The sequence below is a fragment of the Panthera pardus genome, unplaced genomic scaffold (assembly GCF_024362965.1).
Source record: "Panthera pardus isolate Hobbes unplaced genomic scaffold, ASM2436296v1 HiC_scaffold_17, whole genome shotgun sequence".
Classification (NCBI taxonomy): domain Eukaryota; kingdom Metazoa; phylum Chordata; class Mammalia; order Carnivora; family Felidae; genus Panthera; species Panthera pardus.
In genome coordinates, this window is record NW_026526732.1 from 72,473,883 (window position 1) to 72,545,971 (window position 72,089).

At 36.9% G+C, this 72,089-nt stretch overlaps 1 protein-coding gene across 1 annotated transcript; it reads right to left on the reverse strand.

Annotated features, from left to right (window-relative positions):
* Window positions 1-13,709: 13,709 nt before the first annotated feature.
* On the reverse strand, window positions 13,710-31,114 carry SPACA1 (sperm acrosome associated 1). Its single transcript, XM_019442828.2, has 7 exons — window positions 30,811-31,114; window positions 25,100-25,156; window positions 21,382-21,483; window positions 20,509-20,615; window positions 19,728-19,863; window positions 14,486-14,606; window positions 13,710-13,957 (listed from the first exon to the last, which is right to left on the reverse strand). The coding sequence occupies exons 1-7, from the start codon at window positions 31,022-31,024 to the stop codon at window positions 13,801-13,803; spliced, it is 894 nt and encodes a 297-aa protein (XP_019298373.1). The 5' UTR covers window positions 31,025-31,114; the 3' UTR covers window positions 13,710-13,800.
* Window positions 31,115-72,089: the final 40,975 nt, after the last annotated feature.

A 72,089-nucleotide genomic window follows, 5' to 3' on the forward strand; every position in this document is an offset into this window, starting at 1 on the left:
AAAATGAAATTTCTCTCTTTTAAAACTTACCCAAAATAAAAAAAAAAAAAAAAAGAGAGAGAGATACAACAAGGCACAGGACAACCTCAAATCGCACAGCATAAAATATCTGCCAAATATTATAACACTGGAATCAAAATAAATAAGGATATTGAGAGACAACATGTACTTCGTCAGACCTCTGGCAAAATACTGAGAAGCTAAAATAAGTGTCACCGTCCAAAAAGACTATGCAAGGATGTTGTAATTAGAAGAGCAAGATTTGGCTATATATCAGACAAGGGGGAGTGGCTACAGTAAAAGCAGGTAGTATGATTTGAGAGAGGTAATAAACATAAGAACCAAAGTGCCAAACTGAGAAGATCCAACATGCACATGAATGGAATTTCTGAAGAATAAAACAGAACATACAGAAACAGAGAAAAGCATCCAACAATACAATAGAAGAAAACTCTTCTGGAATAATTAATTGATAGAACTGAATCTACAGGTTGGAAGAAAAACCTTGACACAGAAAAAATGATACAGAATAATCAATACTAAGCTATATCATGATAAGTTTACTGATCTTCAAGAACAAAACATGAATTTTGAGTTTACCCACATGTAGAAAAATAAGTTTCTAAGGAGGCACAAATAACCAAGCTGATCCCAGAGACTTCAGTAATAATTAATGCTGTAAATCACAGATCAGTATCTACAAACTTCTAAAAGAAATTATGTACATACAAGAACTGGAGATGGTTTCAAGGAAGTGGGGCTTTTCTTTAGATTAAGTGCTGTCAGGAAGCAGCAGTATTTTTGTGATTGAGTACCCAAATAATTCTTCTTTAAAAGGTGAGAAGAGGGGCGCCTGGGTGGCTCAGTCGGTTAAGCGTCCGACTTCGGCTTAGGTCACAATCTCGCGGTATGTGAGTTCGAGCCCCACGTCAGGCTCTGTGCTGACTGCTCAGAGCCTGGAGCCTGTTTCCGATTCTGTGTCTCCCTCTCTCTCTGCCCCTCCCCCGTTCATGCTCTGTCTCTCTCTGTCTCAAAAATAAATAAATGTTAAAAAAAAAATTAAAAAAAAAAAAGAAAGAGAGAAGAATTTAGCAAGGCTAAAGTCGTGATTGGTAAAGAATCAACAACCACTCAAATTAGACAGACTAGGGGGATATTAGACAGACTAGGGGGATATTTGATTCTTTTTGTGATATGGAAAATGTTCATGTTTTTGTCTGAAGATGATTTTCTATGAAATTGTTTGTGTTTGGCAGAACAGTGGGGCCTCGTCACGAGTGCCAGGCCGGCTCCTGGCAGTGAGGGCCTGCTGTCCTCTTCTTCATCTGTCTACAGTAGAAAGTTATATGGTGAATACGAATGTCTGTGGATTGTGTTTTGGGACTTCTAGTATTCCTTAGGAGCTTGAATCATGCAAATAAAATTGATACTTATTAAGTTGCTGTAATGAGCAAATGCAGTTCCAAGATTTCATTATGTTATGCATCTATCTGCTGTTATAATTTTTTGAATGTGGGCTTTGTGCTGCAGTAGTTACAAAAACTATAGTAGTAATAGTAATAACAGCTGCAATTTATTGTGTCTAAGATGTACCACACACCTTGTAGGTGTTTTGTCCTTGCATCTCTTTTACCTCTCTCAAAACCCAGGGAGGTAGATATAATTACAGATAATGAAAGATAAATTCGGAGAGCGTACATAACTTCCCGGTGGTCACACACAAAATTCGAGGCAGAGACACAATGCATTTCCATGTCTCTCTAACCTCAAATCCCATATCATTTGAGGGATAAATGTTAATAAGGTTTCAGAGACCTATTATTTTCTATTATCAAAACAGAACAGGAAATTCTAAAAACAGCAGTAGTAGCAGCAACAATAGCATGGAAAGTACTTTTTGTTAAAAAACAAAAAGAAAACTCTTGAGACTGCCTCCTTCCCCCATATAAGGTTTTGCTTTTTATCTGAAATTTTTTGGATTAGGTAATGTTGGCATAATGACTTTCTTATCATTTTGTTCTTTCAGCTGATCTCAACTAATTGGTTTAGAATGGCTTTCTTTTTCTCCAAATTTCTAGTCCTCCTGGTGGGTTAAATTTAGGTCGTAAGTTTATCCAAAGCACAATGAGGAACCCATTTGTGGTGGCATAAATCACAGATGATCACAGAGAACAAAACTCCTGACCTAGGTAGTATCTCCTGCTGGTAATGAGGTGGTGAGCTGAGAGGCCAAGACAAAACGTAGTGACATTTTGGGCTAACAATTCTTTTAGAACATTTCCCTTTTTTGAGCTGTCCTTGAACTAGAACATTGCATGAAAGATGCCATCTGGCCAATAAAATTTCCCAGGAATTAGCTCCCCAAGGATGCTTTATCTTTTATAAAGTTTATCCCAGGTTCCCAAAAGGGGCCATGACTACTAACTGAGGGTTGAGTCCTTGAAGTTACAACACTCTCCCACACTATCTTTTCTGGGCTCTAAGTCTCACATTGTCCTCTGGAGTGTTGAAAAAAATGGCAGAGGAGAGATGAGGGGTTATATTGGTTTAGGGATCATGGTGAAGGGGGAACCTGGCTTTAGAGATCTCAGCCTTACAGGTATCTAGTTTGACCAAAGGGAAACCTACGAGTTCCAGAGGAAGATGCTCCAGCTTGCAGAGAAAGAGATGACAGTCCAACTCCAGGCAATACCTGGATGGGCCCTTTGGTTCTGATAGAACAGAAAAAAATTGATGGGAAAAGAGCTATTTCAAGACATTGCATGAACCAATCAACAGGAACAAAGAACTATTAATATTTATTTAGTTGACAATTAGAACATATTTATGTGTAAAATTTTTACACAGAGAGGAACAGTTTTTGGCATTTTTTGTCAAAGTTTGAATCCCGCTGTTTCTTACCCCTCCACATTTCAATGATAGCAGTTCTTTCTAAGTCCTGGATAGCAATAGCTCAAGCTTCCAGTCCACTTGACTGCAGGACTTGGGCGCTTTACAAGGCTTCCCTCACTGATTCCCCCAGGAGTGCTGCAAATTGCCCACGTGTCTGGCTGTACCCTATCACCCCTGACCCTTTACTAACCCCTATGTCCCCTCACATGCTGCCCCCTTCCTTTCACTACTTCTGCCAAATGAGGGCATTGATCTATTCCTCACTTCTCCAAAGCTCAGCCAAGACCATCACATTTAGCTGAACCCTACTACTGGTTTAGGAATCATAAAAGGTAATTAAAGAAATTATAAAAAGTTTAAAAATTGGTATAAAACTAGAATATGCCCAAGGTCCCTAGATTGTGCACCTACAGGGTCCACTACTGATGTCTCTTTCCTGGTGTCTCATGGCCTTCTTCCCAGGTGCCAGTGCCAACCTGACCATCCTTTCTCACTCAGTCTAAGCCCTCCACCTCTCAGAGTCTTCCTCTCACTCCCAGACTCAGAGAAGCTTCTGCTGAGATATTACTCCTCTCACAAAGGGAACAAACTTGTGCCTGCATGATGAAACTCACCCCTCCTACTTTTACCACTTAAAACAAACAAAAATGTTTTTGCTTCATCTTTGCTTAACCATGAAGCTAAAATAGATGTTTTCCCAATACAAAAAACTTTTCTCTTAAAGTTGAACTCATATCCCCACCTCTAATAGAAGTTTCAGACTTATCCCCAACCCTGTGAAAGAATATGGAGGGTCTAGTCTCAGGTACAGCACCCTGTAAAATGAGGCATAGGCAATATATTATTGATATTACCATAAATGTTACCAATCCCATTGTTAAAACAGAACAAAAAGCAGTTGATCCTACCAGATTCTCTAAAAAGAGAAAAAAATATATTGATGGAAGTATTTCTCCCAATATCTTTCTTTCTAGAAAGCAAATGTCCACAGAGGATCCCTTGGACCAAAATAATGTCAGAAATCTGACATTTGTATTCATTTGCTAATAAACAATTTAATAACATAAAGGCACTTACTTTTTTTCCTAGTGAAAGCATACTTTGAACAATTCTTTTTTTTTTTAAGTTTGTGTATTTATTTTGGGAGAGAGAGAGAGGGAGGGAGAGAGAGAGCGTGCAAGGGGGGTAGGGGAGAGAGAGAAAGAATCCCACGCAGGCTCCATGCTGTCAGCACAGAGCCCAATGTGGGGCTCAATCTCATGAACTGTGAGATCATGACCTGAGCTAACATCAAGAGTTGGACGCTTAACCAGCTGAGCCATCCAGGTGCCCCTACTTTGAACCATTCTTAATCATGCAATGGAAGAGTCTGTGGGTTCCTACCAACACAACAAAGGAGTTGGGATCCAGTTGGGTCTCCTTAGTGAAATTAGCACCGCTCAAAACCACAGTCCCTTGTTTAAAATTGTCATCTCAAAAACTTCTTTTGTCACTCAGCCTCATCTGCACCCTCCATTTTTCTAGAAGCCTTTAAATTATCAATTGATTATCTCAGTACCTCACATTTCTTCGAGTTCCTTATGAGACGAACTTGGTACTAGGTTTTGCCAATTTCATTCAATGTGGCCACATTTATTAATGATGTAAATGACTTTTTGGCCATCTGTAGTAAGTTATTTGCTTATGCTCCTAAATTCCATTTCCCTTGTTGAGATGATCATTTCCTTGTATTTCTATGACTCCTTTCACACACACCTTGGCCTTTCTCTATAGGGTTTTGCATACTGACTTAATCCCTAACCAACAAGACAACAGTCCCCTGTCTATTCACATGTAATCCCTTCTTTCCTTTTTTCTGAAATCCTTCAGCTCTCATTCTATTCTCATGGCCATCTTGCACTGTTCATTTTACCTTTTCAGATAGCTGACAGAGTCAATATATTGGTCTGAAATTTGCCTATAGCAATTTAGTACCTAGAACCATGACCTTTAGCTTTCTGAAGCAATGGGAGGTTTTTACTGCATTTACATCAAAATGTTACAACATGGCTTCTGTTAGGTCTCACCCAAGTTCTAACCCAAGAGTACAGTCGACTGCGTGATCTCATAGGGTTCCATGGGTTTGCCTATTAAATTCTGCTTTCCTTCTTAAAAACATCAATCTTATTTATGTTCAGACTTTCTGTTTATCTTATTGCTACCTTAAATGTAGCATACTCATAAATTAGTGGTATGTGGGAAAGAAGCTGGACTTGAGGTTAGAAAACAAGAGTTAAAATCTACCGCTTAACACTCATATAATATGGAGTAAGTTCTTCAACGTCTACTAAGCCTTAGTCTCCTCATCTTTAAAAGTAGGTTAACACTTACCTCACACAGATGTTATAAGGATTCAATGAGATCACAAACCTGGACACAAACTCTTCCGGTCTGTTGATTATCTTTATACTCAAGGACATCTCCCACAGCATCAGGAAGATTAGTTAAATGATGTTGAAGCACTTTTAGGTAAAAAATTCAATATGTGTACAAAGTGTATGCCACAAAATTAGATCATTTTCTTCTGTTATCTTCTCATCCATTGCATCTGAGAAGACACTAATACCTTGCTAATCTGGGCATAATTGCTGAAGAGTTTTTGTAAAAGCAGGAATTAGGGACAGCATTCTAGTATAGTAGAAGGAAAAGGAGAGCTACATTTGCACAGCATGGGGAATCTTCTATTTTCTGTATCAAAAAATTGATGAAGCTGGTGAAATTATGAGGGCCTAAAACTCCCCCAACCGTTCCCCTAAACCCCAGTTTTCCCCTTGGTGTTGCCACTGGTTGGATATAAAGGACAGAACGAACTACCTCTATTTTATAGGTCAGCCATTAAACATACCACCCAACACAACCTTTGGATTGGACATGGCAGCCAGAAGCATGCATTATGTTTGCACTTTCTAAGTGCGTAGGAAAACCTTCTTAATGAACACAAGGAAATTGAGAAACATATAGAAAATACAAGTCCCACCGTTTTCTATTTTGAGCCTCCTTATATGAGAGTATTCACCTCTAGAGAGCAGCAGCACACTCACTCTTCAGCCCTTTCAGAGCTTGTGACCCCCTGCCCACCAAAAAGTCTTAACGTACTGTTCAGAATAGATTATTCTCTCTCAGCTTGCGCCATAAAGTCCAATAATTTTCAGATCCAAAAGGCATAATTATCACCATAATTTGTGAGAACAACCATTTTTACACACCCACTATGTACCAAGTACCATGCTAGATACATAAGACACAAAGACTATATCATGCTGTTAGAGTCCTCAAAGAGCTTATTTTAGGTGGAGAAGTAAGGAAAATGTTAAAAAAATAAAGGAGCATAAATTCAATGTAAGCAGATCAATATAGAAGATTAGAGGCAATAGAGATACTTGTGGGATTTGTAATTGTAGTGTGAGTTGCTAATTCCCCCTCCTCTACCCCTAACACACTCTGTACCTCTCACCCCCCAGCATTTCCCCTTCTTTCTTTTGCTAGTAAGTCACTGAATTTACCTGGGATCAGACTCCAGATGGAGACCACATCTCTCTCCCAGCCTCCCTTACAGCCAAGTATGGCCATGTGACAAAGTACTGCCTAATGAGATGTGAATGGTAAATGGTGTGAACAACTTCGAAGTCACACCTTTCAAAAAAACCCTACTCTACCCACCACTTTCTCTTTTGCCTTTACTATAAGCTGAAACATGACCTGTGTCTTTTGCCCTTTATAAAGCTTTCACCATATGGATGAGTAGAGCAACAAGACAGAGGGGCACCTGGGTGGCTCAATAGGTTAAGCGTCTGACTCTTGATTTCGGTTCAGGTCATGATCTCACGGTTTGTGGGTTCCAGCCTCTGTTAGTGCAGAGCCTGCTTGGGATTCTCTCTCTCCCCCTCTCTCTGTCCCTCCCCCACCTCAAAAATAAATAAATGAACTTAAAAAAATATATAGAAAATCTCTGATTTATCTCATAGGCAAGAGTGGCCTAGCCATTCCAGACTGCCTGCCTGCCTGCCTCTGGACTATTGTATTGGAAAGTAAGTCTCTATCTTATTTGAGTTATTAAATACTGTGGACTCTCTATTATAGTAGCTTAACCTGTACTGTGGTAAAAAGGAAGTGTAGTGATGGAATGCCTTTAAAGGTGGCTAAGATTTAGGTGAAAAAGGAGGTGAAAATGAGGGGATGGAGGAAGAAAGAAAATAAGAGTTCTGAATTTAAAAAGGAGAGCAAAGATGTGGATGTAGCACATGGCATGCTTGAGGGAGAGTTGACAGATCAATTTTGTTGAAGGTAAAGATGTACATACAGGAAGGGTTAAAGACAAAGTTCAAGTTGGGTTTGCACAAAACTATAGAAGCACTTAACTAAATACAAGCTACATAATAAAGTAAAATTCTTCACATAAGAAATGAGACCAATGTTTTGATAGAAGGGTGCTGAATGAACAGAAGCAGCTACCAGAGGGCTAAGGAAAGGGGAGTCTGAACTGATGGAAAGAAAGAACAGATTCTGGGGAGACATCTGTACGACTTGATGACTATTTGGGTATGTAGAGGTGAGATTTTGAGCCTGCTGACTAGAGGATGTTAATACCACAGAAGAGGTACTTAAAAAAAAAAAATATATATATATATATATATATATATATATTTACATATATATATATTTACATATATATATATTTACATATATATTTATATATATTTACATATATATATTTTTATATATATTTATATATATATATATATATATATATGTAAAGGAAACTAGTTTCATATGATAGCAGTGTATCCATGAGGAAATATCCAACAGCAGAAATGCAAAATTAAAGCTCTGGGGATCTGTTCAAGTTGGAGATACATAATTAGAGGTAACCAAAAGAGAGATTAAAGCCATAGGAAAAAAAATTACAGAGCAATAGATGAAAAACAACAAAAAGAACACTGTTATTGAAGGCCAAGGAGGATTTTTGATAAAAGGGGCAAATTGACATGAGAGTAAGTGAGAGAGAAGGCAACTACAGAAATAGAATGAACTTGGCTTCTGGGTTCATGTTCTTTTCATCTGTATATCCTGACAGATATAAAATTTTTTTTTCTCTAAAATCTGTTCTTTTTTACTTCTCTCTGCTGCCAAGACACTCATCACATCCTGCCTTGATTTACACAAACTCCTTCTCATTGGCCTCTTTCTCATCAGTTCCTACTCCAATCTTTGCCAAATGTTACTGCCAAGTCCATTTTCCTTTCCTGCTGTTCAGACTATGTTTCTCCCACTCTGCTTTGGCTTCTCTTCACCTTCCAGCCTTTCCCCCAACTCCACCTGCTTGTAATTCTTCCTCATCCTTCCTACATGCCCCCAGTCCACACACACCCCCACTCCTTCATCTGGCCCTGTCATCAACTCTGGCATCTTCAACCGTCAGACTCAGGTGCTCCTAACTTCAGGCCAATACCCGACATCATCCTCCCCCACAGACCTCCCAACTTGTGTGCACAATACAGCTCCTAGTCCTGCTGCAAAGAAACCCAGCAGATCCACTTCCTTTATGAAGCTTGCTAGCTCTAATAACTGTATTCCGTATGCTGCTTTCCCCCAGAGTATACAAAAGAGTATTGCTTGTACTGTACTCTTTCCTGTCCCTATTACCTCTAGGGCCTTATATTGTTTGTTCTGGAAGAACATGATTTCATTACTGTCAGATGATTTCTGTTCCTTGTAAAGCACTTATTGGTGTTACCTTGGGGTACCGCGTAAATAATACAAATCCCACAATGCCTCTTCGATGAGAGGGCTTAAACCCAACCAGTGTGTCCAAAAGCAACTTGAGTTTTGTCTCAGTGATGCCTGGAAGAAGACCATATCTGTCAAGAAAAAAAGATTAATGTACAGAAAGGAAGCTGTAATTTTTCTATTGTCCTCAACAAATAATGCACACACACATACACAAAACATTTATCTGAGTGAAAGAGAAATTCAGTGGGCATTACAGGTAGCTCAGCATAAAATCCTCTACCACTGTGGAAGCATTTCTCAAGGACATATCCTGTCATCATATAAAGCAATATTTAATTGCCACTTTTGCAGTCAAATGCTCTACCACTGAACTATACCCTCTTTAATTGTCACCTTTGAACCTTTGCTCATTCAAGTTTCACTTAGCAGAGATACTAATACACTTCATTTTTGATGAAAATATTCACTATAGAGCATACAGAATTAATTTCAAATAAGATCTCTATTTATAAATACATAAGGAAAAATAATAAACTAGTGTACATGTCTCTAAGAGCATGATTTAAATGATTATTGCTTAATCCTAAATTTACTTTTTCAAGAAAAAGACTTAAATACCTATCATTAATTTAAATACACTTGACACTTCCACAAAATGTAGAAATTGAATATCAAAGATGTGTCCTTTTTTTGCATTTTGTTTCCTTTATATGGTGAACAAACACTTGATAAGCAACATCCAAGTTTTATTTTCAACAGGAATCAGAAAACTGTAAAAGACAAACTGTTTTCCATCATACAAATGACTTGATCACAGATAATAAAATTGCAGTAACCTCAAAGCCTAAATAACCGTGTAAATGGCTTCTTTGTTCCTTGAGACAGATGGTGGATCACAACAGAGATAGGTTATGAATTCCAAAAGGATTGTCCTCCAGGATATAACAAAAAATAACTGGAGAAGTAGATTTAAAATATAGTTAAAGTGGAACCAAAATAGAAAAATCACATCCATTTTTAAGAGATCAAGAAGACAGAAACAGAGAACATACAGATTGTATTAGAACTAGAAAATCATTTTGAATTGAAATATTATGCATATATTAACAGAAGGAAATTGGAATGTATTTCAACATGATGAATAACGTTATCTGATTCATTATATGTCATGTCCAAAATTGTAGGAAACTGTAGCCTACTATGTCTATTAACCACCTTCTTACTTGTTGCTGGCTTAGAGGTGTGCCCACCAACCCTAGTCATTGTTGGAAGCTCTCAAACTCCTGTTTCTAGGTCTTAGCTGAATAACATGAGAGTGAGTTAGGAATTCTTATGGAAGAAAATTAGGGTTAATTAAGGAAATGTTGCATTTCACTCAAAGGAACCCAGATTAAAATATAGACAACCTTATCTAGGTAAGGATCAACAATCATCATTATCAAAAGGCCTATAATGAATGTCCAGGAAGTCATGTGGTAATGTGGTTTGGCAAAACATTCAGAAGTACCAATTTCAACACTGAATCCTTCCTATACGTATTCTCAGGCCATTTGGCTATATTATTTTACATGTATATATATCACCTGCTCCTGCATACATTCCCAGCCTCATCTCCCACCACTTTTTCCTCCTTTTTCCACACTCCAGCTCAGCTTGCCTTCTCTCAGAATGTGTCGTGCTCTTTCCTGACTCAGAGACCTCACACCTGCTCTTCCCTCTGCCTAGGCTCTCCCCCCTGTTAACCAAAGTAACACCTATTCAGGGGTTAAGTCTCTTTTAATGTTATTTCCCCTCCTACAGCTTCACAGAAGCTTGCAGATTTTCTTCAATATATTAATCTCGGTTATGGTTAATTTAATGTCTGTTTCCTAGGTAAATGACAAACTCCAAAAGAAGAGGGATCTTATCTGCCCCCCTCCAAACTGTATTTCTAATGCCTAGTACAGTATCTGGCTCATAGGAATGGTTCAATGAATATTAGTTGAATGAAAGGACAAATGTAGGATTTTTTTGTTGAGTAGGTTGTTGCCTGAACCCTTCAAAAAGTCCTGCTGCTGCATCTGCACAGACCAATGCCTTGAGGTACAAAAAAGGAAGGCTTCTTTTGGATACATTACTGCTTCGCTTCATTTACCTTCTGAAACCAGATGCAAACTTCAAGGCTTTCCCTGTGGACATTTTGGTGACCAAGAAAAGTAACAAATGCCTGGAATTTGGGAGTGGATAGGACTGGAAGATGCCTTGGGTGAGTCTTCCTGGTGAGGGAAGTGACTGGCCCCATAAATCTTTAGCGATGTACAGTGGAGTCCTCATGTACCAGAGCAGACACAGATTCCCCAACAGGCAGACTATGACCAAGTGGCAAATGACAGAGGGTCTTTGTGAGACCTGGAGTGATTTCATGGAGGCTTCGAACATATTATAATCTACTTCAGTATAAGGTTTGCTGATTATTATAACCTAGTGCAGTGTGGTCACAGTCCTCAAGAGAGGACTCAGGAATAGGATGATTTTAAGAAAGGCCATCAAGGAAAGTCTTGAACACCCAGATATCTACTATGGTCAAGGTGCATTGTTGATATGTGGTATGTTATACACTATGAAAGACTAGTTCACTGAGCCCTGCCTAACTCCTTGTGACAGTCCTGCTCATCAGACAGTCCTGCTCAAAACTGTATTTCTGAGTTGGTATAGTATTAATATTCATGCACGCTTTCACTTTTGTTCAACAGACCAGCAATAAATTTGAAAAATTTACCTAGGGTGTCTGGGTAGCTCAGTCGGTTTTAGCGTCTGACTTTGGCTCAGGTCGTCATCTCATGGTTTGTGTGTTCGAGCCCCACATTGGGCTCACTGCTAAGTGCAGAGCCTACTTCCAATCCTCTGTCCCCCACACTCTCTGCCCCTCCCCCTGCATACTCTCTCTCAAAAATAAATATTAAAAAAATTACACCTATATCCCCTTCTTGAAGAGTCACAATGTGCATAGCATATTGAAGGGAAGTTCTGCACTAAAGAAGTCTTCAACTCATAGGACCATGGAAACCCGTTTTTTAGAAAACATTTATGTCTCAATAAGGATAGTCTTAGTAAACCTGATGTATCAAACAACTTCTAACTTTCAGTGGCTTAAAATCACAAGGTCTATTTCTAGCTCATGCTGCATATCCATAGTTGGTTGACTGGAGATCCTGTGTCATGTGAGCCTCACTCTGGGATCCAAGGTGTCAGTACAGTCAGCATCTAAGCATTTTTGGTCGCTCTGGCAGAGAGGAGATAAGCTCTGGATGTCTTCACAGTGAAATGTTCTAGTCTGAAAGTGAAACTTGGAATTTTGTCTCATAACTCATTGGCCAGAACTAGTCACATGGTCCCCATCTGACCACATGCCTGGAGAGTAGACAGCCAGAAATACAACTAAACCTGTTCACCTGACTGAACATTAATGGTCACTGAACTACGGTTAGAAACCACTGCTGTTCACAGTTCTAAAAATAAGGATGACAATTACCATTGAAGAATGTTTAACACCTCTATGCCATACTTAATCAGGAATAAGAAATGGAAGGTTGACTTTTTTTTTTTCACACTTATCTAGGGAAAAGGGGTGTCACCAAAAAAAAGTAAACAAAAATGAAAACAAAAACAAAAAAACAAAACCCCACAATTATTTTGGGAGATTTTAATAAAACAGTTTCTTTTCACTCAAAGTCTCTAGTAGAATTCCTACAACAAATAACAATCACTTTCCAGCCAATTCTTCATTGCTTCTTTCAAATACAAATATAAAATGGAATGCATGGATAATTCTACAACATAGCCAATGTCTAGGCTACTGGAGGGAGGTAGACCATAAATGCCCATTTACAGTGTTTTCTTCACAGATGTGCAGAGTTAATGCTATCATCAGGAAAATCTTGTAATAAGAGCAATGAAGTTGGCACAGAATTCATCTATAAAAAATTCAGTATATTTTGTGCTACTATCAAAACCTCTGAAAATCTGTTAAGTCTACCAAATCAAACTGTCTAGTGCCTTGCTGTCTTTCATGATAGTTGGCCACAACAATATCACATAATGACACAATACAAAAAGACAGTAATGATGTTCAGAAATAAGTACCTTGGTTTTGAGATGTTATCATCTGTATACCAAGCACAAAGAAGGTTCTTATCAGTGGACATTCAAAAGTTCTTAATGCACTTTTTTTTTTCTGTGAGAAATACAGGGCATGTTAAATATGTATCATTTACTCAGCCATCTCCAAGTTCCACCCCACTTCCTCCTTACATATTTCCTATATACAATCATAGTTATATTACTTAATATATGTAAAATGCTTTAAGCGATGCTTGGCACATAATAGTTACTAAGTGGAGGTGGTGGTTGTTGATGTTATTATTATTATTATTATCTCATGTTTTACAAGTGATGCTGTATATTCATATGCCCTGCAGAAATTCTAAAGTATGATTTGCTTTAGGAAGTTCAATCCAGTGCTCCCAGAAGGAAGAAAGTCTAATATGCAAGGCATCTTCTATATGACATTTTTCTTGTTTGGGACAAAACAGGCATATCACCTTAGAAGTGACCAAATTGATCAAAAATGTGTTTAGAATACTCTGTGTGTGTGTGTGTGTGTGTGTGTGTGTGTGCGCGCGCGCACCTCTTTAGGTAAATGTCATCAAGTGATTACCTGAAATGGCAAGCGTTGAGAACAAATTAAAATAATTTAAAAAAAATTTTTTTAACGTTTATTTTTGAGACAGAGAGAGACAGAGCATGAACGGGGGAGGGTCAGAGAGAGGGAGACACAGAATCCGAAACAGGCTCCAGGCTCTGAGCTGTCAGCACAGAGCCCGACGCGGGGCTTGAACTCACAAACCGTGAGATCATGACCTGAGCCGAAGTCGGCCGCCTAACCAACTGAGCCACCCAGGCGCCCCCAAATTAAAATAATTTTTGATAACTTTACCATGAAGACACTGGTTACAATAGCCCCTTCTCATATTGCATTACCCTCAGACTGTGGGAAATCACTTGCAAAATTATTAAAGTATTTAACCATATATTTTATTTTTATAGTAATGAATCTGATATGCTCTAATCTCCTTTTGTTTCTTATATATCTTCCATATATCATTCATTCCATTCACTTAAAGCATCATCTTCAGTTCCAGGTATTTCTGTTGGTGATTGGTCAAGAGAAGTTGAATCTTTGTATCTCACTGAGCTCAGCTCAGATGGTATCTCAGTTGATGAGGATTTCTCCCCCCAGAAAGACTTGACTGCCCCCCTAGAGAAAAAAACAAAAATAAAAATCCCTTGTGAAATGAAAACCAAAACTAAATAGATCTATATAATTTGTTCTATATAGAAGTGCCTCCTTAGTCATGATTTATTTTTAGTTTGTGTTGTATCAATTACATGGTGATAGTAGATGAGTCCTTAGACTGTACCAGAGTGTAAAGTCAGGTAAGTATTAGAAATATTTTAAAAAATGAATTTAGTAGCTTATACTAACCAAGTTTGAGAGTTGTGGGAACTACAACTGGACAACACACATATACATTCAAAACACTTTTTTTAGCAATTACTATATAAAATTCTAAAAATTGCATTTCAAGCTCTTTTGTGGCTGGGAAGCAAGTCATGAGATTAGCCTGAACTGGAATAGTTGCAGGAGGTATAGAGGGTGTTGGGCTGTTTCAAGATACATATGGGAGGCATTATGGACAGAGCTTTGGATTCATCAAACAAGAAGTGGGGACAGACAAGGAGGACATCAAGCAAGGGTGATGACTCAGCTGGGCCCTTTACCTACCAGTTTATAATTATGAATATCAGTACAAAGATCACAAATATACAGATAATAACTCCTATGGTCAGCACAAAAACTAGGACTGCATCAGTGTCTGGTCGGCTTGATCTTTTCATTTGCAATTCTAGAGAAAACACACACACCTGATGGTTATTACCACTGTATAAAAAAGGAGATACATATCTAAATGGAAACTTCATATCTAAAAAACAACTTTAGAAAAATACAGGAAGAATTAGTGGAAAGAAAGGTATTAGTAAGCTTGCTCATCACCTTTGAAATGTCCTTTTCTTTCTTTCTTTCTTTTTTAATATAACTTACTGTCAAATTGGCTAACATATGTGTGTACAGTGTGCTCTTGGTTTTGGGGGTAGATTCCCGTGATTCATTGCTTACATACAACACCCAGTGCTCAACCCAACAAGTGCCCTCCTCAACGCCCATCACCCATTTTCCCCTCTACACCACCCCCCATCCACCCTCAGTTTGTTTTCTGTATTTAAGAGTCTCTTATGCCTTGCCTCCCTCCCTCTCTGTTTGTAACTATTTCCTCCCTCCCTTCCCCCATGGTCTTCTGTTAAGTTTCTCAAGTTCCACTTATATATAAATGAAAATATAGGATATCTATCTTTCTCTGACTGACTTATTTCACTTAGCATAATACCCTCCAGTTCCAGCTATATTGCTGCAAATGGCAGGATTTCATTCTTTTTCATTGCCAAGTAGTATTCCATTGTATATATAAACCACATCTTCTTTATCCATTGATCAGTTGATGGACATGAAATGTTCTTTTCAAACATGCAGAAAAGTTGAAAGCATTTAACAGTGAACATCCTGTATTCCCACCACCTAGATACCATCAACATTTTACTATCCATCTGTCCATCCTTCTATAAATCCATTGATCCATCTTAATTTTTCAATGTATTTCAACGTAATTTGCTAATTTCTGCCAATTCCCCACAAAAGTCTTCAACATGCATATCATTAACTAGAGTTCAATACTTGTTTATAATTTTTCTTTTGAGGTAAAATTTACCACGAATTGCACAAAGATTTTAAATGTACATTTATTTTGGCAAATGCAAACACACATATATAATTCAAACCCTATGAAGACTCAGGCTATTGCTATACCCCAGAGACTCCCTTTAGCCCCTCCCAGTTAATCCCTGCCCCATCCTCCAGAGGCAACTACTGTCCTGATTTTCTTTTCCACTACAGATTAGTTCTGCCTGTTCTAGAACTTTATAGGAATGGAAACATACACTATATATTCCTTAGTGTAAGGCTTTTTTTACTCAGCCTGTTTTAGAGATTCACCTACACTGCTGCATGTATCAATAGTTTTTTTTTTTTCTTTTTTATTGACGAGTAGTAGTCCAATTTGTCTATTCATTTTCCTACTGATGGACATTCAGGCTGTTACAGCTTTAGGCTATTACAAATAAACTGCTGCAAACATTTTTTATTCAAGTCATCTGCAAATGTACATTTCTCTTGGATAAATACCTAAGAGTGGAAGTGCTGGGTCATAAAGTAGAGGTACACTTTATTTTTCCAAGAAACTGTAAGATCTTTGCCCAAACTGATTGTACCCAAACTGATTGATTTCTTTTAATGAGCTAAAGTTTTTAATTTTGATGAAGCCTAATTTATCAATCTTCCCTTTTATGGTGATTGTTTTCTGAATCATATCTAAGAAACCCTTGCCTACTCCTGAATCATGCAGATATTTTCTTATGTTTCCTTTTTTAAGATTTATGGCTTTAGTGTTTACATTTAGGACTACGATATATCTCTAATTTTTAGAAATGTTGTAAGATAGGGCTAGAGGTTTATGTTTTTATACAAATATCCACAGACTACTTTTAAATTAGACATTCTCTCCCATATCTTTCTGCTCTTCTTGCAAATAAGTCTATTAAATAGACAAAGCCAGTCTACCGTATGTATAACATTGTTACGTTGTATATTGGTGAAAAGCCAATTTATATCAAATTTTACTTACCTTACCAATTATATAGTTTTCTTGTGGTTCTTCCCAGTTCATAAATCACAGAACCATAAAGAATTCGTGTGAAGAAGGACCAGAGAGATTACCAAATGCAACTACTGAACTACACAGATAAGTAAACCAATGTTCAGGGAGGTTTAATGATTTGTGCAAGCTGTTTATATCTTGTAATAGTTTAATTTTGGTAAGTACCACCCTATCAGTAATAGTTTCCTGTATGGGCAATTTCAGCTGCTTATTTGTCTGGATTTTCTTCCTACTCTTTAAACATGAAGGAGTACAATTTTTCACTTTTCTTCTAATGTCAGAGGTATAAACTCAATTAGTGATCTCACTAAATAGTTTCAAGTATGACAGAGAAATCACATCATATTGATATTCCAACATTGTTAGATTTTTAAAAATCTTTTTGTTTTTGATAATTTTAGATTTAGAGACGGCAGTGAGATTTTTTAAGCTCGAATGAAAGACACCTTTTAGTATTAAAACCTGAGAAGAAGAAACGGCAAAATTCCTTGCCATTTATTCACTACCCTGCAATACTAGCCTAGAGAGGATGGAGAGTGAAATTTCTATGGGAAGTATGCAGACATTAGCAAATTATGTTGAAATGCATTGAAAAAATAATATGGATCAATGGATTTATAGAAGGATGGATAGATCAATAGTAAAATGCTGATGGTAGTATCTAGATACTTCATTTCAACAGTAGTCTTCTTGCATGGATTATTTTTATATCTTGATTACTTTTATACCTAAAAAAAAGGGGGGGCTGTGTTTCCTATTGAAATTTTTTAATGAAAATAGGTGAATTTCGATGTTCTAACTTCTTAGAGAAACTAAGCTTATGCCTGCATTCGTTTTCTAGGGTACCACAAACTGGGTGACTTAAAAACAGAAATTTATTGTCTCAAAGTTCTAGAGGCTAAACGTCTGAATGCAAGGTGTTGGTAAGGCCTTGCTCCCTCCAAAGTCTCTGGGGGCAGATCCTTCCTTTCTTCTTCCTGCTTCTGGTGGCCCCAGATGTTCCCTGACTTGTGGCAACATAACCCTAATCTCTGCCTCTGCTTTCACATGGCTGTCTTCTTCCTGTGTGTCTTTGTGTCTTCACATGACATTCTCATCCTTCTCATTCTGTATTTGTGTCCAAATTTCCCTCTTCTTATAAGGATACCAGTCATAGTGAATTAAAGGCCCACTCCATTCTAGTATGTATGACCTTATGTTAACTGAACAAATTACATCTGCAATGATCCTATTTCCAAATACAGTCACATTCTGCGGTTCTGGGAGTTAGGACTTAAGAAAGGAAACACAATTCAATCCATAACAATGTCTGATTATAAAGACAACTGTTGTGGAAGTGAAAAATCTGATGTAAAGGGAATGGATGGGAAATTTTCATTAACTAAATCATATTTACCCTAACAATATTGCAATTGTGTACTTGTTTCAAGCCAGTGCCATATTGTGGTGACATTTATACATTTATAGACAAAATATTTGTTCAATGTCCAAATAGCCAAAAGGGTCTATCGCAGTGGTGTTCCCAATTGTCAAAAGAAACTGATACCAAAGTGTTCTGAAAACATTTTGTCATTTAACCAGTGCATGTCCTGAGATGGCAGAGCTAACCCATCAGCCCTGGACTACTTGCTACAAGAGAGAAGTCAACTTTGTCTCATTTAAGGGCTAACATTTTGGGGTCTGTGTTCTAGCCCTTAGCTTACACAATATCAAATGCATATTGACTTCTAATCATAGGAAGAGGTATGGTCTTAACAAGGATTAGGCTGTAGGGACAAAAAGAGAGAATGGCCCCCAAACCATAAATACCCTGAACTAGTTAGTACTTACTGAGATATGTTTTAGTTTGATGAGGTTTGGCCCTTTCTTGCCTTTTTTTAGTACTTTATTGAAATTATCCTTTTAATAACACTTGATATCTCAACTGAAGAGTAAGATTATTAGCTTTCACCATAAATGTTTTTTTAAAGACACTAAACACATCAAAAAAAGTTATAGTTTATTTTTAAAAGTCATCTCCAAAATATTTTAGCTTTTTTCCATTTTGATAAACGGTGTTATGCTATCTCTACAGTGTATGGTATCTCTAAACTACAGCAAAAATTCTTTACATGGGATTGAGAAATAGCTTCAAGAAATCCATGAACTCTCTTAAAATAACAGGTAGCTCTTGGCATGTTTGTTTATGTGGGCATTTTTCTGGGAAAAGCCTCTTGAATCTTGATTGGATTCTCAAAAGACCTTGTGACCAAGCCCCCTCATACCGTCAATAACAATGACAACAATGGTAAAACTAGTTAAGAACAACTGAACAAAAGAAAATAATTAGATATATTAGACATTGTAGTCTAAACTGGAAGGATACGCCCATGGATTAATTTTGCAAGAGAAGTACAGTTTCTAACATTTAAAGTTATGTTCAGGACAAGATTTGCCTTTTGTGACAAAAACTGAGGACTACATTATTGTTTCATCAAAAAAATAATTTCTTCAAATGAATAATTTTTAAAAAGCCATGTTTTGACATAACGTTTCTTAATTTTATTTATTTTACTGTGCCAAAATTGTTGTGTATCCGTGAGAATTCTATGTATGCACTTTCACTTTTGTGATAGAAGTAAAATAATATAATTCAAGTTAGAGGACTGTTCTTTGGAAACACTTCAGGAATGCACCAGTTTCTCAAAGTGAAACACATCTGACTCTACTTTGTGAAAAAGAAATTAAGCACCACTGGGGTCCCTGGGTGGCTCAGTCGGTTAAGCTTCAGCTCAGGTCATGATCTTGCAGTTCGTGGGTTCAAGCCCCGAGTCAGGCTCTGTACTGACAACTCAGCCTGGAGCCTTCTTCGGATTCTGTGTGTCTGTCTCTCTCTGCCCTTCCCCTGCTCGTGCTCTGCCTATCTCTCTCTCAAAAATAAATAAATAGTAAAAAAAAATTCTTTTTACAGAAATTAAGCATCACCTTGTAGAAAGTCTAAATGATAAAAACCAGTGATTTACAAAATGTTGTCTCTGGACCAGCAGCACCTGGGAACTTGTTAGAAATGCAAACTATTCTGCCAGCCCCACCCAAGATCTACTGAATCAGAAGCCCTGGGGGTAGGGTTATCAATCTGTGTTGCAAGGTGTCCTCCAGATGATTTTGATGCTTTTTAAAGTTTGATATAAGCAAACAAAAACATTACTGGGCACTTACCACTTGTTGTATAGACTGTGAATTTAATAGATGCTACTATTTCATTATTATCCAAGGTGTCACACTCGAAAACCAAGGGGCGAACTTCCCTGCGTACTTCCAGGATTGCTGAATCATTTGCAAGGATAACGGGTTGCTATTTAAAAAGGAAAAAAAAAGTCCTAATATTCTTTATGTGGACTTAAGATCAGGAAACAATTTACTCCTCATAACAAAAGAGTAGTCATTGTCTTTCAGTCTAGGACAGTAATTAATTATACACATGGATTTTAGAGTCAGGCAATCCAGACAATCAAGTACCAACCTTACCATTTCCTGCCTATGTGACCCAGGACAAGTTTCCCACTGCTTCTCAGTTATTTATCTGCAAAATGGGTGTAATGATAAGGATTACCTCATAGATTGTTATGTGGGTTAAAAGAAATTGTAGCACTTGGTGTATGTCTGACACTTAATAAGCCCTCAATTAATGTTAGCTACTATTATCCTGATACAACTCCTAGGCAAACAAATGAAAAATTTGCTTCCAAAATAGAAAACTTTATATAAAATGGATGTTTTTAAGTTCTGATAATAGCTGACCCCAAGACATATATAAAGACTTAGCCCCACTTAATAATGAAAAATTTTATAAATTTCAGTAATAACAAAGTTGTAAGATTTTTAACTTCATTTTTGCAAACTGTTTCTAAAGAGAGAGTTTTCTGATAGCCATCAAGCACTGGGACACAAATTTTATCACTCACTAGAAAGCACCACATTACATACATTCATGACTTACTTGCTCTGGCCTTAGAAGTTTCCAAATATATTTGAAACGATTTACAGGAGATATATGAGTACATGCCATTCTAACACTGTCAAGACTTTCTGAAATTGGTCTACCCCCTAAAAACAAGGAAAATTAAATACATATATACCAATGGGCATTATAAATTGTTTTATACAAAGGCTACTTTTAAAAGCCACTACATAAATTATAAAACGAATTTTTTTAAATCAATTATATACTGGACGTTATCAAAATTATTATTGAGAGTTTGAGTGTAGAAGAGCAGAAGGAATAATGGATGCAAAGTAAAGTCATTAAAAGCAGCAGGTGGGAGACACCATAGCTGTCTGTTCCTTCTGCAGAATATATAGCAAAGGCAACCAATTTAGTGATCTATTAGATTAAACTTTGAGATCTGCTAGTGGCTTTCCATTTATTGGTTAGGGATTCCATTTATTGATTAGGATTACCACTAGAGGTAATGAACTCTCAAAGTAGTGTAATTTGACATAGAACAGACCTCAAAGTTCTCAGTTTAAAGTCTGCCGATCTATTGATAATCATGCCAATCACTTGTCAAGACCAAAGTGTCAAAAGTATTTCACTATAGCACAGCCTTGATCACAGGCCCTGAGTATAATAAGGTTCTAGTGTATTACAGAGAATATACGTTAAATTTTAGACATAACTGAAAAAATGTAAAGCAAAAATGGAAAGGTACTCAGAGCTATTACTGTCTAGAGAACTGGAATTTTAAGTTTTATTAAGTTTCCTTTCAGTATTGATCAGCTCCTTCCACTCATGGCAGCCTGAGGTTAAGGCTATTTCCCCACAGTAAACTTTTCCCTTCTGTCTCCCCCCCCAACACAGAGTCCAACTCACAGCCACAATCTACTGGTCCACGGCATTCTTCCACCCGTACAATACACTTGGATTCACCTCCAGGGCATCCATTTGTTAGGATAACTTCTCTAATACCAACACCTTTGGTAGAAGAAACCAGCAAGTGTTAAGAAAAATTCATTCCAGTTTCTTTTCTTTTTCCACCTAGGCTTTTTTTTTTTTTTTTTTTTTTTTTCTTTTTTTTTTTTTGAGACTTCTAATTTCAGAAGTTAAATTCCTAACTTCAGGGAGGTAATGCTTAGAATTATTTTATGCCCCTCATTTTGAATTATTTCATAAAACAGCATTTCCCAAAGTGAGTTACATGAAACACTAGTTCCTCTGGTTGTTAGCATAAGAAAAGGGATTCCACAATTAGACATTTGAAAATGATACATTAAATAAAATTAAAGGGTCCTCTTTATTTACAGAATTTGGGGAGAACTTTGAATATGCTAAGGAAATTAATGTGCTATAGTGTATAAGCTTTCACTGATTGAAGAATTAAAATTTTTACATTTTAACATTTTTGAAATCAGAATTTACCTTTGAATTGACAACATGTGACAAATTGGCCGCATTTTTCCATTTTAGAGGTGCATAAAATATGCTTCTTATTGCTGATAAAGTCTTAGATTTGATGAAATACAGTAGTACACAGGATCTCCCAAGCTCATCTGGCATGGAACTTTTAGAAGAGATTTTGGAACTCTAGAGAACATTCCCAAAATCACATTATATTTTTTCCTTTTTAAATGTTTATTTATTTGTTTTGAGAGGGGGGAAGGGGCAGAGAGGCCATGGGGGTGGGGGGAGCAGAGAGATTTCCAAGCAGGCTCCACATTGTCAGTGTAGAACCAGAGAGCTCGAACTCAAGAACTGTGAGATCATGACCTGAGCTGAAATCAAGAGTCAGACGCTTAATGAAATGGACCACCCAGGTGCCCTGCCAGAATCACATTTTAAAACACAAATGATGCTTTTTAATATTTAGATTAGTAAAATCTAAATTAGATTTAGTAAAATCTAAATATTTAGATTAGTAAAATCTATATTAAATATAGGAGGAGAAACTATTAAATCTCAATTTCTAGTAAGATACTCTCTTTAGAATTACCACACTTTTTTACAACAAGAAATCAAGTCTTTACTAACAGATCTCAGATCTCCACTGGGTTTGCCTTTCATTACCAGAATTGAGGAACATGATAAATGCTCAATCAGTGACATGATAAACATGTTGTATGGATAAGTGACCTGTGATAAGACAGTGTAGTCACAGGCTAAGGAACAGTACATCTTGATTTCCTTGTCTACCAGATTCCCTCTTTCAGCCTCTAAAGATGTTAATCATAAAACCCATTCTCAAGGGCAAGTTGAAGTCAACTTACAACAGTGACAGATGACTTACAACAGTGCTTCTCAAACTTTAGAGTGCATGCAATCACCTGGAAATCTTATTAACATGCAAATTCTGATTCAGTAGGTCTGGAGTAGGTTCTGAGATTCTGCGTTTCTAACAAGCTCCCAGGAGATGCTGATGCAGCTAGTCTATGGACCAAACTTTGAGTAGCAAGGGAGAGGACTCTACATGAGATAAGGAGATGAAGATTGGGAGAGAAAAGATCTTTTTTTTAATTATGTTTTTATTTTAATTCCAGTGTAGTTAACATACAGTGTTATGTTAGTTTTGGGTATACAATATAGTGATTCAACAATTCTATGCATTACTCAGTGCTCATCATGATAAGTATACTCTTTGAGGAAAGATTTCTTTTGAGTAAAAGAGATGCCTGAGAATGGTTGCAGTATAGCTCTGCTTGAATTTATGAAAGGTACCTCACTAGATGCACAGCCTTATTCTGAACTGCATAAATATTTTCCAAGCAAATTTAATTAGGAATTTATTTAGCCAAATATAGTTCATTGCGATGATATGTGTAGGTGTGAGATTTTCTGTAAGTCCAAGTAAACCTAAAAATCTGCCTGGGTATTCCAGAAAAAGAAAATTTTTTGACTGCTAAAATATTGTTTCGGGAGTTCAATAGAATTATCACCAAAGCACTTTTTCCCCCTCTAAATAGTTCTGTTATAAACCAAAAAAGTTTGAAAATATTTTAAAATATTTTAGATGTGAAATATTACCTTTTATGGTTTATCTTTCTCCTTAGAATTTATCACCATCTGACATGTTACATGTTTGAATATTATTTTTCTCTTTGCCCCTACTAAAATATACACTCCTTGAAGGCAAGGAGTTTCCTCTGCTTTATTCCAGCACCTGTAACAATGCCTGGCACATAGTAGGCAAAATTCAAAAAATGATTTGATGAATGAGCAAATATATAATTTTTGAAACACATCTTTAAGTAATAGAGTAATACACTATAAATTACTAGAATTGTCTTAAAAATAATTCTCTGCCTGTGAAAATTTCTCAAGCAAGCAGCAAAATAAAGATATAAATTACAAATGAATATTCACAGGTATATTACATGTATTCCTCTCATTTCTGACTCTGACCCAGTAAGAAGTTAAGGTAAAAAAAATAGTTTTAAAATTATCTTAAGAGGCAGAAGGTAGAACAGTAGTTGTCAGGAGCTGGGGGAAGGGAAGAGAGCAGGGAGTTCGTGTTTAATGGGTATGGAGTTTTCATTTTGGGATGATGAAAAAATTCTGGAGATGGATGGTGGTAATCATTGTACAACAATATGAACATGTTTAAGATTACCAAGTCGTACATTTAAAAATGATAAAAATAGTAAATTTTATGTTAGGTTTATTTTGTGACAATTAAAATACATTATCTTAAATATAAATAATTCAGGTGTAGTTTAAAAAGCAATTCTGCTCTATATCTGCATGGATTGCTGTCTTCTTACCCTTTGGTTTTTGTCTTTCCCTCCCATCACTATCCTTTTTGCAAGACAGGTTCTAATTTAGAATAAACGGAATTTCATTGTGAGTTATCTATTGTCTTCTCAGCATGCTAGTCTGTCTATAGTGGTTCTCAAAGTGGTTGTTAAAAGATGGTCTTTTAACCAGCAGCATCAGCTTTATTTGTAAACTTGTTTAGAAATACAAATTCTTAGGCTCCTCCAAAGACCAAGTGAGTTAGGAACTCAGGGTAGGCCCAGCAGCCTGGGTTTTAACAAGCTCTGCAGGCACTTAGGGTGGACACTTAAGTTTGAGAAACACTGGTCTATTATAACACATGTACCCTTAATCCCACCCCCATATGAGAGATATTATATCCAATTTCTATTCATGGAATGATGGAAAAAAGTCATAGTTTGTGAATATTATCTTCCCCCCAAGCTAATACCTCTTTTCCCCAAGACATAACATATGTATTGGAGAAATGTAGAATTTATAATAGAGTATTACAAATACACAAATTTCTTGATAGATTTGCCACACAGTGTGTGGGAAGACATCTGTGAGATGCATCGGAAGATCTTCATCTTCTGAACATCTGTGAGATAAACTTTTACTTAGTGAAGGCAGTTTAAGTGCCAAAAAAATATAGGGAGCCGGCTTAAAATAAGACTTAGGGGTTATGAACTGACAATATCTTACCTTTTGAGCTTTGTGTGCAAATTATAGTTTAAGAGATAAATAAGGGCACACAAATTACAAATAAAAATTGTCAACAGCTTTTACCTTTCCTTCCCACCAAATTATAATATTGTTGATTTATCTGCTCTATGCTACTTACCACATGTAACGGTGCACATCCCAAATTCTACTTCTTTGACTGCTGTATTATTTGAAACTAAATATAAAGTGCAAAGATACATTATTTAATCATGTAAAAACTTTTTTAAGTGAAAAACTACTTGAGGGTGAAGGATACAAGCATTCATGGGAAGCAGATAGTTTTTAACATTAATCAAAAAAAAGTTTTTTAACTTTTTAAATCAGAAAAGTAATGTCATTCCTAGTACATCTTCTATTATTGCTTAAATCAAAAGAAGCCTTATTCATGAAAGTAATGAATTAAATTAGGAAATACCTTGCAAAGAAGGTCTATATTTAAACTCTTACATAAATTAAAAATAATGTTTTTTCATCAACTTAATACATGGTGAGTTAAAGTTCTATAGGTCAGAAAAACAAAACAAAACAAAAGCCTACCAACTGTAAGGCCCGATTTTTTCTATTCTCTATTTTCCAAAAAAAAATTGTGAGTGCATCATTTCCATCCAAAAATAAGTCTTTATCCCAAATGTTCATTAAAATCTCTGTTATAGGTTGGTTCTATACATTCTTAAGTTAAGATGATAGATTATGCCCAAGAATTTATCCCAACACTTTATTTATCAGGATAATTTATGAATATACATGTGTTTGAGTAGTTAAATATTATTGCTTTCAAATCACATTTCTCTGTTTCTAATCTGGCATGATTTCCACCAGCCAATTCTTCACAGCAGATTAGAACTAATATCTCAATATAAAAAATATTACATGAGGGGTTAGAATTTTTTTTAAAGCATTGTATCCTAAATTAACAGTATTACATGGGAAAGTGCATTGGAATTGGGGTCCAATTGCTTCTTCTACCACTAATCATCTGAGTTTGATCAAATTACTTAAAACTCTGTCAGGCCTACTTAACTCTTCTGCAAAAATCTGAAAAGGAAAATCTATCTTATTTGATTATTGTAAGAATTAAATGAGATAACATATGTGAAAACATTCTGTAACTTATTTACTGCTGCAAACATGCTTAAGATAGCATAACTTCATTCACAGTCAGTGCACATCACAGTTTTTCCTATTTTGATTACTGTAAGACAATACATTCATAAACACTGTTATTCTATACTTACAAGCACCAAATATACTGAATAATAGTATGCTGTTGGTGTATACATGTTAAGTAAATTAATATTGACTTTGTTAAATTATTTGGCCTATCATGATCAATTTTGAAATGACATTTTTGCTTGACATGCTTGGATACTTTCTGCTGGCACATTATGAGATATAAATTAAAAGACAAATCTTGAACATAGAAAACATAGTTAGGAGGATGAGTATTAGCTTTTAAATACAACTTCTTTAAAAAAACCATTAGAAAAAACTATTAATCAGCCCCACTATTCACTACCTATGCAACTTTGGGAAAGTTACTTAAGATCTCCTAACTCCAGAAAAAGACTGGATTTAATCAGATGATCTCTAAAGTCCCTTTTGGCTTTGATTGCCCATTAGGTCATTCAATGACTTTCTTTTTATTTTATTTTTTGAGAAAGAGAGAATGAGTGTGGGTGGGGCAGAGGGGACAGAGGGAGAGAGAGAGAGAGAGAGAGAGAGAGGAGAGAGAGAGAACCTTAATCAGACTCCACACTCAGCATGGAGCCCAACCCCATGACCCTGGGATCATGACCTGAGCTGAAATCAAGAGTCAGATGCTCAACTGACTGAGCCACCCAGGCACACCTCAATATCAGAGTTTTTTTTTTTTTAATTTTTTTAAAGTTTATTCATTTTTGAGAGAGAGAGAAAGAGAGAATGAGCAAGCATGAGCAGGGGAGGGGCAGAGAGAGAGAGAGGGAGATACAGAATCCAAAGTAGGCTCCAGGCTCTGAGCTGTCAGCATGGAGCCCAATGTGGGGCTTGAACTCACAAACTACGAGATCATGACCTGAGCCAAAGTTGGACGCTTAACCAACTGAGCCACCCAGGTGCCCCCAACTTTCATTTTTGATGGGAATCCTATACTGGTGAGTCACAGAAATTACATGTACCTGGACTTCAGTGTGATATTTGTCAAAATTTCCTGTTATATATCTGTGAGTAAAAAGGAAAAATACAGTCTGAATGTCAGTAAACTTTTTATGTGTAACTTGCTAAACAGTAATATCCACTGATGCTAAGTAATTGCTTGGTGCCAATTTGTAAGGAATGATGTGTCACAGGACTCTGTCCTGTTTAATATTTTTATTACTGACTTGGAAAATATTGGTATCCTGCTGACTGAATCCAGAGATTCTGAAAAACTAGAAAGGATAGCAAATATGTTTGAAAATAAATCTAGCTCTAAAAATGACAGGTTGGAATACCAGGCAAGTCTAACAAAATGAAACCTTAAGAGAAATAAAAGTCTTACATATAGAGCCGAAAGCTAACTGTCCCCAAAATACTAATAGGCTGTCTTAACTTGATAGAAGAACAGGTGAAAATGAGTAGAAATTTCAATAGTAACTTCAATAGGAGTCAAGAATGTGATGAGTCTTCCTTAAAAATCTACTGGGTTTTAGACTTTACTAATAAAAGCCTGGCATCCACCATGATGTAGATAATGATCCTCATCTTTTTTGTTCTGGCAAATCCTGGAATGTTTTCTTCAATTCTCATCACACTTTAACTGTTGGTATATACCATCAGAATCCAATTTTAACTTTTGAGTTTCTTTTTTAAGAGTTTATATGTAAGGTTGATATTTCATAACTTTTATTCTTTCTTAGAGGTGTTCCAAAGAAAAAGAGAAAATACAGTTATATTTATATAGGATAAAACTTATTTTATAGAATGAAACTCATTCTATTTTGCAATTATTTTTTTTTTATTTTGCAATTATTATGTAGGTCTGTTCTTGGTTCTTTTATGAATGTAAGCTTATAGGTATAGGATAACTATAAATCTAAGGGTTTAGGCATAGGTATACCATTATGTTTATAAAAGGTATAAAAGGTATGGGGGGCATAAGGGGTATGAGTATAAATCTAACATAATATCTTAATTTTTCCTATATTTTTAAACATTTTGTTATTTCATCATCTGTAATGATTGATTTCATTATTACTTATTGATCATTCCTAGCTGTGTTTTTTTTTTTTTTAAAGACTAAGACAACAAAATGGAAGAGTGGTTGGAATTGCCTAGAAAGATGATGTGGCTGTAAAATAAATCATAACCATTATATCATCCTTTGTTTTATTTCTTTGTCCAAAAAATTGCATCATCTTTCAGAAAGATATAAAAGAACTCTAGATGCACCTTTCTTCTAGTCCATTTTCATCTTTCATTGAACATAGTTGACGTTTTTGAATTTTGTTTTTTGGTTTTTGGTCCATAAAAGGAGAAGAAAATTGACAGAGAGAAACATTTCACAATTGTTGGATGAATCGGAAGATGAACATAGAGATAGAGAGCAGCACCTTAAATGCTAAGGATGATGGTGAAATTGATTGCATAAGCAAAAGGAGAGATAACTTAAATATCCTAGATGAATTTTCTATAACTCAAGAGTCAATAGATTAATGAGTATTACATTTCTAAATTTCATCTAAAGATGAAAAGGATATATAGTATTTTCATTCAGTTAGTCTTTCAACAGGAAAGACTTGATCCTGAAATGTTTTGTGAAAATAAACTGGACCATACTATTTTGCTAAAAGGATATGGACAATATTCTTTTCTTTTCAAAGCTCCTTATACCCCAAAATTTACTTGATAAGGTTTGTAAATGGACAGATCATGATGGCAGGTATGTATACAAAGGTAACTAAGAGAAAATAGATGATGTAGAAATGAATAAAATTCATTGGGTCAATCATCTAATTGGTATTTATAAATCTAAAATGAAAATATTTTGCAATTAGGGAGCAAAGGACATGGCGGTCTTTTCATCAACAAAATATGTGGCTTCATAGTTTTCAAAAGTATTGTGTTTTGACAATGCAAGTGCAAAAAGAACCAAAGGAATAAACTAGAATCTATTAGAGATGTACTTGAAATCTGGAATCAGTATTTATAAGATGGATACATTCCAGATTCATACATAACAGTTAATGAGCATTTAGTTGCATTCAAAGTGCCTTGCCCATCTAGGGTATATACATCTTCAAAACCAGGAAATATGGAATAAAAATTTGTAGTTTTCCATATTTACATTCTTATTAAAATTTTATTTAAGTTGCTTCATTAACCCTTTATTCTTGTAAATTACTTGTAAAATGCTTTAGAATCTAAAAAAAAAGTGAACTGGATAGCAAATAGTGATGACTGCTTTTACTGGTCCATGGAGGGTTGAGGGGCTTTGTCAAATTTTAATAATGGCTCTAGAAAATTTCCAATCTTAGACACTTCCAATTAGTTATGGTTCTGGATTCTCACTCTTGCCAGGAAAAAACAACTACGCATGAAATTGTACATATAAAATTCCAAAAGGTAGACCCCCTAAAGTTCACAGATGACAAAACTGAGACAGTGAGAGAATAAATACCTTGCCTACATTTGAATTTGTATCTAAGACATTATAACTTCATTGTCTGGATTTAGCCTAAACTCTATTTAGCACATTACAGGTAGAACTATCCCTTGAACAGTTTAATACTAAAATTGTTAATTATTTTTAAAACTAGAGTGAAGCAACAGCGATTCTGCCTTAAAACATGTTTTCTCGCCTAGTCTCTTTCACACTTCCAAAGTCAAGGACCTCGCCAAACTCCCTGTAATGTTATCAAGGCAATACAAACCTACATCTCACCATTAACCTCAGATAGTCAATTTCTTTCTGTCGCTGAGGGTCACTATGTCATCAGGAAATAAAAGAAAGGCTAATAAATACAGCACCTATTCTGTATGTCTAGGAGATGTGAGACTGCCAAGGAAATTAAAAGAATCTCAGCCAGGTCATTTATGGGGTAAGGGAATCAGTCTCCGTGAGCTGCAAATCTGCAACTGGTTTTCTACCAACCAGAATGTGTTACTAACCAATAAAACATATTTAATGGCTTGTCAAGTTTTATTGCTTAATGACCCAGCAGAATGAGGCAAATTTACGAAACAAGCACAGACTCATTCCCCCTTGGCTAACAGGTATTATCCAACAAAACCACTAGTTGGATCCTTAATAGGTGTTTCCTACTACTACCATTCCATTGTGGATAGAAGTGGAACGTACAAATATCATATCACCAGGCTACAGAGGTGCTCAAAGGTGGAGCTGCATGAAGCTGGCAAGGGGCTTCTGGGCAGTTTTGTCAGCATTTTGGTCTAAGATGTGTCACAGTGAGGGGGATTCTTAATTCCAATGAGTTCCAACCTAAAGATCAAATGTGGAAAGTAGTACAACCTCAAAGTAATTTGGAACCTCAAAAAAATTAAAAAAAAAATAAAATGGGAAAGACATAGAACTACAAGGAGTCAAAATAATTCCTGTTGGTGAGAGGCTACTTCCTACTCCTAATCCTTAACAACAACAACAAAAAGCACATATAACAATTTCTATAATGTGCTTGTTTTTCTTGGCACAGTCTCTTCAAGGCCAATAGGCATATGAAAAAAAGTATAAATTCAGGCTGTTTGCAATTGAGCTCTACAGATGCTAACAGGGATAATAATTCTCATTGTCCTCAGACAGAAAGCAGGGCTTTGCCTTCGGCTGATCCACGTTAAGGAGCCTCCCGCCCTCACCATCCTCCTCTGGCAGAGTTTGGGCCTCGCTCTCAGCCTCGGCCTCGTTCTCGGCCTCCTCCTCGCCCTCATTCTCGCCCTCGCCCTCGGGGGCCAAGCTGGGATCCTGGACGGCAGTGACGTTCGTCCCACACGCGGACCGGAGGCCCGCCAGGAGAAGCCAACCCACGGTCAGCAGCAGCCCGTTGGAGCAGCCCGCGCCCCCGGGGCTCATGGTTCTCGGCCCCGACGGCCGACCAAGACACAGTCACAGCCGCCCGCTCCCGACAAGAGGTGCGTCGAAGAGAGGAGCCGCCAGACTCCGAAGCTCCGCGCCGCGCCAGGTAACCATTGAGGCGTCACGGCTCGTCACCGGCAAGCGGAACGCCTCCCGGGCTCCTAGCGCCCTTGGAACGCGCGCGAGGCCGCCTGTAGCGCCTCGCCCGGCACTTCCGACTGGGCTTAGGCCGCGCGGCTCGCTTTCCGGCGTTGCAAGTGCGCAGGCGGTGGCAGGAGCTGCGCTCATTTCCTCAGTTACTAAGCAACCCGCCAGCTTTTCCCTCTGGTCTTGCTTGCTCACCCTTGTCTCTTCCGAAACACGTTCGTCCTTCCTACGCTTACTCTTCTCCAAACCATATCCCTAGACCCACGAAGCACTCTTCATGTGACTTGGATCCAGATTCCTTGTACAGGATATCCTACTCAGCATGTATCAAGAAGGATTTGTCATAACCTCATTAAGTATGGTGCCGCAAACCAGATCCATATCTGCAGGTGAGGCTTGATCTGCAGAGGATATAGGACCCCCCTTCTTGGCTCTGAAATCTTTTGTTAACAATACACTCGAGTGTTGTTTAGTTTTTAAGATTTTGTGCTGTGCCATCAATTCCCCAATTCCCCGTAGGGCTTCTTTACGCTAGATTAGGCGGTAGGGAGAGAGAAAGGAAAAGGGGAGGGTGCGTCTGTTGCCAAGCTTCTTCTACCACGTTCAATATTTAGATAGATGATGTTTTTGTAACCAAATCTAGAACGTAACCTTTGTTCCTGTTAATTTCTGTCTTCTTGCTTTGGGCCTGTGTTTTAAGCCTCATTGAGATTTTTTTCAACTCTGAATCTGTCGTCTAACATATTAGATAGTTCTCCCAAGTTTGATTTGGAAAATATGCCTCTTTCAGATCAGTAACAAAAATGTTAAAAGGGGCAACAAGCTAAGAATAAAGCACTAAAAGGCCATTCTCTGACAATAATCCATTAATCCACACATTGATTTAACCCAAGAATCAATTCTTTTACCAAAAAAGAAATCCCGCCTTTTTCTAAGGTTGAATCAGACTGGAAGCAAGAATCCATGGCATTGCCACTTGAATCAAAAAACCTTAGATATAAGTATAACTCCCCATTGCCCTCTTAATGGTATTCAGTGTCAATATGCCCAATTATATCATAGAAATAAATGAAATCCCATTAAATTCCTTCCATGATGGTGTTGTAAGGGTTAAATTGTAGTGTAGGGCTAACCTGTAGCCTTGGGAAATAACAGCTTTGTTTTGACACTGTAGGTTAAGAGATAACAGCCTTGTCCTATCAATCAAGGGAACAAAAGTTCAAGAGAAATCAACTGGATTGGTGTTTGATTGGATCTGGCCAAGGGCATGTTGAGAACTTTGAAAAAGTGGGCCAGAGGCAGGGTCAAGGAGGTCAGCTGGTTGCGGCTTACCCGGCTTAACCGCAGAAGGTCTGAACTGTTTCCACCCCCATCTGGGAACTATTTCTTTGTTCCCAGGTGATGATAAGATGATGTGGTCGGCTATAAAACTCTGTACCCAGGATGTTCGAGGCCGCACTCTGGTCAAGTGTGTTGGTCCCGATCAGTCAGCCTTGTCTTTCATTGCAATAAACTTTGTTGTGACTGTCACTGGTGCCCATAGCATTCTGTTTCAGGAATCGTGTGGATGCAACAGTGTTAATTTCAACAAGTCTGCTTTAATTAATTTAGGCTTCTTTAAGAACAAAAACATAGACTTTGTAATCAAAAGTTTAGAAATCATGTAATACTCCAATCCCTTCATTTTTCAGTGAGGAGATTAAGAACTGGCTTTCTAGTAAATGCCTCACATAAGATCATCCCGCAAATTATTTGTAAAGCAGGCTCTCACAACCATATCTCCTGAATGCTCACTGGGTGCTTAGTGATTCATATAATTTAAAGTTAACAATGAAAAAGCATTCAGTGGGGTAATAGAGAGTCAAGAGTTCAAGCAATGTTCAATGAAAACAAATTAGGGTTGAAATGTTTTTATCTTGTTATTCCAAGTTTGATTAGACCTAATAGCTACAATGTGGTAGTAAGAGAATATTGATGAATAGACGGTTCAATGGATTTAAATGTGAAATTTGAAACAGAGTTCGTTTAACTGTTTCTACATGACCTTATCCCATACTTTGAGGTTTAACACCAATTCCTGTGGCACGTGGGCTGAAGAATAACCTACTGCAAAGTGAATTTAAGGCATAAACTCTGGCTTTTGGAACATATGTACATCCAGCCATCACAGACCGACAGATAGGCACATAACTGAGAAAAGTGTTAGGACGGTCTTTAGAGCCACTTATTTTTAACAAAAGTAGATTAGTTGAAACAAAAGCAGAAATTTTTATTTGAATTTTTCTCACAAAATCTTCTAGTTTTGATATAAGTAAAAGACAAGGACTTCTAAAATGATCAGCATTAAAGTTTGAATTGGTATTGGTAGGGAGTCTCTGACAATATTTTATATTAACTAAAATACCATAAAAAATATTATAGTGCCTGACAAATTATGAGGGAAATTAAAATGGGAAATTTAGGAATGGTCTTGAGATACAAAGGCCTTAGTTTCATGGTCAAATTAATAAGTCAAAATTTTTCCTTTAAATACTAAGAAAAATAATGTTTTCAAATATAAACTTTAAAAAGGAGATGTACGGTATTTCATAGGCAACATTGTTAAATGCTTCAAAAGTCAATTTAGGACACATATTTTCCTGAAAATAGTATTCTTTTTGGGCAAAGCAAGTCCCATAAACTCTCAAGATATATAATTTAACTCAAGGAAAAATTAATGACCAAATAAACGGCTTCAAAGAGAATCTAAATGGAAATTAAAGGTCTCAAAGAGGAGCTGAAAGACTTGACTATGAAATAAAGAATGTTAAAATAATATCTGTGATAGCAACAATACAAATCACTTATAAAATATTGTGTTATTCACCTGAGTTATGAGAAAATGTGTAATATCTATCCTCAACAGACTTACACTATCTCCAGTTGAAGCCACAAATAAGTGAAAGGTAAATATTGAGGACACACTATCAAGAGGGATTGACCCTACTCTAACCTTCAGATACCAAGGACCAAGAATTACATCCTCAATCTTCTGACCAACTTCATTTCAGTTCACTCAGCAACCCTCGTCCTGTCTGGCTTTAAGCATCTCTACCCCTAGCTTCAGTTTCCAAGGCGCAGGGGTTATGCCAGCCTTCTGTGACACCTCTTCCCTACCCCACCCAAATTTATCTCACCTCTCCAGGTCTGCATGCACCTTTCTTGAACTTCCTTTGTGTGAGAATACTTGGCACGCCTAGAGGCAGTGAAATTCCTTTATCTCATCTCCACTCTTTACCCTAGAGGACCTCAAGGGCTGGAAAGGAACACCAATTTGAAGATTTGTGATGGAAACACAAGATAACAAAGGCCTAAATAAAGGATCACCATAAAAATGAAAAAAAGAAATGAATGAAAGAAATTACAAGGAAAGATTAACAAAATGGAATGACTGGCTGCCTAAGAGAGAGGAGAGGAGCCAAATAAAGGGAATGGGGGGGGGGGGGGGCGGTGCCTGGGTGGCTCAGTCGGTTAAGGGCCAGACTCTAGATTTCAACTCAGGTCATGACTCTAGATTTCAGTTCAGGTCATGTTCTCACAGTTTCCGTGAGTTCAAGCCCTGCATGGGGCTCTGTGCTGACAGCACAGAACCTGCTTCAGATTCTCTGTTTCCCTCTGTCTCTGCCCCTCCTCTGCTAGCACTCTCTCTCAAAATAAATAAATAAATTTAAGAAAATAAAGGGAATTAGGAAAATCAGTAGATGTTTTGTTTAGGCAGGTTAATTTGGGGATCAAAAGCTTAAGGTTTAAGTTGGAGGTATCAAAAGAAATCAAGTGGAAATGTACATTGGCAGCTTAAGATGACCAAATACACACACACACACACACACACACACACACACACACACACACATGGCCAGAAGGTAAAAAACCACTGCCAGTGAAAAGATTGGCATGAAAAATACATATGTACATCCAGTTAATATGATATTCTAAGTATTTCTGTAACATTACAAAGTTACTAAAACTACTGTAGTATTTATGAAAATAGGTGTCTGGGAGATAAATTGATTTTGGCCTTAATATGCTTGAATTAGTAAAAAGCATTCCCCATAATAATCTCCCAGAGAGAAGGCCCTCAAACCACTTTATCCTATTTACAATCTCTAAGAGAAAAGAATTTTTTCTTCTTGAGACAAGTTTTTAAGAGCAGAGCTTTTTGTTCAGCACCCTTACCCCTCATCTTCTGCCTATTAGTTAAAACTTTATTGCTACACATGGGGGAGATTTTTGTGGTCGAAACTGTCAGAAGCCCTGTGAATTTTTGTATATAGGAATGGTGGTTTAAAACAGTCACATCCTCTCAAACTATCACATGTTCATTGGGAACTTTATGCTTTTATTCCAGCCTCAGCCTCCCCCACCCCTTTATTTTCTCATCTAATGCAGCTGCCCATAAAGGCCTTTCTTTTTAAAGTCCTTCTTAAGGCAATAAGAATTTACAATATATCAGGGAAAGAGTAGTGCCCAAAAGATGTTCTTTCTCTATTTTAATAACAAGGGTTGAAAAGGCCATTGAAAGTTAAATCATGTTCTAGGGAAATGTGGTCACATTTTGTGAAAGGAATAAGTGTCACATTGTGAATAAGTCTTGATAGAAGACATATAGTACTCTCAAATTCCTCTATTTGTAGGGCTTTCTAAGCTACATCTTCTATGATTGAATAAGGTACCCTGTCTGTAGTTATTCAGGTTATAGGTACACAGCTCCACTCAGCTATATGTGCCCCAAATTAATACATAAAACCATTTTAGAGTTATCCCTGATTTGGATTTCCCCTGCAATTTTTGTGATCTATAGTGTGCTTCTTTCTTTTAATTTTGAGTCCATAGTGGGAACCAGTACTCTCATTTCCCTTGGTTACTCAGGAACAAAGTCCATCCCACAATCCCATTTAAGTACTGTTCTACCCATGCTCCAGACCCAACTCAACTTCTTTCCTGTTTTGTTCATCTAATTCCTTCAAAAAAGATATGCCTTTCACCCTGCATTTTGAACATAGACTTCTAGGTGACAAGCCTAAACTTGTAATTTATGAACTCAAAGTTTCCCTCCTACCCAATCTCATTTCTTAATAGTTCTACCTGTAACTCTACTCCCTACCACCACAACAGGACCAACCCCACAGGGTGTTATAACTGCCATAGTTTCAGGATATATGTTAACAATACATATACTATTTTTTGATATACTCAGGCCCAGTCATACCAGAACTATTATACCTTTTCTGCATGTAAGTTGAGAAGAAACATAGAACTGGATATCTTTACTGTGATTAGTAGGAAGTTTTGCATGGGATCACTAAATACCTTAAGCCCCTAAAATATTATCTTGGGATTTCCATTTTACTTTCAAATGGGTAATGGCAGAGGATGGGTATTCTCAGGAAGAGAGTTTCAGAGGCAGGTAAAAATAAGTTTTACACTTACCAAAGTTAAATTGTGTACTTCACCTGTACTCACCTTAAAAATACACTGAGGACTTTGAGATGCTACTAAAGAATCTGTCCCCAAATGAGACTTTTTGAAAAATAGAATTATTGTGTTATGTCATACAATAAACTGCACAGATCTAACATGTACACTTTGAGAGATTTTGGTATATATATATATATATATATATATATATATATATATATATATATATATATACCTGTGAATTCTCACCACAATCAAGACAGTGAACATATTCACTACTCCAAAAAGTTCCTCATCCCCTCTATAATCACCTACTCTTCCCTATATCCACATCCTTGTCCCGAGGTAGACACTGATCTGCTTTCTGTCACTACAGTTTGTATTATTTTAGAATTTTTATTTAAAAAATATATATTTATTTTGAGATAAAAAGAGAGTACAAGTAGGGGTGTGGCAGAGAGAGAGGGAGGGAGAATCCCTAGCAGGTTCTGCACTGTCCGTGCATAGCCTAACACAGGGCTCAATCTCAGGATCTCTGAGATCATGATCTGAGCTGAAATCAAGAGTTGGACGCTCATCCAACTGAGCCATCCAGACAACCCTAGAATTATATATAAATGAAATCTTAGAGTGTGTATTCTTTTGCATCTGACTTCCTTTACTCAACCAAAGTATTCTGAGATTCATCTGTGTTGTCATATATGTTAGTGAGTTTATTCCTTAATGTTGCCAGGTAGTGTTCCATCGTATGGACATAACACAGTTATCTGTTCACCTGTTGGTGGACATTGGGGAGATGTTTCTAATTTGGAGCTATTATAAAGAAAGTTACTATGAACATTCTGGTACATATATCTGTGTGGACATATGCTTTGTTCTCTTGGGTAAATAACTAGGAGTAGAATGGCTGAATCATATGGTAAATGTATGTTTAACTTTGTAAGCAACTGCCAAACTGGTTTCCAAAGTAGTTGTACAATTTTACATTACCCCTGGCAGTGTAGGAGAGTTCTAATTCCTCTGCATCCATGCCAAAATTTCGTATGGTCAGGATTTTCCATTCTAATAGGTATAAAGAAATATCTTAATGTGGTTTTAATTTACATGTATTGCTCTAATGCCTAAGGATGTTGGACATCTTTTCATGTATAAAGGTATACATGAAATAGGCATAAAGAAATATCTAATGTGGTTTTATATCTAATAGGTATAAAGAAATATCTTAATGTGGTTTTAATTTACAAGTATTGCTCTAATGCCTAAGGATGTTGGACATCTTTTCATGTGCCTTTTGTAGATCTACTGTGAAGTGCCTGTTCAAGTCTCTTGCGCATTTTTTAAAATTTTGTTTTCTTAATATTGACTTTTGAGAGTTCTCTACATATTTTGGATAAATCTTTTGCTAGATATGTGTTTTTGCCAAATTTTCTCCTGGTCTATCGTTTGGCTTTTTATTCTTTTAAGTGTGTCTTTTCAGGAGCAGAAATTTTAAATTTCTATTTAGTCCATTGTATCTATTTGTCCTTTTATGGATCTTGTTGGGTATCCTATCTAAGGAATATTTGCATGGGAGTCATGAGCTAATTTTTGTTTATGAGCAGAGGTATGGATTCAATTTAATTTTTTAACAAATGGATATTCAATTGTCCCAGCACCATTTGTTGAAAAAAAACTTCACTGAATTGCCTTTGCACTATTGTCACAAACCAGTTATCCACGTATGTGTGAATCTATTTCACTACTCTTCTGTTGCATTGATAATGTATATTTTTACTCCTATATCACACATTGTGATTACTGTAGCTTTATCATAAATCTTGAAATCAGGTAGTTTTAGTCCTCCAACTTTGTTCTACTGTTCTAAATGTTTTTTTTTTTTTTTACTATTCTAGGTCTTTGCATTTCCATATGAATTTTAAAGTCAACATGTCAGTTCCAACAAAAATACTAAGATTTTGATTAGGCTTGCAATGAATTCATTAATTTGGGGATAATATACCTCTTACCATTAGTGAGTCTTCAGACTCATGAACATTTTTTTAATGTTTATTTATTTTGAGAGAGAGAGAGAGAGAGCACACACATGAGCTGGGGGAAGGGGCAGAGAGAGGGGGGAAGAGAGAATCCCAAGCAGGCTCTGCACTGTCATCATGGAGCCCAATGTAGGGCTCATCTCAGGAACCGTGAGATCATGACCCAAGCCAAAATCAAGAGTCAGAGGCTTAACTGACTGAGTCACCCAGGTGCCCCCAAAGTAAATCTGTTTAGATCTTCTTTTATATTTCTCAGCAATGATTTGTAGTTTTAGCATATAGACCTTTTATATCTTTTCTCAGAATTATCCCTAAGTATATAATGGTTTTGTTAATAGTACTATTTTATTTCAATTTCTGATTGTACATTGCTAGTAAATAAAAATAAAATCAAATTTTGTATATTGATCTTGTATCCTGAAATCTTCCTAAACTTACTTACTAGTTCTAATAGATTTTTTTGTACATGCCTTTGGATTTTCTACATAGATAATCATGCCATCTGTGAATAGACATGTTTACTTTTCCATTCCAATCCAGATATATTTTATTTATTTTTCTTGCTTAATTGAAATGGCCACAATCCCCAGTCTAAAGTTAAGTAAAAGTGTGAAAGTAGACCTCCTTGTCTTCTTTCTGATCTTAGAGGGAAAGAATTCAATATTTTACCATAAAGTATGATGTTAGCTGTAGGTATTTTACAGTTGCTCTTTATCAGATTCTATTCTTAGTTTGCTGATTTTTTTTTAAAATCAGGAATGTATGTTGGATTTTGCCAAATGTTTTTTTCTGTGTCTATTGAGATGATTTTTTTTGTTTGTTATTATGATGAGTTATATTGGTTGATTATCTAATGTTAACCCAACCCTGCATTCCTGGGGTGCAATCTACTTGGTCATAATGTATTATCCTTTTTATGTATTGTTGCATTCAATTAGCTAATAATTTTGTTTAGAATATTTATGTGTATGTTCATAAAGGATATCAGTCTGTAGTCTTCTTTTGTTGTAATATCTTTGTCTAGTTTTGGTATTATTGCAATGCTGGCATCATAGAATGAGTTGGGGAATATTCTTTCCTTTGATGTTCTGGAAAAGTTTGGTAAAATTTTCATTATTGCCTTTTAAAATGTTTGGTTCAGGGACACCTGGGTGGCTCAGTCAGTTAAGTGTCTGACTTTAGCTCAGGTCATGATCTTATAGTTTGTGAGTTCAAGCCCCACATTGGGCTCTGTGCTGACAGCTCAGAGCCTGGAGCCTGCTTCAGATTCTGTGTCTCCCTCTCTCTCTGCCCCTAACCCACTTTTATTCTGTCTCTGTATCCCTCAAAAATAAAATAAACATTAAAAAAATTAAAAAAAAATTTTTAATGTTTGGTTCAATTCACCTGTGAATTATTATCCTGTATATTTCTTCATGGGAATATTTTTAACTACAAATTCCATCTCTTCAATAGGTAGAGGTCTCTTCAGGTTATCTGTTTCTTCTTGAGTGAGTTTTGGCAGTTTGTGAATTCCAAGGAATCCATTTCATCTTAGTTGCCAGGTTCACAGACATGATGGTGTTCATAATATTTTGTTATTATCCATTTAATATCTGTAGAATAGTGATGTCACTTCTCTCATTTCAGATTTGAGTAATTTATGCCTTTTCTCTCAGTCTGGCTGAAAGTTTATCAATTTTATTAATATACTCTCAAAAAATTGGCTTTTGATTACATTGACTTTATTACTTTCATACTTTCTATTTCATTGGTTTCTGCTTTGATCTTTATTTCCTTTCTTATGCCTAATTTGGATTTAATTTCCTCTTTTATTCTTAGTTCCTTAAGATGAAAGATGAGGTCATCCAGTTGAGACCTTTCTTATTTTTTAAGATAGGCATTCAGTGCTATAAATTTCCTCCTAAGTACTGCTTTAGCATTAGCTCATTGTTTTTGATATGCTGTTGTGTTATTTTCATTCAGTTCAAAATATTTTCTAGTTTTCATTTTGATTTCTTCTTTGACCCATGGGTTGTTTAGAAGTATGGCATTTAGTTTTCAAATATGTGAGAATTTTCCAGATATTTTTTCTATTATTGGTTTCTAATTTAAATATATAATGGTCAGAGAACATATTTTGTATTACTTGAATCCTGTTAAATTTAAATTTAAATCCTGTTAAATTTATTGAGATTAGTTTTATGGTTTTAGATATGGTCTATGTTGGTAAATGTTCCATGTGCACTTGAAAAGAATGTGTATTCTACTCTTGATGGGCAGTGTGTTCTATAAATGTTGGTTAGGTCAAATCGGTTGATAGTGTTTGTCAAATCAACTATATTTTTGTTGATTTTATGTTTACTTGTTTTATCAAGTATTGAGAGTGGGGCACTGACCCTTCTAACTATGATTGTGGATTTTTGCCTGTTGTTCCTTGGAGCTCTGTCAATTTTTGTATTTTGAAGCTCCATTATTACGGGTATACATATTTAAGATTTTTATGTTTTCATAATTAACAACCCATTTATTTTCCAAAATAACCTTCTTAACCTCTGGAAATATCCTTTTCTCTGAAATCTGTTTTTTCTTATGCTAAAATAGTTAAGTCAACTTTCTTTTATCTAACATTAGCATGGTATATCTTTTTCTGTCCTTTTATTTTTAACCTAATTGTGGTTTTTTATTTAAGTTGTGTTTTTGGTAGGCAACATATAGTTACTATTTGCCAAATTAAACTTTTTATTTTGAGACAATTGTAGATTCACATGTAGTTAGTTGTAAGAGGTAATGTAGAGAAAGGGAGCCTGGGTGGCTCGGTCAGTTAAGCATCTGACTCTTTGTTTCAGCTCAGGCCGTGATCTCACAATTTTGTGGGTTTGAGCCCCATGTCGGGCTCTGCACTGGCAGCAGCACAGATCCTGCTTGGGATTCTCTCTCTCTTCCCCCCCTCTCTGCCCCTCCTCCCCTCATGCTGTCTTTGTCTCTTTCAAATAAATAAAGTTTAAAAAAAAGAAGTAATATAGAGGAGTCTCATGTGCCCGTTACCCAGTTTTCCCCAATGATAACATCTTGTGAAACTATAGTAAAAGATCAATCAGAATTTAATTTTTTTTTTTAACGTTTTTTTTTTTTTTTTAATTTATTTTTGGGACAGAGAGAGACAGAGCATGAACGGGGGAGGGGCAGAGAGAGAGGGAGACACAGAATCGGAAACAGGCTCCAGGCTCCGAGCCATCAGCCCAGAGCCTGACGCGGGGCTCGAACTCACGGACCGCGAGATCGTGACCTGGCTGAAGTCGGACGCTTAACCGACTGCGCCACCCAGGCGCCCCCAGAATTTAATATTTATACAGTCAAGATACAGAACATTTTCTTCACCTCAGAGACCCTTCATGTTGTCCTTTTATACCACACCCACTTCTCTGCTATTCAACCCCCTCCTTAACCCTTGGCAGTTACTAATCTATTGTTCATTTCTATAATTTTGTAAATTCAAGAATGTTCTATAAATGGAATCATGCAGTGTGTAACTTTTTTTTTTTTTTTTTTACTCCATGTACTGTGTATATCAAGAGTATGTTTCTTTTTGTTGTCGAGTAGTATTCTCTGGTATGAATGTAACACAGTTTAACATTCACTTATTGAAGGACATCTAGATTATTTCTATTTTTTGGCTATTAAAAAGTAAGTTGCTATAAACATTTGTGTATAGATACTTGTGTGAACCTAAGTTTTCACTTTTCTGGAATAAATGCCAGGAGCACAATTACTGCTGTATGCTAAGTACATGTTTAGTTTTAAAAGAAACTGCCAAACCATTTTCCAGAGTGGCTGTACCATTTTATCTCCTCACCAGCAATGTATGAGTGTTCTAGTTTCTCTGCAACCTCACCAACTTTGGCATTTTCACCTAAAAAAATATATTTTATATATTTTGGTGTATTATAGTCTAGATACTAGTCCTTTGTCAGATATATGGCCTGCAACTATTTTCTCCCAGTCTGTAGCTTGTCTTTTCAACCTCTTCAAAGGGTCTTTCACAGGGCAAAAGTTTTTAATGTTAATCAAGTTCAGTTTATTAGTTTTCTTTTGATGAATCATGCAGTTGGTGTCAAGTCTAAGAACTCTTTGTCTAGTTCTAGATCCTGAAGTGTTCTTGTATGTTTCTTTCTAAAGTTTTACAGCTTTATGTTTTATACTGAAGTCTGTGTTCTATACAAGTCTTTATACTTGTATAAGTTTTGAGACTTAGAGTTTGTTGTTGTTTTGCCTGTGGATATCCAATTACTCCAGTATAGTCTGTTGAAAAGGCTGTTTTTCCTCCATTGAACTGTGTTTGCACCTTTGTCAAAGATCAGTTGGCTATATTTATGTGAGTCTATTTCTGGGTTCTCTGTTTTGTTCCAGTGATCCATGTGTCTATCTTTCTACCAACACTACAGTCTTGATTACTATAACTACATAATAAATCTCGAAATAGGATAGATTGTTTTCTCCCACTTTATTTTTCTTTTTCAAAATTTATTTTTAGCTATTTTAGTTTCTTTGCCTTTTTATATAAATTCTAGAATAATCTGTCAATGTCTACAAATAATTTTGACCGGAATTGCGTTAAATCTGTATACGAATTTGACGGGGCGCCTGGGTGGCTCGATCGGTTAAGTGTCCGACTTCGGCTCAGGTCATGATCTCACGGTTCGTGGGTTCGAGCCCCGCATCGGGCTCTATGCTGACAGCTCAGAGCCTGGAGCCTGTTTCAGATTCTGTGTCTCCCTCTTTCTCTGCCCCTCCCCTGCTCATGCTCTGTCTCTCTCTGTCTCAAAAATAAATAAACATTAAAAAAAATTTTTTAAAAATCTATATATGAATTTGAGAAGGCTTAACACTTTTACTATGGGAATCTTCCAATCATTAACATGGCGTTTATCTGCAATTATTATTTATTTATTTTGTAGTTTTTACCATGTGTGTTATACACATTTTGTTAGCTTTATGCCTATTTTTAAATGATTTTATATGGTATTGTATTTTAAATTTAAGTTTCTGTGTATCCATTCTATACATGATGTATTCATCATGTACAGAAATGCAATTGATTTTTGTATGTTTATCTTGCATTCTATGAACTTGCTAAACTCACTTATTCTACAAATTTTGTGCAGATTTCTTGGAATTTTCTATACAATCACATCATATGCAAGTAGGGCATATGATGCCCTTTCTTACTTTCCAGTTTGTATCATTTTTATTTTACTTTCTTGCCTTTCTACACTGGTTAGAAGTTCCAGTACTAGGTTAAATAAAAGTGATGAGAACAGACTTCTTTACCTTGTTCCCAACTTTGGGAGGAGAGCCTTCAGTCTTCTACCATTAAATACAATGTTAGCGGTAGGTTTTGTATTTGTTCTTTAAGAAGTTGAGGAAGTTCTCCTTATCCTGTTTCTCTGGGAATTTTTATCATGAATGAGTACTGAATTTTTCAGATGCTTTTTCTGCATCAATTGATATTATGGTGTGAATTTTCTTCTTTTTAGCCTGTTAATATGATTGATTACATTGATCAATTTTCGATAACTGAATTAGCTTTGCATTCTTGGAATAAACCTCACTTCATCATAATATATCATTCCTTTTTTATATATTGCTGAATTTTATTTGCTAATATTTTAAGGATTTAAAAAATCTAAATCCTTGAGGAATATTGGTCTGTTTTCTTTTGCTGTACTGTCTTTGTCTTTTGGGGATATCTGGGTAAAGCTGACCTCATAGAATGAATGGAGAAGTATTTCTTTTCTGGAAGAGATTGTATAGAACTGGTATTAATTCTTTAAACACTTGGTAGAATTCTTCAGTGAAACCATTTGGGCCTTGATATTTCTTTGGGGGGAATTTTTAAATTTCAAAATCAATTTTCTTTTTCTTTTTTTTTTAGTATAATTTATTGTCAAATTGGTTTCCATACAACACCCAGTGCTCATCCCAACAGGTGCCCTCCTCAATGTCCATCACCCACTTTCCCCTCCCTCCCACCCCCCATCAACCCTCAGTTTGTTCTCAGTATTAAAGAGTCTCTTATGGTTTGTTTCCCTCCCTCTCTGTAACTTTTTTCCCCCCTTCCCCTCCCTCATGGTCTTCTGTTAAGTTTCTCAGGATCCACATATGAATGAAAACATATGGTATCTGTCTTTCCCTGCCTGACTTATTTCATTTAGCATGATACTCTCCAGTTCCATCCACATTGCTACAAATGGCCAGATTTCATTCTTTCTCATCAATTTTCTTAATAGTTGTAGGGCTACTCAAATTATCTATTCTATGTTGGGTGAGTTTTTGTAGTTTGTGCTTTTTGAGGAATTGGTCCATTTTCTCTAAGCTGCCAAATGTATGGGTGTAGAGTTCTTTGTAATATTCCCCCATTATCTTTTTGATGTCTGCAGGGTTAGTAATGATATCCCTTGTTTTATTTCTGATATTGATAATTTGTGTCTTCTCTTTTTCTTTCTTTGTCAGACTTGCTAGAGGTTTGTCAGGTTTATTGATCTTTTCTAAGAATAAGCTTTTTGTTTTATTAATTTCATTTTCTGTTTTTAATTTCGTTCAGATTTACTCATATGTTTATTTCTTTTCTTCTGCATTTATTTGGGTTTATTTTATCTTTTTCTAGGTTCTTAAGGTGAAATCTTAGAGTACTGATTTGAGACTTTCCCTCTTTTCCAATGTCAGCATTTAGTGCTCTAAATATCCATCTCAGCACTGCTTTAGGTATGTCCCAGAAATTTTAATATATTGTATTTTCATTTAGTTCAAAGTATTTTTTATTTCCTTTGAGAATTCCTCTTTGACCCATGGATTATTTGTCAGTGTATTCTTTAGTTTCCTTGTGTTTGGAGATTTTCCTATTACCTCTCTGCTATTGAGTCCCTTTTATATCATTGTATTCAGAACACTCCTTCTGTATGGTTTCAGTTCTTTTAAATTTGTTGAGGTTTGTTTTATGGCCCAGGATATGGACTGTTTTGGTATATGTTCCACTGGCAATTGGAAAGAATCTGTATTCAGTTTAGGGTAGAATGTTCTATAAATGTCAATTATATTTTGTTGGTTGATGTTGCTGTTGAGTTCTTCTGTATCATTGCTGGTTGTTCTGTCCACTTGTTATATGTATTGCTAGGAAAGTGGTGTTGGAGTCTCTGACTATAATTTTGGGTCATCTCTTTCTCCTTTCATTTCTGTCAGTTTTGCTTTACACATTTTACCACTATTGTTTGGTGCATACACATTTAGAATTGCAATGTCTTTGTGGTAGATTGACCTGTTGATGATTGTATAATGTCAACTCCATCTTCTCAATTCAGGGAATCGACCAGGCTCTGATTGGCTTCACCCTCCCTGTGCCACAGACTGGAAATTTTCTCAAGATAATACCGAGGCAACTGTAGATTCGCCTATTTCCCATTTTTCAGGGATGACTTTACTTCATTGCCTGATGGCCAGTGTCTTGAAAACTGTTTTCTCATATATTTTTTCCTGATTTTGGAGGAGGACTGGGGTGTGGAGAGTTGCTAGAGGTGGCATAGTAATACTAATCCCTCTTATTCCATCTTTTGCATAAGCCAAAGTCAGCAGGAGTTTCAATAATATTGTATGTAGTGGATTTTTTTCTGTGCTCCTATTCTTTAAATGACAGTCTGGGAAATGCAGACCTTTAGAAAGCTCCAGTTGAATTTTATGAATAAGGAGTTAGTCCAATTACAGTGTTAGTCCACATTACAGTGCAATGATGAGATTAGGTCTCACAGATAAGGCTCTGGGATTTTCTCTTGAAGGACAAATTTTGTAATTTCCCCAGCTCCACATTTTCTATACCTCAAGTACCACTTTTAATTGTGACTAGAGATTCTCTGAATTTTCATCATTAATAGACTAGTTGGTAGAGTAGTTTCTTATAGGAGCCAAGTATTTAGGGGGTACTGGCCAATAGACATCATTGCTAGACATCATTTTTAGACATTAGTTAATTTCCCCAAGTTTGAGATGGCTTTTTTCCCTATAGATCTGAGTTAATCAGCTTTTATGCAAGTACTACGTGTTAATCAATTCTAAGAATGTTTAAAATAGATTAATCGAAGGCATCTGGGTGGCTCAGTTGGTTAATCATCTGACTCTAGATTTTGACTCAGGTCATGATCTCACAGTTTGTATCATGGATGGACGCTGTATTTTGTCAAATGCTTTTTCCGCATCTATTGAAATGATCAAATGATTCTTATCCTTTCATTAATGCTGTATCACATTGATTGATTGAGAATATTGAACCACCCTTGCAACCCAGGAATAAATCCCACTTGATCATGATGATTTTTTAATGTATTATAGGATTTGGTTTGCTAGTATTTGATTGAGAATTTTTGCATCCATGTTCATCAGGGATACTGTTCTATAGTTCTTCTTTTTTTTTTTTTTAAGTGGAATAATTGTCTGATTTTGGAATCAGGATAATGCTGGCCTTGTAGAATGAGTTTGGAAGTTTCCCTTCCATTCCTATGTTTTGGAATACTTTGAGAAGAATAGGTATTAACTCTTCTTTATATGTTTGGTAGAATTCACCTGTGAAGTCATCTGGTCCTGGACTTTTGTTTGTTGGGAGTTTTTTGATTACTGATTCAATTTATCTGCTGGTTATTGGTCTGTTCAAGTTCTTTATTTCTTCCTGCTTCAACATTGGTAATTTATATGTTTTCAGGAATTTATCCATTTCTTACATGTTGTCCAATTTGTTGGTATATAGTTTTTCATAGTATTCTCATAATTTTTGCTTTTCTGTGGTGTTGGTTGTTATTTCTCCTCTTTCATTTGTGATTTTATTTATTTGGGTCCTTTCTCTTTTCTTTTTGATAAGTCTATCTAGAGATTTATCAATTTCATTAACTTTTTGAAAGAACCAGCTTTTCATTGATCTATTCTATTCTTTTAGTTTCTATATCATTTGTTTCTGCTCTAATCTTTATTTACCTCCTTATGCTGACTTTAGACTTCATGCTGACCCTATTTTATTTACCTCCTTATGCTGACTTTAGACTTCATTTGTTGTTCTTTTTCTAGCTCCTTTACATGTAAGGTAGGTTAGGTACCTTTTTTGAGATTTTTCTTGCCTCTTGAAGTAGACCTGTATTACTATATACTTCCCTCTTAGGACTGTTTTTACTATATCCTAAAGGTTCTGGACTATTGTGTTTTCATTTTCATTTGTTTCCATGTATTCTTTTATTTTGCCTTTGATTTCCTGATTGACACATTCATTGTTTAGTAGCATATTGCTTAATTTCCATGTATTTGTGGTCTTTCCAGATTTTTTCTTGTGGCTGACTTCTAGTTTCATAGCATTGTAGTCAGAAAAGGCACATGGTATGACTTTGTGTTTTTATATTTTTTTGAGGCCTGTTTTGTGACTAAATATGTAATCTATTCTGGAGAATGTTCCATGTGCACTTGAAAACAATGTGTATTCTACTCTTTCAAGATAGAATGTTCTGAGTATATCTGTTAAGTACATCTGGTCCAGTGTGTCATTCAAAGCCACTGTTTCCTTGTTTATTTTCTGTTTAGATGATCTGTTCGTTGATGTAAGTGGAGTGTTAAAATTTCCTACCATTACTGTGTTATTATCAATTAGTTCCTTTACTTTTGTTATTGTTTTATATATTTGGGTTCTTTCATGTTGGGGACCTAAATATTTATAATTGTTATATCTTCTTGTTGGATTGTCCCCTTTATTATTATATAGTGCCCTTCTTTGTCTCTTGTTATAGTCTTTGTTTTAAAGTCTAGTTTTTCAGATTTAAGTATTGCTACTACAGCTTTCTTTTGACACCATTTGCATGATAAATGTTGCTCCATCCCCTCACTTTCAATCTACAGGTATCTTTAGTTCTAAAATGAGTCTCTTTTAGGCATATAGATGAGTCTTATTTTTTTTATCCATTCTGATTTTTATCCATTCTGGATTTTTATCATATCCATTTTGATTGGAGTATTTAGTCCATTTACAGTCAAAGTGTTTATTGATAGGTATGTATTTACTGCCATTTTATTACCTGTTTTTGTGGTTGTTTCTGGAGATTTTCTCTGATCCTTTCTTGTCTTTCTCTCTTTCATGTTTTGCTGATTTTCTTTAGTGATATATTTGGATTTATTTTTCTTTATTCTTTGCATGTTTATTAATGGCTTTTGATATATGGTTATCATTAGGTTTGTATATAACCTCTTCTGCAAATAGCAGTCTATATTAAGTTGATGGTCATTCAAGTTTGAACCTATTCATTTCTCCTCTCCTCCCCACATTTTAGGTATGTGTTATTATATGTCATATCCTTGTGTGTGTGTGTGTGTGTGTGTGTGTGTGAGAGAGAGAGAGAGAGAGGGGGGGGGGAGAGAGAGAGAGAGAGAGAGAGAGAGAGTTCCTTGACTGATTTTTACAGAAATATTCATTTGTATTGCTTTGTGTTTCCTGCCTTTATACTATCACTTTTGGTCTCTCCTTTTCACTCAAAGAGTCCCCTTTAAAATTTTGCACTGAGCTGGTTTAGTGGTCACAAAATCCTTTAGTTTGTTTTCCCAGGAAACTCTTTATCTCTCCTTCCATTCTGAATGATAGCCTTGCTAGATAGAGTATTCTTGGCTGCAGATTTTTCCCATTCAGAACTTTAAATGTATCATGCCACTTCCTTCTTGCTTGCCAAGTTTTCATTGAAAAAAATTTTGTGTCCCTTGTGGGACAAGGCAGGCCTAGGGTCCTCCTACTCTACTGTCATCTTCCTGCTCCCTCTCCTCTTTTTCCTTTTTAAATCTACAGGATACAGTTGATGGAATTGTGAATACTATTCAGAGGTTGCAGCTGAAAGATCTTCTTATATTTGATTTTTTTGAATCTTGGATTAATCTTACACAATTACTCTTTACTTGCTAGATAGAATATATTTATGTACAACAAGTCATAACCATCCTAAATGTATGTATACCTAACAACAGTGTATCAAAATATGTGAAGAAAAAAAATGTTGGAACTAAAAGGACAAATAGACAAATCTGCTATTATATTTGGAGACTTTAACACCTATCTTTTACATAATTAAGACACTAAGCAAGCAGAAGATAAGTAAAGATATAGTTGACCTGAATAGCATGATAAATCAACTGTATCTAATTGACATTTATAAAATACTCCACCTAACAACAACAGAATACACATTCTTCTCAAGCTCACCTGAAACATTCACCAAGATATACAATTCTGAACCACAAGACATGCCTTAACAGATATTTTAAAATGAAATTATACAAAGGATATTTTTAGACAATAATCAAATTAAGTTAAAATCAATAAAACATAGCTAGAAAATCATTCCAAATATTTGGTTATTAAACAACACACTTCCAAATTACATGAGTCAATAAATCTCAAGGGTTTGAAAAAGAAGCATCTTGAACTAAATGAAGATGAAAGTACAACTTATCAAGATTTGTGGGATACAGCAAAAACAGTGCTTAGGGGGAGTTTATGGCATTGAATGCATGTATTGGAAGAGAAAAAAATCCAGAAATCAATAATCTAAGATTCTATCTTAAGACAGTAAAAAAAGAAAAAAAATTAAACCCAAAGTAAGCAGAAGAGAATACATAGTAAAAACTAGAACAGAAATCAGTGAAATTGAAAATAGGAAGATAGTAGAGAAAATCAACAAAACCAAAAGCTGGTGCTTTGTGAAGACTGGTAAAATTAATACACCTCTAGCTAGGCTAAGGAAAAAAGAGAGAAGACACAAATTACTAATATCAGAAAAGAAAGAGGAACCATCACTATTGATCCCATGGATATTAAAAGGGTAACAAAGGAATATTCTGAACAACTTTATGTCCACAAATTTGACAACCTAGGTGAAATGGACCAATTCCTTGAAATACACAATCTATCAGAACTAATATAAGGAGAAATAGACAATCTAAATAAGCCTATATCTATTGAAGAAATTCAATTAATAATAACCTACCAAAACAGAAAGCATCAGGTCTAGATTGAGTGATTAGTGAATTTTGCCAAGCATTTAAAGAAAAAATTCTGCCAATTCTTTACAAGCTTTTCCAGAAAATAGAAACAGAATGAATACTTTCTAACTCATTCTATAAGACCAATAGTACCCCTAATACTGAAACCAGACAAAGACATTACTAGAAAAGGGAAACTACAGGCCAATATAACTTGTAAACATAGATGCAAATGTTTTCAACAAAATATTAGTAAGTTGAATAGAACAATGTATAAAAAGAATTATAAACCATGACAAAGTGGGATTTTTAAGGCTATTTCAACATTTAAGAATCAATTAATGTAATCCATCATATCAACAGGCTGAAAAAAGAAAAATCAAATGATTATATCAATAGCTATAGGAAAAGCATTTGTCAAAATCCAACACCCTTTTATGATAAAAACTGAGAAAACTAGGAATAGAAGGGAAACTTCACCAACTTGAAATATAACATTTACAAAAATGCTACAGCTAACATCATACTTAATGGTGAGAAACTAGATGAGTTCTCCATAAAATAGGAGGAAGGCAAGGATGTCTACTGTCACCACTTCTATTTAAGATTGTATTGGAAGTCCCAGCTAATGCAGTAAGACAAGAAAAGGAAATAAAAGGTATACAGAATGGGAAAGAAAAAATAAAAATCTTTGTTTATAGATGACATAATTGTCTATATAAAAAAACATCTTCTGGAACTAAGAAGCAATTGTAGCATGGTTGCAGGATACAAGACTAATATATAAAAGTCAATTGCTTTCTTACATACCGGCAATTAAAAATTGGAATTTGAAATAAAAACACAATATCATTTATATTAGCACCAAAAAAAAAATACTTAAGTACAAACCTCACATGATATGTACAGTATCTCTACGAGATAAACTGTAAAACTGTGATGAAATAAATCAAGGAAGATTTAAATATATGGAATGATATTCAATATATACAGAAGAGAAGGCTCAATATTCTCAAGTTGTCAGTTCTTTCCAAATTGATCTGTAAATTCAGTGTAACCCCAATCAAAATCTCAGGTTGTAGATATCAACAAATTAAGTCTAAAGTTTACATGGAAATGTAAAAGAACCAGAATAACCAACACAATATTTAAAAGAGAACAAAGAGGATGGGGACACTACCTGTCTTTAAGAGTTAATATAAAGGTATAGTAATCAAGACAATGTGATACTGGGAGCAAAAATGGATAAATAGTTCAGTGGAACAGCAGAGAGCCCAGAAATAGACCCAGACAAATTGACAAATGAGCAAAGGCAGGCCAATAGAGAAATGATCACCTTTTTAACAAATGGTGCTAGAACAACTGGTTATCCACATGCAAAAAAATTAAGTCAAAATGGATCTTAACCTTTAATGTAAAATGCAAAATATAAAACCACTAGAAGAGAAAATCTAGGGAACCTTGGATTTGGAAATAATTTCTTAGATACAACACCAAAAAGATAAAATTGATTAGTTGATCTTCATTAAAATTTTTAATACTCTGCTCTGTGAAAGACACTGTTGAAAGAATGGAAAGACCAAGCCACAGACTGAGAGAAAATATTTCCAAAGCACAAGCTGGTAAAGGACTCATAATCCACATTATACAAAGAACTCTTAAAAACTCAACAGTAAAACAAGCCATTTGATTTAAAAGTATCTGAATAGACATCTCATCATAGAAGACATACGGTTGGTAAATATATGTGAAAAGATGCTCAACACTATACGTCATTAGGGAATTGTGAATTAAAACAAAGATATCACTACGTACCTAAAATCCAAAACACTGAAACACCAAATACTGGCAAGGATGTGGAGCAGTAGAAATTCTTATTCGTGGCTGGTGGACAAGCAAAATGGTATGGTCACTTTGGAAGACAGTTTGGCAGTATTTACAAAACTAAACATACTCTTACTGTATTATACAATAATTGAGCTCATTGGTATTTACTCAGAATGAGTTGAAAACCTACATCCACACAAACACCTTCACACAAATATTTATGGCAGCTTTATTCATAATTGCTAAAACTTAGAAGCAACCAAGAGGTGAATGGATAAACAAATTGTGCTACATCCATTCGATGGATTATTCAGCAATTAAAAGAAATGAGCTATGAAGCCACCAAAAAGCATGGAGGAAACTTAAATGCATAAGGCTAAATGAAAGTCAATTTGAAAATGCTACATACTGTATAATTCCAACTATATTACATTCTGTAAAAGCAAAACTATGGAGACAATAAAAAGATTAATCATGCCAGAGGGTGAGGGGAAGGGAGAGATAAAAAGGAGAATAGGTGATTTTTAGGGCAGGGAAACTATTCTGTATGCTACTGTAATGGTGGATATGTGTCATTATTTGTCAAAACTCACAGAATGTACAACACAGGAAACACTAATGTAAACTATGGACTTTTAATCAATACAGTGTATCAATATTGGCTCATCAGTGTAACAAATGTGTCACACTAATGCAGGCAGTACTAATAAGGGAAAGGGGAGGTAGGGAGTTGAGGGGAAGGGTGGAGTTTCCCTTATACCATTATACCTTATACCAAGAACTTCCTATACTTTTTACTCAATTTTTCTGTGAACCTAAAATTGCTCAAAAAATAAGTATATTAATTTTTTATTAAAAAAAAAAGAGTGAGAAAGAGAGCCAAAGTAGGGGAAAGAATGAGCATAAGGGTGCACTTACCAAACTTTTCTCAACCTGTTTGGGAGGGGGTGATCATCCAGGAGGCTTTAGCTACCTCCTGCCTTACTCAGAAGATCACTGAACACAATATGTCAACACACCTGCAGTGCATTTATGGCTTAGGCTGCAGAACATTTGTAGGGAAATTTTGTTCTAAGAAAACAAGAGAGAAAAAGTGAATTTTAGTGGTAGTTTTAATTATTTTGAAAATTTATGAGATGTATACTAATTGATTAACAAATTTGGAAATAATTATTTCTCTTGCTGGCCAGATGTGGTGAAGCTGGAATGCTCTGACAATGCAGGTTTCAAAATAAACTGTTACAGACCTTTTCTAAAATCCACATGTCTTCAAAACCCTATAATATTATATGTACTTGAATCCAAGAATTCTATTATTGGCAATTTATGCTATGAAAATGTATTTAATGACTTAAACTATTGTACAAAGATGTTTGTTACCACATTATGTATAATAACAAAACATGGAAACTACCTGAATATCCATATAATAGGAGAGTGATTAAATAATCTTTGTGCATCAACTCAGTGGAATGTGACAGAGCCATTACAAATCATGATTAGGAAGTTTGATTATAGTTGGAATTGTTAATAATCATGATTACAATTAGCTCAACATAGCAGTATATGAAAAAGTATGAATACAAAAGCTTTAAAAATTAGATTCTTTTCATTGAACCTCCACAAGTTTGTCCACACTCACTCCTTAGCTTGGAATAAACAAATCAGTGTACAACTACATAAACATCATATGTGAAAATGAAAATACCAACAAATCCTTAAAAGGCCACATAACATTAGGTTTTATTTTTAATTTTTAAATTTTTATCATGGCTTGTATAATAAATAATTTTTCTTTAAATGATGAGCAGTGCTATATAGCACAGCCCTCTCTCAATCCATTAGGGATTAAAGGTACTCGAATGATCACTTTTGAACAGTCATCATGACAGTACATACACTGGCCAAAAATATATAAAAATTGTGGTATTAATCCAGATAATTTGACATCCTGACCATCCCCTCATCTACCCTCACCACCACCAAAATCACTTTTTAAAAATTATAGATAATTGAAACAGACTTTTTCCCCCTTAGATAACTGTCTCAACTCTCATCTCACTTTGTTCCTTGAAATATGTTAAAGCAATGCTTCTCAAAGTTTAATTTCATATGAATCACCTGGGGATCTTGTTAAATGGTACTTTGATTTGGTAGATTTAGGGAGGGTCCTGAGAGTCTTCCTTTCTAACAAGTTCCCAGGTGATGCTGCTGGTCTAAAGCCCATTCTTTATGTCTTTGTTTGTTTTTAATGTTATTTATTTTTGAGAGAGAGAGAGAGAGAGGCAGAGAGAGAGGGAGGCTCCAGGCTCTGAGCTGTCAGCACAGAGCACAAGGCAAGGCTCCAACTCATGAGCCTTGAGATGATAACCTGAGCCGAATTCGGACACGTAACTGACTGAGCCACCCAGGGGCCCCAGGACCATTCTTGAGTAACAAATCATAAACATTTGAGTAATTTACTTACCTAGTTAATCCAGATAATTCATGTGCTTGCATATATGTGTGTGTGTGTGTGTGTGTGTGTGTGTGCGCATACCTACGTATACACATATATTTTAAGTGTTCTGTCAGGTTTGGCCATCAGCATCAAGCAAATTTTGGAAACTGCCCAATTTACACTGCAATTTATGCTATCTAGACAACCTAGTTTCTTAGTTTTCTTATTTTTGAAACAAAGGTAATAAACAGTGGGTTACCTATTATTCCTAAATTCTGTGGAAAAGAAAGAAATGAAATGTTCTTGAGTTAGATCATTCTTGGCAGAGGTTTGACTTGTTCAATAATGAAAGTAGAATTTGGTTTTAAATGTTCAAAAAGCATCAGTAGACTCTTATGACTCTTGCTGATGGGGTTGACACTTAGCATTCTTCTTTCTCATAGAAATGCTCGATAGACTATGCTCAATAAATATTTGTTCAGTGAATGCCACATGATCACCTATATCTATATCTTTGTAATGCATCCTATGCAGCAATTTTCAGCTACTGGCTGAAAACATTATCTTTTTTTCATGTGTTCTCAAATGATAACCTGATAGACTTCAAGTATAATGGAAGTATTCATTTTGTGGAACATCTTAAATCCATGAGATGCTGTTTTCTATGACATAGTGCTTGAATTGCTAATATCTTCCAGAGTCGGTGAGTAACTCTCATGGATTTCTTTTTTCCAGACACTGTCCTCAGCAAAAATAATGCTGAGAGGTCAGGGCACATCTGCAGGGTGTAAAAAGGCAGCATCTGAAATACTCTTCTCACTTTTCTTTGCATAGATAATGCATTGCTTTCCCCCACTGAATAGGGACTGTTGCCATAGTAATTTTAAAAACACTCCTAGATCAATATTAGAACTGCAGAAAAGTATCTTAGATATGCTAAGCAATTTGTGCGTCTCAAACTATACCCTCACTCTTGTTTATTTGCTCAACTGTGGAATAAAGATTTGACCAACTCCTCATGACTGGTCAGTTTTATGATGTTAAGAATTAGTCATCTAACTAACAAGTGTCCTGTGAATGCTTCCCAAGCAAAGGACTATGTGAGCAGCTAAACAACAACAATGTCAAATGCGGAGCCTGTGGAGCCACCAATCTGGAAAAAAGTACATTGCTGTATGCATCAGGGGGCCAGGATCCCAGCTGTTCCTTAAAACGCACACTGTGATTTTTGCCATTTTATCAGAGTTCACCTAAGCAAATTAAATCTCTTTCTTTTTCCACTGTGTATTCATCGTTAGCTTCCCATCACAATTCCCAACTTGTCCACATAAATACCACATAGTACCACACACACCCTGCACCAAATATGAGAAACAAGTTCCAATTCCTTATATTACACAATGTTTAGAAACATTCAGATGGTTTAGAATCAAGAGCTAGAAGGAAAAAAAAATATACCAATTATGTGTCTACTTCCTTCTGCAACAAAGCTGCACATACACAAGCAGTGCTTATTATGCCAAATGTAGACGTTTATTCCAAAAGAGCCATTCTCTTCAAGTGCTGTTACACAAAGCTCCTCAAATTATCCCAATAGTGAACGTGCCTCTGAGGAGCCGAGTAGGAAGAAGCCTGGGGCCCAGCTGCAGCCCTGCTCCTAGCCATGTGACCCTGAGCAAGTCATTTTACCTTTCCTGAGCCTGGTTTCACGTGTGTAAACAAGATGAAGATGTTCCTCACAATCTGAGTACTCTTCTGACCATAAAAACCTATGGCTCCATGAACAGGAAAATATGGGATCCCTTCACCATTCTGGTTTTTTGCTCCACTTTTATATCCCTTGCTGACATGGTGTAGAACTGAGTATCTGTTCTCATGGAGACTTGGCAGTAAACACAACCTGTCTGTCAAAAAGATTTATCAGGGTTTTCCAAGTCATGCGTAGTATAGAAATAAATTCAAGGATTCAGTCTGGGAGCTATAACTCTGGAGAGGATACTTGTTATTTCAAACTTTAAAATATATATATGAGGGGCGCCTGGGTGGCTCAGTCACTTAAGCGGCTGACCGGCTCAGGTCATGATCTCGTAGTTTGTGGGTTCAAGCCCCACGTCGGGCTCTGTGCTGACAGCTCAGAGCCTTGAGCCTGCTTTGGATTCTGTGTCCCCTTCTCTTTCTTTCCCTCTCCTGCTCTCTCTCGCTCTCTCTCTCTCTCTCTCTGAAAAATAAACATTAAAAAATAAATAAAATAAATAAATATATATATGAAAACTAAAAAGGAAGCATTATCGAGTAATTGATCAAGTTGCCTTAATTTTCTGTAGATCCAAACTTAGAAAGAAAATAATGCCCTGTATGGCTTCTATGTTATTAGTCCCATGTTATTCTCTGTTGTGGACTTGATTGAAACTATGTGAAGTTAGTCCATTGGTTTGTAAAATAATATTCAGCCTTTAAAATGCAAGCAATCTTCAATATAAATTATCCTTTGTTTGACTGGTTGTAACAGCCATTTCAGTTATATTAAAAATGCTCAAAGTGTGGTGCTCAGAAGGCTAAATTATAATTTAAACACTATTTGGTATAAGGTTGTGCCATTAAGTGAGTTCCTGGTTATGTGCATTGTGGCAAAGTGCCATCTGCCCAGTTAATTGAAAATTGTATTTTCCATTAGTCCAAAATTTCCCTTAGTTTGCTCCTTTCCTCCCAGTCATCTCTGGCCACTAAACCTTTCCTTACAAGTATCTATTTCTTTAGTTGGAAAAAATTCAGAAACAATATTGTGTGGGACCCCTAGATAGCTAGATGTTAGAGAAGTAGTGATATAAATAAGAAGCATATTCAGGATCTCTCTCAAATTATATGGAATAAATGATTGTGATTTTCATAATTAAAAAAATTTTTTTAATGTTTTATTTATTTTTGAGACAGAGAGCATGAGCAGGGGAGGGGCAGAGAGAGAGGGGGAGACACAGATTGTGAAGCAGGCTCCAGGCTCTGAGCTGTCAGCACAGAGCCTAACATGGGGCTCGAACCCACAAACTGTGAGATCATGACCCAAGCCGAAGTCAGACGCCTAACCAACTGAAGCACCCAGGTGCCCTGTGACTTTCATAATTAAACAGAGCTTTATACTATTCTGTCGACATCAGGCAACGAATGGGCTGGTATGAGCAGGCTCCCTTGCTGCATCATCATTCCTATGCATAGCTCTCAAAACATAGACATACTGAATAAAACAGGACAACATCACAATTCAAGCCTAGCACAAAAGAAAGGTAAAAATGTAGGAAGCAGATACCAAGAAGCCAAAGCCCAAGCAGTGTGCTGTAGCAGGAGCCTAAAGGGACTGGAAGGGATGGAAGCCCTAGGCTAACCCAAGGACAAGCAGTTCAACCGTGAGGCTGGGAGCCTAACTGGGCCCTGGGAACGAAGGTCAGAGCTGTGAAGCACTGCCTGCTCTAGGGAAAAGAGGGAGAAAAACTCCCCCACCAGTTTGGACAAAAATTGAAGAAGGTTGCTGCTCTTCTGGGGCGTTGGGTTGGAAAACAGTCACTAGAAATCAAAACCCAAATTCTGTGACACTTGGGTGGACAACTTGAACTTCTACAACCTGCATTGTAGGGAAGCCCCAGGCCAAGAAACAAGCCTTAAAATTGTCCCAGGGCTATTGACACTCTAGGACCCAGAGGAAGGAATTCCCACTGAGGGGATCTGGGACGGTCTCTAGTGCTATTTATGTCAGAGCTTGGAGGATAAACAGAATTTCAACAGACACAATTAGGGAAGGGGTATTCCTGGTGGAGACCTAGCTGGGCAAAGTCACAGAAGGGAGTATGTGGCATCAGGGAAGGGGGTCTGTGAAGCAGGGAGAGTGAGAAAACAGGCGGAATGGGGATAGATTAGAGAGACAATATGGTCAAAGTTTTTCTTCATAAAAATAGCATTGTGTTCAAGTTGATTGCAAATGTCATAATGTATAAGGTAAGTAACCATGGCTTGTTTCTTTCTGCTGTATACTAAGCAGTATGAAAAATGAATGATATGAGTGAGTGAAAGGATTATTTAATACTGGCTAACCTCTCCCTAAGTTTTCTTGGACAAATTATTGCTCGTCATCAGATAAATAAATCCTTGGTGCTGCTCCTCATCATGCTGCTTTCTATAGAGAAGCAGCTGAGTCTTCATGTAATTTGGAGCATCGGTCCTTGTTATTTTCAATTTAGGGCTCATATTTGCAATCATTGTTTGCCTGGTATGTCTCAATCAGAAACAACCTCTTACTGAATCTCAGTTTTAGCTGCCTTGGGAGATCACTACCTATCTCCTGATACCTTCCCTGGGATCTCTATAAAATATATTTTATATAGTCTACATAGCTTTTACTTAAAACAAACCAAAAAGATCCTTGGGAAGACATGTGACTTGCTGTTTTGCATGATGGGGTGGGTGTCCCATAGAAACTGAATTATGTTAATAAGCTTTTTCAATAAAGAGCCAAATAGTAAATATTTAGGCTCTGAGGGGCTATATACAGTCTCTATCACATATTCTTCTTTGCTTTTTTGTTTGCATTTATAATACTTAAAAAATGTAAAATCTAGTCTAAGCTCACAAGCCATACAAAAACAAGCTAGGACTAGAGTTGGCCCACCAGCTGTAGTTTGCCAAGCTCTGCTATAGATTAATCCAAGGAATACAACGTTTTTGGCATTTAATTACAAAGAAGTCTGTAGCTAGCATGAGTGAATGCCTGAGACCCTGAGGGATGACTGTTGGAGTGCTGAGACCAGCTAAGAGCAAACGTTAGGAACGCAAGACCATGCTTGCCTGAGCAACCAGAGCATCCATCAAGAGGAAATCATTTTCAAAGTGAAATCATGCTTGCATGACGAACAGCAGAATATCAATCCAAACAGATGTGTAGGAGGCAATGGAAAGTCAGAACCATGGAACAGTAGATTATTAAAAGCAAATGAAGTTAAGTGCCAGCGAAGATGTATAAAATAGCCAGAATGGAAGTTTAAGGAAGACCCTACATCAAAATGAAACTGCACCCTGCTGCATCACCCCCACTCCCCAGCTTCAAGTCATTTAAGACCAGTTGACCACCTATTATAGTTATAAACTTATACATAAAATATCAAACTCTGCTTTTGGAGAAAAAGGGGAAAAGAGATGAGAAAGAGTAAGAGATAAAAGGGGAAATGAGGAAAGGTAGGAGGGGAGAGAAAGGTGAAAGGAAAGGGGAAGAACAATAGCATCACATTTAAAGATGACCATTGGCATTTGTCTTAAGCCTAAAGATGCTGACCACAAAAAAAAAAAAAAAATCTGTTTTTATTTCTCTTCCTTCTTTCCTACAAGGAGGTACAATGCATTCTCCAGGATTAGTCACATGACCACATCTAGCTGCAGGGAGGCTGGGAAACATGCTAAGCACACTGCCTCCCCTGATAAAATCAGGAGGAAAAGAGCAGTGGTGTTGGGGTAGGCTATGACAGCCCTTGCCACATACAGCAAATGTGACTTTCACCTCACTGTAGTGATCAAGTATTTTTCACCCAAGCCAGAGATCTGAAACCACAGGATATTTAAGAAGCATTCAGAGACACAGGTATGTGATTGGCCAAAGTATTTTGGTGGATGGATTTTAGAAACCCTAGTGCAGGAAACAGAAATGAATGTGCATAAAATGTACCGCTGTTTTGGGGCGCCTGGGTGGCTCAGTCGGTTAAGCAGCCGACTTCGGCTCGGGTCATGATCTCACGGTCCATGAGTTCGAGCCCCGCGTCGGGCTCTGTGCTGACAGCTCAGAGCCTGGAGCCTGCTTCAGATTCTGTGTCTCCCTCTCTCTGACCCTCCCCCGTTCATGCTCTGTCTCTCTCTGTCTCAAAAATAAATAAACGTTAAAAAAAAAAATTAAAAAAAAAAAATGTACCGCTGTTTTAAGCTATTCAACAAAACATGACAATAACCTTGAAAGAACAATAGTAATATTAAAGGTAAGCTCTTTGAAATGAAGACAAAAAAGTACTGTTGGACAAGAGGAAAATATTCACAATACACATACCTGACAAAAGATTTGTATCCAGGTTATCTAAAGAACTCTTAGAACTCAACAATAAAAAGGCAAACAACCCAATTAAAAAATGGACAAAAGATTTGAACAGACACTTAAAAGGAGACACATAAATGGCCAATAAGTACATTAAAAGATGCTCAGTGTCATTAGTCACCAGGGAAATACAAATTAAAACCACAGTGAGATTCCTGTATATACGCATTAGAATGGCTATTAGTAAAAAGGCATACAAAAACCAAGTGTTGGCAAGTAGAGAAATATGTAACTCTTTTCTTTGCTGATGGGAATGTAAAATAGTATGACCACTTTGGAGAACAATTTTGCAGTTTATAATGAAGATAACAAGTTTATTCCTAAGTATTTACCCAAGAGAAATGAAAACACATGTTCCCAAAAAGAATACCAGTTGCATTCATAATCTCAAAACATCTAGAAACTATCCAGATGTCCATCAACAGGTGAATGAAAAATCAAAGTATAGTTTATTTCTACAATGGATTTCTATTCAGCAATAAAAAGGACAAACTACTGCATTGAATATCCTAGATGACCCTCAAAAAATTTCTACTCTATGAAAAAAGTCACATAAAAATACATAATGATGATCCCATTTATACAATTGTGGAATAGATAACGCTAAGTGACAAAAAGCAGGTTAAGTGTGAAATCATGGATTTATTCTTTCACTAAATATGTATTCACCAAACACCTATTATGTGGTAAAAATTGTTCTAGGTGTTAGGGATTAAAGGATACATGATATCGTTCCTCCTGTTAGCAAATTCAGTCTTATAGAGGACTTGGGCTTACAAACCAGTAATGATCATGCAGGGTAACAGGTGCTATAATAGAGGTGAGTTTATAGTACAGTGGGTATTCAAAGGAAGGAGCCATGATATCTGCTTGAAGTCATTAGGAAAAGCTTCACCAAGAAGGTGTGTGAGTAGGGCCTTGAAGGATGAGGGTGAGCTTCCCAAAAAGGCAGTATGGGCATACACAGAAAGAAGCATATTGAAAACATACAGATGAGAAATGGCTTCGTGCAATAAGGCATTGGGGTGGATCACAGGTTTCATGCAAATGACAGGGGCGTACCCTCATCAGGGAGGGCCTTTTGTATCGTGTTAGGTACATGATATTCGTGTTAGATACATGAAATTTGTCCTACATGCATTCGGCAACCAATGAAGGGTTTTAAGCAGAAGAGTGAGGAGTAAGATCTACATTTCTAGAAAAAGCAAAATGAATGGATTGGAGGGAATACGTCCGAAATGAGGTTCAGTGTGGTTGATTTATTAAAGAACTGGACTCAGTTGTTAGTAAAGACCTTAGCAAGAACAATTTATATTATTACAGCCCATAATACTCCACATGACCTGACAACTACCCTCCTATCCAGTCTCATTTCTTCTCACATTCCCTCTTACTCACTGTTCTCTAGTCATTGATCTTTATGCTTTTCCTTGGACATTACAGGCTCATTCCTGCCTTGGGACTTTGCATTAATTTTTTCCTCTGTCTGCTCTCTGTTTCCTTCTCATTATTTTAGCCAGCACTCAAATATCACTTCTCACAGGAAACCTTCCCCTGACCTCCTTGTCAAATGATTCCCTCTTCTTCATTAACTCATTATTTTCCCGTTGAATCTTCTTCCTGGTGTCAAGAACCATGAAGGCTCTAAGATTTTACTCTCCTTGCAAGCTAAGTTAGCCTACCACAGTCTCAAAGATGCTGGCAGAAGATGTCTATGAGATGTCTAGGTCAGAGACAAAAGACCTCATTACACACAGTACAAAAGCACCATAAACTTCATGTTTGTATCAATACTTCTTGCTATCCAAGTCCCAGAGGTAAACAGTGTGGCCCAGGTATATACTGCAAACACTGTGAGTTATAATGTGTGTGTTTCTTCTCTATTATAAGGAGACTTGCCATTAAATTTAGAACCTACTTGGGTAATTGGGATGGTCTCATCTCAAGAGATCTTAATTACATCTGTAAAGACCCTTTTTCCAAATAAGGTAACATTCACAGGGTCTGAGTATTAGGACATGCACATATTTTGGGAGGCCACCATTCAACCTGCCACAGAGGAATAGTCAGAAAATTTTTTGACTCAATTTTTTAGGATAATGTTCCAAAGCTCAATGATGCCAGATGCCTGTGAATGGTATGGAGTGCAAAAGAATACTAAATAACTTGACTTAGCCCATTGTTGAGTGGTTTTTGTGACTACGAATGGTCCAGAAAGCCAAACACTTTATGCAGATTCATTTTAAGAGCAGCAACAGTCTAGCTTGAACAGCAACACTGTAACCTGAAAAGTGTCTATGGTAGTGAAGCACCACTAACAGGCCTAAGAGGGGTCAAAGATCTCATGTGGTCCATTGATCAGGAGTGCATAGAAGCTAAGTCCATGCAGTGTGGCCTTCCCTATTGCCAGACAAGCAGGGCAACTATGGCAGGGATCACAAGTCTAGCATGCAGTGGCAGTCTGAAAACACTGAATCCTTTGTGCTCAAGCTGTGGTGGTGGGTATGCTGCCATATCTCATATGATGATGGATTCCTGCAGCAATAGTGGCAATTCTGATTGTGCAGGCTTGGTCAGCAGTTTGACTCCAGCTGATCTTGTCAAAGAACTGATCCTTATCATGGACATCTACATGAGTGAGCCACACTGTTTCCTTAACACAGTTCATGGCCTTAAAGAGGAGCGTCTGTAATCTGACGTCTGTAGTTTTCCAAGTGGCAAACCAAATAGCTAGGCCACTGACCACCCTCCCAAGAGTCAGCAGAAATACAACAAAGGTCATCAAGGGGAATATCAGCCAGAGCAAGAAAAGGCCTTAAGTTCTCCCCACTGAGAACTCAAGGACTGATCGCATCCATTTTGCCTTTGCATAGTTGAACAGCCACAGCAGCCCACTGGGTTTCTGTCAAGCCATCAGTGAACCAGTCCAGGCAAATTTTTCCTTAAAGAACCATATAGTAAACATTTTAGGCCTATGGGCTACATGGTCTCTGTTGAAACTACTCATCTTCCCCACAGTACAAAAGTAGACAATACATAAATAGGTGTGATTGTATTCTAATAGAACTTCATTTACAAAACCAATTAGCCAGTCTGCAGGCTACAGTTTGTAAACCTCTGATCTAAGGAAACCTAAATAAATCAAGGGCCCCATTAGCCAGTGCCTTTTATTCAGGTGCTAGAGTGGGGGATAACATTTCCTCCAGAGGAATAACTACCACTTTTTCATGCAAAGCCAAGATGCTGCTAGGGCCAGGATGGCTGGATTCTTTTCTTTTTTTTTTTTTTTTTTAGTTTATTATTTATTTTTAGAAAAAGAAGGGGGGGAGGAGAAGACAAAGAGAGAGAGAGAGAGAGAGAGAGAGAGAGAGAGAGAATTCCAAGCAGGTTCCACACTGTCAGTGCACAGTCCAACACGGGGCTCCATGTCAGATCTCACAAACCGTGAGATCATGACCTGAGAGGAAATCGAGAATTGGATGCTCAACCAACTGAGCCACCCAGACACCTCAGGATGGCTGCATTCTTGAACATACAATTTCCCTTTGGCAAGCAAGGCTTGTTGGGCCCTTCCCACCTTGTTAGTGGTTGAGTCTAAGATGACCCACTCCACAATGGGAATGTCAGAGTCAAAAGCTCCCCATGTACCAGGCATTCAGTGCTGACAAGAGCTAGATATCAGTTCCTGCTTTTCAAAAGGAGCGTACCTGGTAGCCATGTCAGGTAAGCGACGAAGGTAAAATCTATCTGAAGGCTGCCTCCCTTCACCAGAGGTTCTAAGCAGCAAAATCAGGCACAAAGACTTGTAGCACAAAGGGATCATAGATGTTTTTTGTTGTTTTTGTTGTTGTTTTTGAATTCCACTTAAAGGGTGCTTATTTTCATACTAGCCCACATAAAGGACCGGTTAAAATACCCACAAGGCACATACTATCTCTAATACCCAAAAGGTACAATAAGGTGCTAGGTCTACATTATTGTGGTAGGTAGTTAAAATTGCTGTGTAGCAAGTTTTCCTTGACTGATTTCCTTGAACATTGTGACTCCATTCCCATGGCTCCCCCAAAATTTACTCCATGAGCAGACCCCTGAATTTTGTCAGGGTTTATTTAGCCACCCCCTGCTAGCAGATATCACAATATCATTCGGACTCAGGCTTCTGATTTGACAACCAACTGGATATATCATCTGTATAGTGAAAACTTCAGGCATCAGAGGGTAGAGACATTCATGCTAAATCTTGACTCGCCAAAAGTCAGGGCACTTTGTCCAACTAGCACTTCTATACGTGAGGCTCTTCCTGATCAGGAGAATTCCCTCTGATACTTATTGGACAGGGATGTACAAGAATATAACATCAACTTATAAGATAGATTCATATGTAGAAGCAACAAACACAGTCCATTGGATTGGCCCAAAGGGCCCCATCCTCAAGGTCATGATAGCTTCCCTTCCCCAGTGTGTACCCTGCCCAAACCCCATCAACTGGAACTTTGTAGGATGATGTTGTGTTGGCTCTATCCAATAGAGTTTAAAAGTTTGAGGTCCTTCTCTCCCCAAAGTTTCCCAAAATACTCAGATGGGTGTGTATGGCCTCCAGTCCCCTTTGTAGATATGGAGGACTTGGTCTAGTCCCAATCATCTTTCTTGTTAAAGCAGCTGAGGTCAGGGTCAAGGGACAGAGAGAGGTTAAGGGGAGTAGAGCCAGAAAGGGTGATTCTGCACCAGTACTCAAGGCTTTGTATTTACTTTTGGTTTCAAGTAACCTACCTATGTGGCCCAACCAGATTAATTACTAACAGTTTTAGTCTGTCCAAAACTCTATATTCTCATTGCTGAACCATTTATTTCCACTTTGGGGATTTAATAACTCAATAACCATAGCAATATCGCCTTTCAGCTCTGGCCATAGGACTTGCAGCCCATCACTGTAATAGTTCTTTCCACCCAGAGGCAAGTGAGGAAGCAAAATTCCACAAGTGACTTGTTTTAGTCCTACCTATGTTCACACAATCTCTAAACATAGATTAACAAGTATGACAGTGGGGATCCTCACTAATCCCCTTCACACACCTTGCTCAACATTTGAGTAAGAGCATTTGCTGCCAGATTCCAGAGAGTCCTTTCATATTCCCAAACCTGACCCATGTGGTCCTCATTCTTTCTTTTCCAGAAAGCCATGTCTCTGTCAGCATCTTATATTCTCACCAAAAACTGCCAAAAACTATGAAGGGTCTGAAATTTTTGCCCTATACTTGCAAACTAATATGGTATCCTGCCATGGTTTCATGGATGGTGGCAAAAGACAAAAGGCTCCTAGTCTTACAGAGTAAATATTTGTGTCTCCTAAACCTTATATGTTGAAACCTCATCCCCAATGTGATGATATGTGGAGGTGAGGCATTTGGGAGGTGATTCGTTTATGAAAGCAGAGTCTTCATGAATGGGATTAGTACCCTTCTAAAATTTGCTCCAGATAACTCTCTTTCCCTTTCTAATGATGTGAGGCCAAAGTGACCATCTGCAAAAGAAGGAAGAGAGCTCTCATCAGAATCTGAATCTGCCTTGACTTTGGACTTAGAACTGGGAGAAATAAATTTCTGTTGTATATAAGCCACCCAGTCTATGATATTATTTTATAGCATCCTAACGGATTAAGACATCTGGGTCAGAGACAAAATATCTTAAGACAGCACAGCAAATGGCATGAGCTTCATGTTTGTGTCACTTCTCCTTGCTCCTCAAATCCAGTGGGAAAAATGTAGAGGAAACCAGATGAATGCTACACAAACGCTGAATTGTGTTACAACTGAGGAGCCCAGAGCTTAGGGAACCCAAATCTTTTCCTGGACAATAAGCAAACTGACCTGCCTTCTACTACAGAGGGAGACATTCTAACTTTCAAGTCTGTTTGCTGTGCAAACATCCTTAAAAAGATAGTTCAGGACAAAAGGGCAATTAATCCCTCTGCTCATAAGAAATGCAAGACAATCATGGAGAATTATCTCTGATCATCAAGTATTTCTCTCTTCCCTTTTTTAAAAAAAAAATTTTAATCTTTATTTATTTTTGAGAGAGAGACAGTGTGTGAGCAGGGAAGGAGCAGAGAGAGACGGAGACACACAGAATCTGAAGCAGGCTCCAGATTCCGAGCTGTTAGCACAGAGCCCGACGAGGGGCTAGAACTCATGAACCGTGAGATCGTGACCTGAGCCAAAGTCGGACGCTCAAACAACTGAGCCACCCAGGTGCCCCAAGTACTTCTCTCTTCTTAATATTCTCTTGTTAGTTTACTTTTTAATTGTCTTTTGCTCAAACCAGAACATAAGCTCCCTGAGAGAAGGGAGCTTCTCTGTCTTGGTCTCACCCCTCCCCCTATCACCTAAAAACAGCACTTGACGCACAGTAGAAATTCAATCAATACATGTTGAACAAGTAAATCTCTTGAAATCTTACTTGTCCTTCGAGACTCAGCTTAGATGACCTGTTCTGAAAGCCATACCAGACTCCTGGAATTGAGATTTAGTGTTCAGGCATCTGGGCTTTCATAATACTTCTTCTATGTGTACCCTGGCACTTGTAATTGAACATTTTATCTTGTCGTTATTTTTATTCATGTTTGTTTGCCTGGACTGAAAAATCCTTAATGTCAAGATGGAGTCTTATTTACAGGGCTTAGACGAGGATGAAGCAAGTAAAGCCCCTTGGGTGTGCAATTTAAGGAGGGACTTGCTCACAAGTTCATGCAAGTTCACCCTAGGTGCCTTGCTTGCCTCACCCTCACCAGCCCTGTTTATTTTTGTATCCTCAGCACCCACTAAGGTGGCTCTCATCTAATAGATGTTCCATCAATGTTTGCTCCACAAAAATGAATAGAATTTAAAAAGATCACAAAGGAAAAGTTCTCGAGACCCATTTTGCTTAGTTATTTGGACCTGATACTTGCCCTTTGCCCCTTCAGAGTCATGCTCTACCATTCCCTGTCCCACTTCATGGCACAGAAGGCCCTCTTGCCTCCAGCTGCTAGGTGGGGTTGGTCAGCGGAACTGCCAGTAAGAGCTGGAAGGGCAGGAGGAGAAAGGACTCGGAGTACTTATTCCCCCAGCTCTCTCCCACAAGGACATAGCTCTAGTTAGTCCTTTCCCACAGTCACAGGTACTCTCTTCAGGTTCCAGTAATTGTTCCCTCCTTGCTCCTTCCTGTCTGAGATGGGCAATGGCTCCCCATTGTGGCTAGCTCTGGAATGCATTCCCATACCTTTTTGCTTCCCTCAACGCTGCCTGCTCCTTTTCACATAGTTCATTTATTAAAACTCTTTCAATGACCTCATTTGCATGTATTTTTTTCCCTACTGGGTCTCTAAAAGGATACAATATTAGACCACAAGAGAGAGATTTTAAAATAAACATGGGAAAAAGCAAAGATGTAAAAGACACCTCTTAATTTTTTTTACATGAAAGATGTCATTTTAAAAGAAAACTTGACAGCAACTCTAAGGTATTTTATGGATGTCAACCAAATGGATTTAAGTTTAATAGCTCATGATGCCTAAAATGGATGAATTAATGAAATTAGGCCAAAGGGGATCTTGTTTGAAGGCCAGGAAAACTGGTGATGTATTATGGATGATGAATGCTAGAGGGTGGGGATATTTTTATAATTCACCTTTATCATTAATAAGTTAATAGCAAACTATACGTCAAAATTAAAATGTTCAATTAAAAGATTACATAGGACCTTAGAGGACTCCAACAATTATTAGACCATAAAGACGTAAGGGTCTGGAAAGTGAAGGATGCCTATTCAAAACACTTTTAATTATTTTAATGATTAACAGTATAAGCATGAACAGTGTTAATACCAAATGGCTGAAATGGTTCTGGAGAGTAAAAGGAAAACTTTCATTGAATAGAAAAGGGTTAAAGTTGATATACTGTTTCATCTGTGAAACCCAATTACTGAAAAGTAGAAGAGCAAATTGATTAATAGGTGGCTTTAACAATGGTTTTATGCTTTGGTCACTACAAATATAGTGAGGGGTGGTAGAAACCTTACCAATTAAATTCATAGTATCTATATAAACCCAGAGAATTTTGGACATAACAGCAGGTTTATTTTGATATGGGGCTGATGTGGTAGATTCTTTTAATGGTGTCATTAAAACAAAAATCTTTGGACAAAATAGGAAAGGCAATTCTTTAACCCTTTTTTCTCTGCAAGGAATTACCCACAGAAAGAATATAATTGCCTGTTAAATTTTAAGCGTGTTTAGAAGATGCAGAGCAGAATTGAATAATTATGCAGGTAATTGAATCCCTGAGCCTTTTTCTTTATGCAAAGAGTCCAGATAATTGATGCAAGGATGAATTATCCTGATCATGATCTCATTTCTGGACTTTGCTTTAGTAATTGCAGATTAAAATTCACCCAATATTTATTGAACAGCAGCTGATTCCAAGGTTTCCCATATGCTGTCTTAGTTAATTTTCCTGACACCTTCATAGTATAAGTATTAATTGCATCTTACAGGTGAGGGAACTCAAGTTTAGAGAGGTTTATAACTTGCCATGGAATTGGATTTGAACCCACAACCTCACACATTAAGTCGGGCACAGTGTCCTCTAAACCATGTGAACAAATAAATGAGAAATGAAACGAACATAGGTGTCAGAGCCGCAAATTCCAGAACACCAGTACCCCAGAAATGAGTTTGCCCTCTGAAATTCTAACTGCAAATGTCTTGACCACCGCTGGGGAGTCTGTCTCCAGGCACTCTGAGAGCAAAGGAGACAGTACATTTACAACAAATTTGCTTTGTTTTCTTCATAGGCTACCTGTCACTTTCTATTTACCTTTTTCACCTGATTTTTTTGAGAAGCAGAGGAAATGTTATGACATTAACTGGTCAGCAGTTAGAAAGTATCTCACAATTTATCTAAGGAATATAGAGAAGCTTTCTGGAAGGCTGCATTTCCCTTTGCCAGTGTTACAGATAAACATTTTATTTTACATATAGAAGATCAAAGCTCTGAAAGGGAACAAACAGCAATTTAAAATTCCAATGCCTGAGAAAAAAAAAATGTATCCAAAGAGATAATTCCTCGGGCACTCACTGTCTCCTATTCATAGAAAAAAGAATGCATACGATTGAAAATATATGAGAAAACTGAAAGAAGCAGGAGGTGGAGAGAGACAGAACAGAATAGCTGTTGTCTAGAAAAGAGCAGATGGTCCTCAGTTGGTAAGAATACCAATCTCATTCCAGTGGTGTGTGACTTAGTAGAGCCAAAATAAATGACATATTGGTCCAGAGAGGAAACTGCCACAAGTAGAAGCTGGCCAGAGAAATGAAGAGCTATAGGAGGTATTCAAGGAAAACATGGTTTTCATTTGCATTTTCCCCTTGGTTTGACCTTCTCCTTGGTTTACTGACAAACTAGTATCCTGCACATTAAATCATGACATGAGCTTCTTTCTAGACCCTTACTCAGCAACCCACCCCAAATCTGTCTCAATAAGTGCCCAGCAAAAGCCAGTCCTTACAAAAGCCCTCAGACCCCAGAGAGGTCATGATGTTTTCCTCCATTTCCTATCCCACTTCTTTGTCTTTCTCAGCCCATAAATTACAATGGCCTTCATCAGAAAGAGTTTTGAGCAAAATCTACACTTTTCTTTTTTTCTTCTCTAAGGAGCCACTAGCGTAAATCTATCCAGAAAGATCAACTGGTCTTTCTGACTCATTAAACCTATCAGAAAGCAGGACGTTTCTGTGTTTATTCACTCATTCCTCAATTGTTTAACCAGTGCCTAGTCATTTCCAGATGCCGTGTCAGGTTCCGAGGATGGCGTGATCTGGCTTTCAACCCGCATGGGAAGACAGGACACTCAACACACTGCAGTTAGGGTATTTCACAGGTAGGGATGCCAGCATAGGATAGCACAAGCAAAGAAATTTAGACACTTTACTATTCAAAATATGCCCTTTCATGATTGATGGTGCTGTTTCTTGCAAATAAATGTGTTGCAAATCCAAACTGGTCTCTAGCCACAGATCGCTGCCTGCAACCATTCCCTGTCTATAATTCGGAAGTCCCTTCTGGACAAACGGCAAGCAGCCTCTGTCGCCAGGGATGGCTTTGATAAGCAATGTTCCTTTATGGTGAAAGAGACGTTCTCCTTACCTGAGCGGTTTCCAGGTGAGCAAACCCTGACTCAGCTGCCACAGCCTCTTACTGAGCTCCTTTAAATGTAGTGAAATCTTTTATTTTAGCTGTTTTGTTGGGGAAAATGTAAGTCAATAAAAAAATGCCCACCAGTTATTTAATGCCTTAATGTCTATGTCAGAGAAGCTACTATAGATGTGCATGGATGAGGTCAGTTTTTCCTTTGATTAATCTTGCAGGAGTCCTGAAATTGGTGACTCCTGAGCACAGAGAGCAGCTTCTCCTCCTTTCCCTAGCTAGTTTCTCCTTCTGTTAAGCTTTCAAAGTGGAGAATATGGTCTCGTGCCACCAGCACTGCTGTCATTTCCAGTGCTGGCTAATGCTTCCCTGGGCGGGGGTGGGGCGGGGAGGTGAAGGGGGTGGGGAAGCAGAGAAGCTAGAGAAGAGAGTCTTGTTCAGCTTTTTCTCCGTGAACCTTCCTCCTGCTGCAGAGATGGTGGGCGTGGCAAATAGGGCTATTCCCCTGCCTCTTTGCTGCCCTTTTATTCTACTCTATCTGCCTTGCAAAAAGTCACAGGGGGTCACCAAGCGCATAATCCATCATAGCATTTTGACAGAATACCTTCAGCCCTGCTGAGGGAAGACACCAGGTCATTAAGGGCTTTCAACACAGAGGAGGAGGAATGAGATTATATATGAACCAAATTACCTCTCTCTTGGCCATGAGGGATATTAATGTTGAAATGGATTTCCTAGAGTCTATTGCAGGATCGTCCTGCCAGGACACCTTGAAGAAGAGAAGTAATACCACCTGTGTTTAACACTGGGGGAAGGGGGGGGGGGTAGGACATGG

Coding starts and splice junctions, on each gene's coding strand:
- SPACA1 (XM_019442828.2), bottom strand. CDS start 31,024: ATGAGCCCCGGGGGCGCGGGCTGCTCCAACGGGCTGCTGCTGACCGTG. Junction 21,484..25,099: donor GATGTGCACCGTTACATGTG/GTAAGTAGCATA, acceptor CTTCTACCAAAG/GTGTTGGTATTAGAGAAGTT. Junction 20,616..21,381: donor TGGACCAGTAGATTGTGGCT/GTGAGTTGGACT, acceptor CCTTGTTTTTAG/GGGGTAGACCAATTTCAGAA.